Source organism: Carcharodon carcharias, chromosome 11 (assembly GCF_017639515.1).
Source record: "Carcharodon carcharias isolate sCarCar2 chromosome 11, sCarCar2.pri, whole genome shotgun sequence".
NCBI classification, from domain to species: Eukaryota; Metazoa; Chordata; class Chondrichthyes; order Lamniformes; family Lamnidae; genus Carcharodon; species Carcharodon carcharias.
This window is the reverse complement of record NC_054477.1, coordinates 158,130,451-158,202,539: the sequence shown is the minus strand read 5'-3', so window position 1 is coordinate 158,202,539 and position 72,089 is coordinate 158,130,451.

The following is a 72,089-nucleotide window of genomic DNA, read 5'->3' as shown; positions in this document are numbered from 1 at the left end:
ACAGCTGCTCAGTGATCCAGGATGCACTGTACAGGCTGTTAACTCTTCCAGGATGTACTGTACAGCTTTTCTGTGATCCAGGATGTACTGTGCAGCTGTTCAGTGATCCCGGATGTAATGTACAGCTGTTCAGCGATCCAGGATGTAATGTACAGGCAGCTCTGTGATCCAGGATGTACTGTACAGGCTGCTCTGTGATCCTGGCTTAACTGTACAGCTGTTCAGTGATCCAGGATTTACTGTACAGCTGTTCAGTGATCCAGGATGTACTGCACAGCTGTTCTGTGATCCAGGATGTACTGTACAGGCCGCTCAGTGATCCAGGATGTATTGTACAGGCTGCCCTGTGATCCAGGATGTACTGTACAGGCTGCTCTGTGATCCAGGATGTACTGTACAGCTGTTCAGTGATCCAGGATGTACTGTACAGGCTGGACTCTGATCCAGGATGTACTGTACAGCTTTTCAATGATCCAGGATGTACTGTACAATCTGCTCTGTGATCCAGGAGGTACTGTTCAGGCTGCTAATTCATCCAGGATGTACTCTACAGGCTGCTCAGTGATCCAGAATGTACTGTACAGCTGCTCAGTGATCCAGGATGTGCTGTACAGCTGTTCAGTGATCCAGAATGTTCAGCGCAGACTGCTCAGTGATCCAGGATGCACTGTACAGCTGCTCAGTGGTCCAGGATATAGTGTACAGGCTGCTCAGTGTTCCAGCTTGTACTGCACAGCTGCTCAGTGATCCAGGATATAGTGTACAGGCTGCTCATTGATCTAGCATGTACTGTACAGCTGTTCAGTGATCCAGGATGTACAGCTCAGCTGTTCAGTGATCCAGGATGTGCTGTACAGCTGTTCTGTGATCCAGGATGTACTGTACAGCTGTTCAGTTAACCAGGATGTATTGTACAGCTGCTCAGTGATCCAGGATGTACAGTACAGATGTTCAGTGATCCAGCATGTACTGTACAGCTGTTCAGTGATCCAGGATGTACTGTACAGTTGTTCAGTGATACAGGATGTACTGTACAGGCTGGTCTCTGATCCAGGATGTACTGTACAGGCTGCTCTGTGATCCTGGCTTAACTGTACAGCTGTTCAGTGATCCAGGAATTACTGTACAGCTGTTCAGTGATCCAGGATGTACTGCACAGCTGTTCTGTGATCCAGGATGTACTGTACAGTATGCTCTGTGATCCAGGATGTACTCTACAGCTGCTCAGTGATCCAGGATGTACAGTACAGGCTGTTCAGTGATCCAGGAAGTACTGTACAGGCTGCTCTGTGATCCCGGATGTACTGTACCGCTGTTCAGTAATCCAGGATGTACTGTACAGATTTTCTGTGATCCAGGATGTACTGTGCAGCTGTTCAGTGATCCCGGATGTAATGTACAGCTGTTCAGCGATCCAGGATGTAATGTACAGGCAGATCTGTGATCCAGGATGTACTGTACAGGCTGCTCTGTGATCCTGGCTTAACTGTACAGGCTGCTCTGTGATCCAGGATTTATTGTACAGCTGTTCAGTGATCCAGGATATACTGTACAGGCTGCTCTGTGATCCAGGATGTACTGTACAGCTGTTCAGTGATCCAGGATGTACTGTACAGGCTGGTCTCTGATCCAGGATGTCCTGTACAGCTTTTCAATGATCCAGGATTTACTGTACAGGCTGCTCAGTGATCCAGGATGTACTGTACAGGCTGCTCATTCATCCAGGATGTACTCTACAGGCTGCTCAGTGATCCAGAATGTACTGTACAGCTGTTCAGTGATCCAGGATGTACTGTACAGCTGCTCATTGATCCAGGATGCACTGTACAGCTGCTCAGTGGTCCAGGATATAGTGTACTGGCTGCTCAATGAACCAGCATGTACTGTACAGCTGTTCAGTGATCCACGATGTACAGCTCAGCTGTTCAGTGATCCAGGATGTACAGTACAGATGTTCAGTGATCCAGCATGTACTGTACAGCTGTTCAGTGATTCAGGATGTAATGTACAGTTTTTCAGTGATACAGGATGTACTGTACAGGCTGGTCTCTGATCCAGGATGTACTGTACAGCTTTTCAATGAACCAAGATGTACTGTACAGGCTGCTCTGTGATCCAAGATGTACTGTACATGCTGCTCAGTGATCCTAGATGTACTGTACAGGCTGCTGTGTGATCCAGGATGTACTGTACAGGCTGTTCAGTGATCCAGTATGTACTGTACAGGCTGCTCTGTGTTTCAGGATATACTGTACAGGCTGCTCAACGATCCAGGATGTAATGTACAGGCTGCTCTGTGATCCAGAATTTACTGTTCAGGCTGCTCTGTGATCCAGGATGTCCTGTACAGCTGTTCAGTGATCCAGGATGTACTGTACAGGCTGTTCTGTGATCCAGGATGTACTTTACAGGCTGTTCTGTGATCCTGGATGTACTGTTCAGGCAGGTCTGTGATCCAGGATGTACTGTACAGCTGTTCAGTGATTCAGGATGTACAGTGCAGACTGCATTGTGATCCAGGATGTAGAGCGCAGGCTGGTCTGTGATCCACGATGTACTTTACAGCTGTTATCTGATCCAAGATGTTATCAGATCCAGGCTGCACTGTGTTCCAGGATGTAATGTACAGGCTGTTCTGTGATCCAGAATGTACTGTACAACTGTTCAGTGATCCAGGATGTACTGTACAGGCTGCTCTGTGATCCAGGATTTACTGTACAGCTGTTCAGTGATCCAGGATGTACTGTACAGGCTGTTCTGTGATCCAGGATGTACTGTACAGGCTGTTCAGTGATTCAGGTTGCACTGTACAGGTGTTTCAATGGTCCAGGATGTAGTGTACAGCTGCTCAGTGATCTAGGATGCACCGTACAGGCTGTTCAGTGATCCAGGATGTACTGTACAGGTATAAGAACAAAAAAATTGCGGATGCTGGAAATCCAAAACCAAAACAGAATTACCTGGAAAAACTCAGCAGGTCTGGCAGCATCGGCGGAGAAGAAAAGAGTTGACGTTTCGAGACCTCATGACCCTTCGACACAACTTGCGTTCGAGTCCAAGAAAGAGTTGAAATATGAGTTCAACTCTTTCTTGGACTCGAACGCAAGTTCTGTCGAAGGGTCATGAGGACTCGAAACGTCAACTCTGTTCTTCTCCGCCGATGCTGCCAGACCTGCTGAGTTTTTCCAGGTAATTCAGTTTTTGTTTTGTACTGTACAGGTGTTGAGTAATCCAAAATGTAGTGTAACGCTGCTCAGTGATCCAGGATGTACTGTGCAATGTGCTCAGTGATCCAACATGTACTGTACAGCTGTTCTGTGATCGAGGATGTACTGTACAGGCTGCTCAGTGATCCAGGATGTACTGTACAGGCTGCTCTGTGATCCAGGATGTACTGTACAGCTTTTCAATGATCCAGGATGTACTGTACAGGCTGCTCTGTGATCCAGGATGTACTGTACAGGCTGCTCATTCATCCGGGATGTACTCTACAGGCTGCTCAGTGATCCAGAATGTACTGTACAGCTGTTCAGTGATCCAGGATGTGCTGTACAGCTGCTCAGTGGTCCAGGATATAGTGTACAGCCTGCTCAGTGATCCAGCAAGTACTGCACAGCTGCTCAGTGATCCAGGATATAGTGTACAGGCTGCTCAATGATCCACCATGTACTGTACAGCTGTTCAGTGATCCAGGATGTACAGCTCAGCTGTTCAGTGATCCAGGATGTGCTGTACCGCTGTTCTGTGATCCAGGATGTACTGTACAGCTTTTCAGTTAAACAGGATGTATTGTACAGCTGCTCAGTTCTCCAGGATGTACAGTACAGATGTTCAGTGATCCAGCATGTACTGTACAGCTGTTCAGTGATCCAGGATGTATTGTACAGTTGTTCAGTGATACAGGATGTACTGTACAGGCTGGTCTCTGATCCAGGATGTACTGTACAGCTTTTCAATGAACCAAGATGTACTGTACAGGCTGCTCTGTGATCCAAGACGTACTGTACATGCTGCTCTGTGATCCGAGATGTACTGTACAGGCTGCTCTGTGATGCAGGATGTACTGTACAGGCTGCTCAGTGATCCAGAATGTACTATACAGGCTGCTCAGTGATCCAGCATGTACTGTACAGGCTGCTCTGTGATGCAGGATGTACTGTACAGGCTGCTCTGTGATGTAGGATGTAATGTACAGGCTGCTCAGTGATCCAGGATGTACTGTACAGCTGTTCAGTGTTCCAGGATGTACTGTACAGGCTGTTCTGTGATCCAGGATGCAATGTCCAGGCTGCTCGGTGATCCAGGATGTACTGTACAGGCTGCTCTGTGATCCAGGATGTACTGTACAGGCTGCTCAGTGATCCAAGATATACTGTACAGGCTGCTCGGTGAAGCAGGATGTACTGTACAGGCTGTTCAGTGATCCAGGATGTACTGTACAGGCTGTTCTGTGATTCAGGATGTACTGTACTGGCCGCTCAGTGATCCAGGATGCTCTGTACAGGCTGTTCAGTGATCCAGGATGTACTGTACAGCTGCTCAGTGATCCAGGATGCACTGCACAGCTGCTCAGTGATCCAGGATATAGTGTACAGGCTGCTCAATGAACCAGCATGTGCTGTACAGCTGTTCAGTGATCCAGGATGTACAGCTCAGCTGTTCAGTGATCCAGGATGTACAGTACAGATGTTCAGTGATCCAGCATGTACTGTACAGCTGTTCAGTGATCCAGGATGTACTGTACAGTTGTTCAGTGATACAGGATGTACTGTACAGGCTGGTCTCTGATCCAGGATGTACTGTACAGCTTTTCAATGAACCAAGATGTACTGTACATGCTGCTCTGTGATCCGAGATGTACTGTACAGGCTGCTCTGTGATGCAGGATGTACTGTACAGGCTGCTCAGTGATCCAGGATGTACTATACAGGCTGCTCAGTGATCCAGCATGTACTGTACAGGCTGCTCTGTGATGCAGGATGTACTGTACAGGCTGCTCTGTGATGTAGGATGTAATGTACAGGCTGCTCAGTGATCCAGGATGTATTGTACAGCTGTTCAGTGATCCAGGATGTACTGTACAGGCTGTTCTGTGATCCAGGATGCAATGTCCAGGCTGCTCGGTGATCCAGGATGTACTGTACAGGCTGCTCTGTGATCCAGGATGTACTGTACAGGCTGCTCTGTGATCCAGGATGTCCTTTACAGGCTGCTATGTGATCCAGGATGTACTGTACAGATGTTCAGTGATGCAGGATGTACTTTAAAGGCTGCACTGTGATCCAGGATGCACTGTACAGGCTGTTCAGTGAACCAGGATGTACTGTACAGGCTGTTCTGTGTTCCAGGATGCACTGTACAGGCTGCTCAATGATCCAGGATGTAATGTACAGGCTGCTCTGTGATCCAGGATGTACTGTACAGACTGCTGTGTGATCCAGGATGTACTGTACAGGCTGTTCAGTGATCCAGTATGTACTGTACAGGCTGCTCTGTGATTCAGGATATACTGTACAGGCTGCTCAGTGATCCAGGATGTACTGTACAGGCTGCTCTGTGATCCAGGATGTACTGTTCAGGCTGCTCTGTGATCCAGGATGTCCTGTACAGCTGTTCAGTGATCCAGGATGTACTGTACAGGCTGCTCAGTGATCCAGGATGTACTATACAGGCTGCTCAGTGATCCAGCATGTACTGTACAGGCTGCTCAGTGATCCAGGATGTACTGTACAGCTGTTCAGTGATCCAGGATGTACTGTACAGGCTGTTCTGTGATCCAGGATGCAATGTCCAGGCTGCTCGGTGATCCAGGATGTACTGTACAGGCTGCTCTGTGATCCAGGATGTACTGTACAGGCTGCTCTGTGATCCAGGATGTACTGTACAGGCTGCTCTGTGATCCAGGATGTCCTTTACAGGCTGCTATGTGATCCAGGATGTACTGTACAGATGTTCAGTGATGCAGGATGTACTTTAAAGGCTGCACTGTGATCCAGGATGCACTGTACAGGCTGTTCAGTGAACCAGGATGTACTGTACAGGCTGTTCTGTGTTCCAGGATGCACTGTACAGGCTGCTCAATGATCCAGGATGTAATGTACAGGCTGCTCTGTGATCCAGGATGTACTGTACAGACTGCTGTGTGATCCAGGATGTACTGTACAGGCTGTTCAGTGATCCAGTATGTACTGTACAGGCTGCTCTGTGATTCAGGATATACTGTACAGGCTGCTCAGTGATCCAGGATGTACTGTCCAGGCTGCTCTGTGATCCAGAATGTACTTTTCAGGCTGCTCTGTGATCCAGGATGTCCTGTACAGCTGTTCAGTGATCCAGGATGTACTGTACAGGCTGTTCTGTGATCCAGGATGTACTGTACAGGCTGTTCAGTGATTCAGGATGTACTGTATAGATGTTGAGTAATCCAGAATGTAGTGTACAGCTGCTCAGTGATGCAGGATGTACTGTGCAATGTGCTCAGTGATCCAGCATGTACTGTACAGGCTGCTCAGTGATCCAGGATGTACTGTACAGGCTATTCAGCGATCCAGGATATACTTTACAGTCTGCTCTGTGATCCAGAATGTACTGTACAGGCTGCTCTGTGAGCCAGGATGTACTGTACAGCTGTTCAGTTATCCAGGATGTACTGTACAGGCTGTTCTGTGATCCAGGATGTACTGTACAGGCTGTTCAGTGATTCAGGTTGCACTGTACAGGTTTTTCAATGGTCCAGTATGTGGTGTACAGCTGCTCAGTGATCTAGGATGCACCGTACAGGCTGTTCAGTGATCCAGGATGTACTGTACAGGTATAAGAACAAAAAAACTGCGGATGCTGGAAATCCAAAACCAAAACAGAATTACCTGGAAAAACTCAGCAGGTCTGGCAGCATCGGCGGAGAAGAAAAGAGTTGACGTTTCGAGTCCTCATGACCCTTCGACACAACTTGCGTTCGAGTCCAAGAAAGAGTTGAAATATGAGTTCAACTCTTTCTTGGACTCGAACGCAAGTTCTGTCGAAGGGTCATGAGGACTCGAAACGTCAACTCTGTTCTTCTCCGCCGATGCTGCCAGACCTGCTGAGTTTTTCCAGGTAATTCAGTTTTTGTTTTGTACTGTACAGGTGTTGAGTAATCCAAAATGTAGTGTAACGCTGCTCAGTGATCCAGGATGTACTGTGCAATGTGCTCAGTGATCCAGCATGTACTGTACAGCTGTTCTGTGATTGAGGATGTACTGTACTGGCTGCTCAGTGATCCAGGATGTACTGTACAGGCTGCTCTGTGATCCAGGATGTACTGTACAGCTTTTCAATGATCCAGGATGTACTGTACAGGCTGCTCTGTGATCCAGGATGTAATGTACAGCTTTTCAATGATCTAGGATGTACTGTACAGGCTGCTCTGTGATCCAGGATGTACTGTACAGGCTGCTCATTCATCCGGGATGTACTCTACAGGCTGCTCAGTGATCCAGAATGTTCTGTACAGCTGTTCAGTGATCCAGGATGTAAAGCGCAGACTGCGCTGTGATGCAGGATGTAACGTCCAGACTGCTCAGTTTTGCAGGATGTACTGTACAGCTGTTCAGTGATCCAGGATGTACTGTACAGGCTGCTCAGTCTTCCAGGATGTGTTGCACATGCTGCTCTGTGATCCAGGATGTACTGTACAGGCTGCACAGCGATCCAAGATATACTGTACAGGCTGCTCGGTGATGCAGGATGGAATATAGAGGATGTTCAGTGATCCAGGTTGTACTGCACAGCTGTTCAGTGATCCAGGATGTATTGTGCAGGCTGTACTGTGATCCAGGATGTACCGTACAGTCTCTTTTTTGATCCAGGATGTACTGTACAGGCTGTACTGTGATACAGGATGTACTGTACAGGCTGCTCTGTGATCCAGGATGTACTGTACAGGATGCGCTGTGATCCAGGATGTACTGTACAGCTGCTCTGTGATTCAGGATGTACTGTGCAGCTGTCCTGTGATCCAGGATGTACTGTACAGGCTGCTCAGTGATCCAGGATGTACTGTACAGGCTGCGCTGTGATCCAGGATGTACTATACAGGCTGCTCAGTGATCCAGGATGTACTGTACAGGCTGCTCTGTGATCCAGGATGTACTCTACTGGCTGCTCATTGCTCCAGGATGTACTCTACAGGCTGCTCTGTGATGCAGGATGTACTGTACAGCTGTTCAGTGATCCAGGATGTACTGTACATGCTGCTCTGTGATCCAGGATGTACTGTACAGGCTTCTCAGTGATCCAGGATGTACTGTACAGGCTGATCTGTGATCCAGGATGTAGTGTTCAGGCTGTTCAGTGATCCAGGATGTACTGTACAGTCTGCTCAGTGATCCAGGATGTACCGTACAGCTGTTCAGTGATCCAGGATATACTTTACAGGCTGTTCTGTGTTCCAGGATGTACTATACAGGCTGCTCTGTGATGCCGGATGTAGTTTACAGCGGTTTTGTGATCCAGGATGTACTGTACAGGCTGCTCTGTGATTCCAGGATGTACTGTACAGGCCTCTCAGTGATCCAATATGTTCTGTACTGGCTGCTCTGTGATCCAGAATGTACTGTACAGGCTGCTCAGTGATCCAGGATGTACTGTACAGGCTGCTATGTGATCCAGGATGTACTGGACAGGCTGTTCAGTGATCCAGAATATACTGTACAGCTGTTCAGTTTTCCAGGATGTTCTGTACAGGCAGTTCTCCGATCCAGGATGTACTGTACAGGCTGCTCTGTGATCCAGGATGTACTGTACAGGCTGCTCTGTGATCCAGAATATACTGTACAGCTGTTCAGTTTTCCAGGATGTTCTGTACAGGCAGTTCTCCGATCCAGGATGTACTGTACAGGCTGCTCTGTGATCCAGGATGTACTGTACAGGCTGCTCTGTGATCCAGGATGTACTGTACAGTCTGCTCAGTGATCCAGGATGTACTGTACAGGCTGTCCTGTGAAGCTGGATGCACTGTACAGGCTGCTCAGTGATCCAGGATGTACTGTACAGGCTGCGAGGTGATCCAGGATGTACTCTATAGGCTGCTCAGAGATACAGGATGTACTGTACAGGCTGCTCTGTGATCCAGGATAGTCTGTACAGGCTGCTCTTTGCTACAGGATGTACTGTACAGACTGCTCTCTGATCCAGGTTGTAAGGTACAGCTGTTCAGTGATCCAGGATGTACTGTACGGACTGCTCTGTGATCCAGGAAGTACTGTACAGCTGTTCAGTGATTCAGGCTTTAATTTACAGTGTGCTGAGCGATCCAGGATGCACTGAACAGGCTGCTCTGTTATCCAGGATGTACTGTACAGCTGTTCAGTGATCCAGGATGTACTGTGCAGCTATTCAGTGTTCCAGGATGTCCTGTACAGGCTGCTCTGTGATCAGAATATACTGTACAGCTGTTCAGTGGTCCAGGATGTACTGTACATTCTGCTCAGTGATCCAGGATGTACTGTACAGCTGTTCAGTGGTCCAGGATAAGCTGTACAGGCTGCTCTGTGCTCCAGGACGTACTGAACAGGATGATCTGTGATTCAGGATGTACTGTACAGCTGTTCAGTGGTCCAGGATTTACTGTACAGGCTGCTCTGTGATCCAGGATGTACTGTACAGCTGTTCAGTGATCCAGGATGTACTGTGCAGCTATTCAGTGTTCCAGGATGTCCTGTACAGGCTGCTCTGTGATCAGAATATACTGTACAGTCTGTACAGTGATCCAGGATGTACTGTACAGTCTGCTCAGTGATCCAGTTTGTCCCGTACAGCTATTCAGTGATCCAGGATGTACTGTAATGGCTGCTCAGAGATCTAGGTTGTATTGTACTGGCTGCTCAGTCATCTAGGTTGTATTGTACAGCTGCTCGGTGATCAAGGATGTACTGTACAGATGTTCAATGATCCAGGATGTACTGTACATCTGCTCAGTGATCCACGATGTACTGTACAGGATGCTCTGTGATCCAGGATGTAGTGTAAAGGCTGCTCAGTGATCCAGGATGTACTGGTATAAGCTGCTTCTCGTGATCCAGATGTGTACCTGTAAAGGCTGCTCTGTGATCCAGGATGTACAGTACAGGCTGCCAGGTGATGCAGGATGCACTGTACAGGCTGCTCAGTGATCCAGGATGTACTGCAAAGGCTGCTTTGTGATCCAGGATGCACTGTGCAGCTGTTCAATGATCCAGGATGTACTGTAGAGGCTGCTCAGTGCTCCCGGATGTACCGTGCAGGCTGCTCTGTGACCCAGGATGTACTGTACAGCTGTTCTGTGATCCAGGATGTACTGCAAAGGCTGTTTTGTGATCCAGGATGCACTGTGCAGCTGTTCTGTGATCCAGGATGTACTGTACAGGCTGCTCTGTGATCCAGGATGTACTGTACAGGCTGCTCTGTGATCCAGGATGTACTGTACAGGCTGCTCTGTGATCCAGGATGTACTGTACAGGCTGCTCTGTGATCAAGGATGTACTGTACAGGCTGCTCAGTGATCCAGGATGTACCGTACAGCTGTTCAGTGATCCAGGATGTACTTTACAGGCTGTTCTGTGATCCAGGTTGTACATTACAGGCTGCTCTGTGATCCAGCATAGACTGTACAGGCTGCTCAGTGCTCCCGGATGTACTGTGCAGGCTGCTCTGTGACCCAGGATGTACTGTACAGCTGTTCTGTGATCCAGGATGTACTATACAGATGCTCAGTGATCCAGGATGCACTGTACAGCTGCTCAGTGATCCAGGATATAGTTTACAGGATGCTCAGTGATCCAGCATGTAATGTACAGCTGCTCAGTGATCCAGGATATAGTGTACAGGCTGCTCAGTGATCCAGCATGTACTGTTCAGCTGTTCAGTGATCCAGGATGTACAGCTCAGCTGTTCAGTGATCCAGGATGTGCTGTACAGGTGTTCAGTGATCCAGGATATACTGTACAGCTGTTCAGTTAACCAAGATATATTGTACAGCTGCTCAGTTCTCCAGGATGTACAGTACAGATGTTCAGTGATCCAGGATGTACAGATCAGCTGTTCAGTGATCCAGGATGTACTGTACAGGCTGTTCAGTGATCCAGGATGTACTGTACAGGCTGCTCTTTGATACAGGATGTACTGTACAGATTTTCTGTGATCCAGGATGTACTGTGCAGCTGCTCAGTGATCCAGGATGTACTGTACAGCTGTTCAGTGATCCAGGATGTAATGTACAGGCTGCTCTGTGATCCAGGATGTACTGTACAGGCTGCTCTGTTTTCCAGGCTGTACTGTACAACTGTTCAGTGATCAAGAAATTACTGTACAGCTGTTCAGTGATCCAGGATGGACTGCACAGCTGTTCAGTGATCCAGGATGTACTCTACAGGCTTCTCTGTGATCCACGATGTACTGTACAGGCTGTTCTGTGATCCAGGATGTACTTTACAGATGCTCAGTGATCCAGGATGCACTGTACAGCTGCTCAGTGATCCAGGATATAGTTTACAGGATGCTCAGTGATCCAGCATGTACTGTACAGCTGCTCAGTGATCCAGGATATAGTGTACAGGCTGTTCAGTGATCCAGCATGTACTGTGCAGCTGCTCAGTGATCCAGGATGTACTGTACAGCTGTTCAGTGATCCAGGATGTAATGTACAGGCAGCTCTGTGATCCAGGATGTACTGTACAGGCTGCTCTGTTTTCCAGGCTGTACTGTACAGCTGTTCAGTGATCAAGGAATTACTGTACAGCTGTTCAGTGATCCAGGATGGACTGCACAGCTGTTCAGTGATCCAGTATGTACTCTACAGGCTTCTCTGTGATCCACGATGTACTGTACAGGCTGTTCTGTGATCCAGGATGTAGTGTACAGGCTGTTCTGTGATCCAGGATGCAATGTCCAGGCTGCTCGGTGATCCAGTATGTACTCTACAGGCTTCTCTGTGATCCACGATGTACTGTACAGGCTGCTCTGTGATCCAGGATGTACTGTACAGGCTTCTCTGTGATCCTGGATGTCCTTTACAGGCTGCTATGTGATCCAGGATGTACTGTACATATGTTCAGTGATTCAGGATGTACTGATCAGGCTGTTCTGTGATCCAGGATGCACTGTACAGGCTGCTCAATGATCCAGGATGTAATGTACAGGCTGCTCTGTGATCCAGGATGTACTGCACAGACTGCTGTGTGATCCAGGATGTACTGTAAAGGCTGTTCAGTGATACAGGATGTACTGTACAGGCTGCTCTGTGATTCAGGATGTACTGTACAGGCTGCTCAGTGAACCAGGATGTACAGTACAGGCTGCTCTGTGATCCAGAATGTACTGTACAGGCTGTTCTGTGATCCAGGATGTGCTGTACAGCTGTTCAGTGATCCAGGATATACTGTACAGGCTGTTCTGTAGTCTAGGATGTACTGTACAGGGTGTTCAGTTATCCAGGATGTACTGTACAGGCTTTTCAGTGATTCAGGATGTACTGTACATCTGTTCAGTGATCCAGGATGTAATGTACAGCTGTTCAGTGATCCAGGATGTACTGTGCATCTACTCAGTGATCCAACATGTACTTTACAGGCTGTTCAGTTATCCAGCATGTACTGTACAGCTGATCAGTGATCCAGGATGTACAGCACAACTGTTCAGGAATCCAGGATGTGCTGTACATCTGTTCAGTTATCCAGGATGTACTCTACAGCTGCTCATTAATCCAGGATGCACAGTACAGCAGTTTCGTGATCCAGGATGTACTGTACAGCTGTTCAGTGATCCAGGATGTACTGTACAGGCTGTTCATTGATCCAGCTTATACTGTACAGGGTGATCTTTGATCCAGGATGTACTGTCCAGCTGTTCTGTGATCCAGAATGTACTGTACAGCTGTTTTGTGATCCAGGACGCACTGTACAGCTGTTCTGTGATCCAGGATGTACTGTACAGGCCGCTAAGTGATCCAGGATGTACTGTACAGCTTTTCTGTGATCCAGGATGTACTGTGCAGCTGTTCTGTGATCCAGGATGTACTGTACAGGCTGCTCAGTGATGCAGGATGTACTTTACAGGCTGCGCTGTAATCCAGGATGTACTCTACAGGCTGCACAGTGATCCAGGATGTACTGTACGGGCTGCTCTGTGATCCAGGATGTAATGCACAGCTGTTCAGTGATCCCGGATGTACTGTACAGGCTGCGCTGTAATCCAGCATGTACTCTACAGGCTGCCCAGTGATCCAGGATGTATTGTACAGGCTGTACTGTGATCCAGGATGTACCGTACAGTCTCTTTTGTGATCCAGGATGTACTGTACAGGCTGTACTGTGATACAGGATGTACTGTACAGGCTGCTCTGTGATCCAGGATGTACTGTACAGGATGCGCTGTGATCCAGGATGTACTGTACAGCTGCTCTGTGATTCAGGATGTACTGTGCAGCTGTCCTGTGATCCAGGATGTACTGTACAGGCTGCTCAGTGATCCAGGATGTACTGTACAGGCTGCGCTGTGATCCAGGATGTACTATACAGGCTGCTCAGTGATCCAGGATGTACTGTACAGGCTGCTCTGTGATCCAGGATGTACTCTACTGGCTGCTCATTGCTCCAGGATGTACTCTACAGGCTGCTCTGTGATGCAGGATGTACTGTACAGCTGTTCAGTGATCCAGGATGTACTGTACATGCTGCTCTGTGATCCAGGATGTACTGTACAGGCTTCTCAGTGATCCAGGATGTACTGTACAGGCTGATCTGTGATCCAGGATGTAGTGTACAGGCTGTTCAGTGATCCAGGATGTATTGTACAGTCTGCTCAGTGATCCAGGATGTACCGTACAGCTGTTCAGTGATCCAGGATATACTTTACAGGCTGTTCTGTGTTCCAGGATGTACTATACAGGCTGCTCTGTGATGCTGGATGTAGTTTACAGCGGTTTTGTGATCCAGGATGTACTGTACAGGCTGCTCTGTGATTCCAGGATGTACTGTACAGGCCTCTCAGTGATCCAATACGTTCTGTACTGGCTGCTTTGTGATCCAGAATGTACTGTACAGGCTGCACAGTGATCCAGGATGTACTGTACAGGCTGCTATGTGATCCAGGATGTACTGGACAGGCTGTTCAGTGATCCAGAATATACTGTACAGCTGTTCAGTTTTCCAGGATGTTCTGTACAGGCAGTTCTCCGATCCAGGATGTACTGTACAGGCTGCTCTGTGATCCAGGATGTACTGTACAGGCTGCTCTGTGATCCAGAATATACTGTACAGCTGTTCAGTTTTCCAGGATGTTCTGTACAGGCAGTTCTCCGATCCAGGATGTACTGTACAGGCTGCTCTGTGATCCAGGATGTACTGTACAGGCTGCTCTGTGATCCAGGATGTACTGTACAGTCTGCTCAGTGATCCAGGATGTACTGTACAGGCTGTCCTGTGAAGCTGGATGCACTGTATAGGCTGCTCAGTGATCCAGGATGTACTGTACAGGCTGCGCTGTAATCCAGGATGTACTGTGCAGGCTGCACAGTGATCCAGGATGTACTGTACGGGCTGCTCTGTGATCCAGGATGTAATGCACAGCTGTTCAGTGATCCCAGATGTACTGTACAGGCTGCGCTGTAATCCAGCATGTACTCTACAGGCTGCCCAGTGATCCAGGATGTATTGTACAGGCTGTACTGTGATCCAGGATGTACCGTACAGTCTCTTTTGTGATCCAGGATGTACTGTACAGGCTGTACTGTGATACAGGATGTACTGTACAGGCTGCTCTGTGATCCAGGATGTACTGTACAGGATGCGCTGTGATCCAGGATGTACTGTACAGCTGCTCTGAGATCCAGGATGTACTGTGCAGCTGTTCTGTGATCCAGGATGTACTGTACAGTCTGCTCAGTGATCCAGGATGTACTGTACAGGCTGCGAGGTGATCCAAGATGTACTCTATAGGCTGCTCAGAGATACAGGATGTACTGTACAGGCTGCTCTGTGAACCAGGATGTACTCTACTGGCTGCTCATTGCTACAGGATGTACTGTACAGGCTGCTCTGTGATCCAAGTTGTACTGTACAGCTGTTCAGTGATCCAGGATGTACTGTACAGGCTGCTCTGTGATCCAGGATGTACTGTACAGGCTGCTCTGTGATCCAGGATGTACTGTACAGGCTGCTCTGTGATCCAGGATGTACTGGACAGGCTGTTCAGTGATCCAGGATGTATTGTACAGTCTGCTCAGTGATCCAGGATGTACCGTACAGCTGTTCAGTGATCCAGGATATACTTTACAGGCTGTTCTGTGTTCCAGGATGTACTATACAGGCTGCTCTGTGATGCTGGATGTAGTTTACAGCGGTTTTGTGATCCAGGATGTACTGTACAGGCTGCTCTGTGATTCCAGGATGTACTGTACAGGCCTCTCAGTGATCCAATACGTTCTGTACTGGCTGCTTTGTGATCCAGAATGTACTGTACAGGCTGCACAGTGATCCAGGATGTACTGTACAGGCTGCTATGTGATCCAGGATGTACTGGACAGGCTGTTCAGTGATCCAGAATATACTGTACAGCTGTTCAGTTTTCCAGGATGTTCTGTACAGGCAGTTCTCCGATCCAGGATGTACTGTACAGGCTGCTCTGTGATCCAGGATGTACTGTACAGGCTGCTCTGTGATCCAGGATGTACTGTACAGTCTGCTCAGTGATCCAGGATGTACTGTACAGGCTGTCCTGTGAAGCTGGATGCACTGTATAGGCTGCTCAGTGATCCAGGATGTACTGTACAGGCTGCGCTGTAATCCAGGATGTACTGTGCAGGCTGCACAGTGATCCAGGATGTACTGTACAGGCTGCTCTGTGATCCAGGATAGACTGTACAGGCTGCTCATTGCTCCAGGATGTACTGTATAGTCTGCTCGGTGATCCAGGTTGTAAGGTACAGCTGTTCAGTGATCCAGGATGTACTGTACGGACTGCTCTGTAATCCAGGATGTACTGTGCAGCTGCTCAGTGATCCAGGATGTACTGTACAGCTGTTCAGTGATCCAGGATGTAATGTACAGGCTGCTCTGTGATCCAGGATGTACTGTACAGGCTGCTCTGTTTTCCAGGCTGTACTGTACAACTGTTCAGTGATCAAGAAATTACTGTACAGCTGTTCAGTGATCCAGGATGGACTGCACAGCTGTTCAGTGATCCAGGATGTACTCTACAGGCTTCTCTGTGATCCACGATGTACTGTACAGGCTGTTCTGTGATCCAGGATGTACTGTACAGATGCTCAGTGATCCAGGATGCACTGTACAGCTGCTCAGTGATCCCGGATATAGTTTACAGGATGCTCAGTGATCCAGCATGTACTGTACAGCTGCTCAGTGATCCAGGATATAGTGTACAGGCTGCTCAGTGATCCAGCATGTACTGTGCAGCTGCTCAGTGATCCAGGATGTACTGTACAGCTGTTCAGTGATCCAGGATGTAATGTACAGGCAGCTCTGTGATCCAGGATGTACTGTACAGGCTGCTCTGTTTTCCAGGCTGTACTGTACAGCTGTTCAGTGATCAAGGAATTACTGTACAGCTGTTCAGTGATCCAGGATGGACTGCACAGCTGTTCAGTGATCCAGTATGTACTCTACAGGCTTCTCTGTGATCCACGATGTACTGTACAGGCTGTTCTGTGATCCAGGATGTAGTGTACAGGCTGTTCTGTGATCCAGGATGCAATGTCCAGGCTGCTCGGTGATCCAGTATGTACTCTACAGGCTTCTCTGTGATCCACGATGTACTGTACAGGCTGCTCTGTGATCCAGGATGTACTGTACAGGCTGCTCTGTGATCCAGGATGTCCTTTACAGGCTGCTATGTGATCCAGGATGTACTGTACATATGTTCAGTGGTTCAGGATGTACTGATCAGGCTGTTCTGTGATCCAGGATGCACTGTACAGGCTGCTCAATGATCAGGATGTAATGTACAGGCTGCTCTGTGATCCAGGATGTACTGCACAGACTGCTGTGTGATCCAGGATGTACTGTAAAGGCTGTTCAGTGATACAGGATGTACTGTACAGGCTGCTCTGTGATTCAGGATGTACTGTACAGGCTGCTCAGTGAACCAGGATGTACAGTACAGGCTGCTCTGTGATCCAGAATGTACTGTACAGGCTGTTCTGTGATCCAGGATGTACTGTACAGCTGTTCAGTGATCCAGGATATACTGTACAGGCTGTTCTGTAGTCTAGGATGTACTGTACAGGGTGTTCAGTTATCCAGGATGTACTGTACAGGCTTTTCAGTGATTCAGGATGTACTGTACATCTGTTCAGTGATCCAGGATGTACTGTGCATCTACTCAGTGATCCAACATGTACTTTACAGGCTGTTCAGTTATCCAGCATGTACTGTACAGCTGATCAGTGATCCAGGATGTACAGCACAACTGTTCAGGAATCCAGGATGTGCTGTACATCTGTTCAGTTATCCAGGATGTACTCTACAGCTGCTCATTAATCCAGGATGCACAGTACAGCAGTTTCGTGATCCAGGATTACTGCTACAGGCTGCTTCAGTGATCAGGATGTACTGTACAGGCTGTTCAGTGATCCAGGATTATACTGTACAGGCTGGTCTGTGATCCAGGATGTACTGTCCAGCTGTTCTGTGATCCAGGATGTACTGTACAGGCTGTTCAGTGGTCCAGGATGTACTGTACAGGCTGCTCTGTGATCCAGGATGTACTGTACAGGCTGTTCAGTGATCCAGGATGTACTGTACAGCTTTTCTGAGATCCAGGTTGTAATGTGCAGCTGTTCTGTGATCCAAGATGTACTGTACAGGCTGCTCAGTGATCCAGGATGTACCGTACAGGCTGCTCAGTGATCCAGGATGTACTCTATAGGCTGCTCAGAGATACAGGATGTACTGTACAGGCTGCTCTGTGATCCAGGATGTACTGTACAGCTGTTCAGTGATCCAGGATGTACTGTACAGGCTGCTCTGTAATCCAGGATGTACTCTACAGGCTGCCCAGTGATCCAGGATGTATTGTGCAGGCTGTACTGTGATCCAGGATGTACCGTACAGTCTCTTTTGTGATCCAGGATGTACTGTACAGGCTGCTCTGTGATCCAGGATGTACTGTACAGGCTGCTCTGTGATCCAGGATGTACTGTACAGGATGCGCTGTGATCCAGGATGTACTGTACAGCTGCTCTGTGATTCAGGATGTACTGTGCAGCTGTCCTGTGATCCAGGATGTACTGTACAGGCTGCTCAGTGATCCAGGATGTACTGTACAGGCTGCGCTGTGATCCAGGATGTACTATACAGGCTGCTCAGTGATCCAGGATGTACTGTACAGGCTGCTCTGTGATCCAGGATGTACTCTACTGGCTGCTCATTGCTCCAGGATGTACTCTACAGGCTGCTCTGTGATGCAGGATGTACTGTACAGCTGTTCAGTGATCCAGGATGTACTGTACATGCTGCTCTGTGATCCAGGATGTACTGTACAGGCTTCTCAGTGATCCAGGATGTACTGTACAGGCTGATCTGTGATCCAGGATGTAGTGTACAGGCTGTTCAGTGATCCAGGATGTACTGTACAGTCTGCTCAGTGATCCAGGATGTACCGTACAGCTGTTCAGTGATCCAGGATATACTTTACAGGCTGTTCTGTGTTCCAGGATGTACTATACAGGCTGCTCTGTGATGCTGGATGTAGTTTACAGCTGTTTTGTGATCCAGGATGTACTGTACAGGCTGCTCTGTGATTCCAGGATGTACTGTACAGGCCTCTCAGTGATCCAATACGTTCTGTACTGGCTGCTTTGTGATCCAGAATGTACTGTACAGGCTGCACAGTGATCCAGGATGTACTGTACAGGCTGCTATGTGATCCAGGATGTACTGTACAGGCTGCTCTGTGATCCAGAATATACTGTACAGCTGTTCAGTTTTCCAGGATGTTCTGTACAGGCAGTTCTCCGATCCAGGATGTACTGTACAGGCTGCTCTGTGATCCAGGATGTACTGTACAGGCTGCTCTGTGATCCAGGATGTACTGTACAGTCTGCTCAGTGATCCAGGATGTACTGTACAGGCTGTCCTGTGAAGCTGGATGCACTGTATAGGCTGCTCAGCGATCCAGGATGTACTGTACAGGCTGCGCTGTAATCCAGGATGTACTGTGCAGGCTGCACAGTGATCCAGGATGTACTGTACGGACTGCTCTGTGATCCAGGCTGTACTGTACAGCTGTTCAGTGATTCAGGCTTTAATTTACAGTGTGCTGAGCGATCCAGGATGCACTGAACAGGCTGCTCTGTTATCCAGGATGTACTGTACAGCTGTTCAGTGATCCAGGATGTACTGTGCAGCTATTCAGTGTTCCAGGATGTCCTGTACAGGCTGCTCTGTGATCAGAATATACTGTACAGTCTGTACAGTGATCCAGGATGTACTGTACAGTCTGCTCAGTGATCCAGTTTGTCCTGTACAGCTATTCAGTGATCCAGGATGTACTGTACTGGCTGCTCAGGGATCTAGCTTGTATTGTACTGGCTGCTCAGTCATCTAGGTTGTATTGTACAGCTGCTCGGTGATCAAGGATGTACTGTACAGATGTTCAATGATCCAGGATGTACTGTACATCTGCTCAGTGATCCACGATGTACTGTACAGGATGCTCTGTGATCCAGGATGTAGTGTAAAGGCTGCTCAGTGATCCAGGATGTAATGCACAGCTGTTCAGGGATCCAGGATTACTGTACAGCTGTTCTGTGATCCAGGATGTACCGTACAGGCTACCCAGTGATCCAGGATGTACTGTACAGGCTGTACTGTGATCCAGGATGTACCGTAGAGGCATTTCTGTGATCCAGGATGTAGTGTACAGGCTGTACTGTGATACAGGATGTACTGTACAGGCTGCTCTGTGATCCAGGTTGTACTGTACAGGCTGTGCTGTGATCCAGGATGTACTGTACAGCTGTTCTGTGATCCAGGATGTACTGTGCAGCTGTTCTGTGATCCAGGATGTACTGTACATGCTGCTCAGTGATACAGGATGTACTGTACAGGCTGCGCTGTGATCCAGGATGTACTGTACAGGCTGCTCAGTGATCCAGGATGTACTGTACAGTCTGCTCTGTGATCCAGGATAGACTGTACAGCTGTTCAGTGATCCAATATGTACTGTACATGCTGCTCAGTGATCCAGGATGTACCGTACAGCTGTTCAGTGATCCAGGATGTACTTTACAGGCTGTTCTGTGATCCAGGTTGTACATTACAGGCTGCTCTGTGATCCAGCATAGACTGTACAGGCTGCTCAGTGCTCCCGGATATACTGTATAGGCTGCTCTGTGACCCAGGATGTACTGTACAGCTGTTCTCTGATCCAGGATGTACTGTACAGGCGGCTCTGTGATCCAGGACGTACTGTACAGGCTGCCCTGTGATCCAGGATGTACTGTACAGGCTGCTCAGTGATCCAGGATGTACTGCCACGGCTGCTCTGTGATCCAGGATGTACTGTAAAGGCTGCCCAGTGATTCAGAATATATTGTACAGCTGTTCAGTGATCCAGGATGTACTACAAATGCTGCCCAGTGATCCAGGATGTACTGTACAGGCTGCTCTGTGATCCAGGATAGAATGAACAGGCTGCTCAGTGCTCCAGGATTTACTGAACAGGCTCCTCTGTGATCCAGGATGTACTGTACAGCTGTTCAGTGGTCCAGGATGTACTGTACAGGCTGCTCTGTGATCCAGGATGTACTGTACAGAAGCCTAGTGATCCAGGATTTCCTGCACAGGCCGCCCAGTCATCCAGGATGTACTGTACATGCTGCTCTATGATCCAGGATGTACTGTACAGGCTGCTCTGTGAACCAGGATGTACTGTACAGGCTGCTCTGTAATCCAGGATGTAGTGTACAGCAGTTCAGTGATGCATGATGTACTGTACAGGCTGCTCAGTGATCCAGGATGTACAGTGATGCTGATCAGTGATCCAGGATGTACTGTAGAGACTGCTCAGTGATCCAGGATGTACTGTACCGCTATTGAGTGATCCAGGATGTACTGTACAGCTGTTCTGTGATCCAGGATGTACTGTACAGGCGATCCAGTGATCCAGAGTATATGGTACAGCTGTTCAGTGATCCAGTATCTACTGTACAGGCTGCTCTGTGATCAAGGATATACCGTACAGGCTGCCCAGTGATCCAGGATGTACTGTGCAGGCTGTAATGTGATCCAGGATGTACTGTACAGGCTCTTCTATGATCAAGGATGTACTGTACAAGCTGTACTGTGATACAGAATGTACTGTACAGGCTGCTCTGTAATCCAGTCTGTACTGTAAAGGCTGCTCTGTGATCCAGGATGTACTGTACAGGCTGCTCTGTGATCCAGGATGTACTGTACAGGATGGTCTGTGTTCCGAGATGTACTGTACCGCATTTCAGTGATCCAGGATGTACTGTACAGTCTGCTCAGTGATCCAGGATGTACTGTACAGCTGTTCAGTGATCCAGGATGCACTGTACAGGCTGCTCTGTGATACAGAATGTACTGTACAGGCTGCTCTGTGATCCAGTCTGTACTGTACAGGCTGCTCAGTGATCCAGGATGTACTGTACAGGCTGCTCTGTGATCCAGGATGTACTTTACAGGCTGGTCTGTGTTCCGAGATGTACTGTACAGCATTTCAGTGATCCAGGATGTACTGTACAGTCTGCTCAGTGATCCAGGATGTACTGTACAGCTGTTCAGTGATCCACGATGTACTGTACAGGCTGCTCTGTGATCCAGGATGTACTGTACAGGCCTCTCAGTGATCCAGAATGTACTGTAAAGGCTGCTCTGCAATCCAGAATGTACTGTACAGGCTGCCCAATGATCCAGAATATACTGTACAGCTGTTCAGTGATCCAGGATGTACAGCACAGGCTGCCCTTTGATCCAGGATGTACTGTACAGGCTGTTCTGTGATCCAGGATAGTTTGTACAGGCTGCTCTGTGCTCCATTATGTAATGAACAGGTTGCTCTGTTATCCAAAATGTACTGTACAGCTGTTCAGTGATCCAATATGTACTGTACAGGCTGCTCTGCGATCCAGGATGTACCGTACGGGCTGCCCAGTGATCCAGGTTGTAATGTACAGGCTGTACTGTAATCCAGGATGTATTAGACAGACTCTTCTGTGATCCAGGATGTACTGTACAGGCTGCTCAGTGATCCAGAATGTACTGTACAGGCTGCTCAGTGATCCAGGATGTACTGTACAGGCTGTCCTGTGATGCAGGATGCACTGTACAGGCTGCTCAGTGATCCAGGATGCACTGCAAAGGCTGCTTTGTGATCCAGGATGCACTGTACAGCTGTTCTGTGATCCAGGATGTACTGTACAGGCTGCTCAGTGATCCAGGATGTACTGTACAGCTTTTCTGAGATCCAGGATGTACTGTGCAGCTGTTCTGTTATCCAGGATGTACTGTACAGGCTGCTCAGTGATCCAGGATGTACTGTCCAGGCTCCTCTGTGATCCAGGATAGACTGTACAGGCTGCTCAGTGATCCAGGATGTACTGTACATGCTGCTCTGTGATGCAGGAAGTACTGTACAGGCTGCTCTGTGATCCAGGATGTACTGTACAGGCTGTCCTGTGATGCAGGATGCACTATACAGGCTGCTCAGTGATCCAGGATATACTGCAATGGCTGCTCTGTGATCCAGGATGTACTGTACAGGCTGCTCTGTGATCCAGGATGTACTGCACATGCTGCCCAGTGATCCAGGATGTACTGTACAGGCTTCTCAGTGATCCAGTATGTACTGTACAGTCTGCTCTGTGATCCAGGATGTACTGTACGGGCTGCTCTGTGATCCAGATTTACTGGACAGTCTGCTCAGTGATCCAGGATGTACTCTACAGCTGTTCTGTGATCCAGGATGTACTGTACAGTCTGCTCTGTGATCCAGGATGTACTGTACAGACTTCTCAGTGATCCAGTATATACTGTACAGGCTGATCTATGATCCAGGATGTACTGTACAGGCCATTAAGTGATCCAGGATGTACTGTACAGTCTGCTCAGTGATCCAGGATGTACCGTAGAGCTGTTCAGTGATCCAGGATGTACTTTACAGGCTGTTCTGTGATTCAGGTTGTACATTACAGGCTGCTCTGTGATCCAGGATAGACTGTACAGGCTGCTCAGTGCTCCCGGATGTACTGTACAGGCTGATCAGTGCTCCCGGATGTACTGTACAGGCTGCTCTGTGAACCATGATGTACTGTACAGCTGTTCTGTGATCCAGGATGTACTGTACAGGCTGCTCTGTGATCCAGGATGTACTGTACAGGCTGTCCTGTGATGCAGGATGCACTATACAGGCTGCTCAGTGATCCAGGATGTACTGCAATGCCTGCTCTGTGATCCAGGATGTACTGTACAGGCTGCTCAGTGATCCAGGATGTACTGTACAGCTGTTCAGTGATCCAGGATGTACTGCACATGCTGCCCAGTGATCCAGGATGTACTGTACAGGCTGTTCTGTGATCCAGGATAGTCTGTACAGGCTGCTCTGTGATCCAGGATGTACTGAACAGGCTGCTCTGTGATCCAGGATGTACTGTACAGCTGTTCAGTGATCCAGGATGTACTGTACAGGCTGCTCTGTGATCCAGGATGTACTGTACAGGCTGTTCAGTGATCCAGGATGTACTGTACAGGCTGCTCAGTGATCCAGGATGTACTGTACAGCTGTTCTGTGATCCAGGATGTACTGTACAGGCTGCTCTGTGATCCAGGATGTACTGTACAGCTGTTCAGTGATCCAGGATGTACTGTACAGGCTGCTCAGTGATCCAGGATGTACTGTACAGTCTGCTCAGTGATCCAGGATGTACTGTACAGCTGTTCAGGGAACCAGGATGTACTGTACAGCTGTTCTGTGATCCAGTATGTACTGTACAGGCTGCTCTGTGATCCAGGATGTACTGTACAGGCTGCTCTGTGATCCAGTCTGTACTGTAAAGGCTGCTCAGTGATCCAGGATGTACTGTACAGGCTGCTCTGTGATCCAAGATCTACTGTACAGGCTGGTCTGTGTTCCGAGATGTACTGTACAGCATTTCAGTGATCCAGGATGTACTGTACAGTCTGCTCAGTGATCCAGGATGTACTGTACAGGCTTTTCAGTGATCCAGGCTGTAATGTACAGGCTGAATGGTGATCCAGGATGTACTGTACAGGCTGCTCTGTGATCCAGTCTGTACTGTAAAGGCTGCTCAGTGATCCAGGATGTACTGTACAGGCTGCTCTGTGATCCAAGATCTACTGTACAGGCTGGTCTGTGTTCCGAGATGTACTGTACAGCATTTCAGTGATCCAGGATTACTGTACAGTCTGCTCAGTGATCCAGGATGTAATGTACAGCTGTTCAGTGATCCAGGATGTACTGTACAGGCTGCTCTGTGATCCAGGATGTACTGTACAGGCCTCTCAGTGATCCAGTATGTACTGTACAGGCTGCTCTGCAATCCAGAATGTACTGTACAGGCTGCCCAATGATCCAGAATATACTGTACAGCTGTTCAGTGATCCAGGATGTACAGCACAGGCTGCCCATTGATCCAGGATGTACTGTACAGGCTGTTCTGTGATCCAGGATAGTTTGTACAGGCTGCTCTGTGCTACATTATGTAATGAACAGGTTGCTCTGTTATCCAAAATGTACTGTACAGCTGTTCAGTGATCCAATATGTACTGTACAGGCTGCTCTGCGATCCAGGATGTACCGTACAGGCTGCCCAGTGATCCAGGTTGTACTGTACAGGCTGTGCTGTAATCCAGGTTGTACTCGACAGCCTCTTCTGTGATCCAGGATGTACTGTACAGGCTGATCTGTGATCCAGAATGTACTGTGCAGGCTGCTCTGTGATCCAGGATGTACTGTACAGGCTGTCCTGTGATGCAGGATGCACTGTACAGGCTGCTCAGTGATCCAGGATGTACTGCAAAGGCTGCTTTGTGATCCAGGATGCACTGTACAGCTGTTCTGTGATCCAGGATGTACTGTACAGGCTGCTCTGTGATCCAGGATGTACTGCACATGCTGCCCAGTGATCCACGATGTACTGTACAGGCTCCTCTGTGATCCAGGATGTACTGGCCAGGCTGCTCAGTGATCCAGGATGTACTGTACATGCTGCTCTGTGATGCAGGATGTACTGTACAGGCTGCTCTGTGATCCAGGATGTACTGTACAGGCTGTCCTGTGATGCAGGATGCACTATACAGGCTGCTCAGTGATCCAGGATGTACTGCAATGGCTGCTCTGTGATCCAGGATGTATTGTACAGGCTGCTCTGTGATCCAGGATGTACTGCATATGCTGCCCAGTGATCCACGATGTACTGTACAGGCTGCTTTGTGATCCAGGATAATTTGTACACGCTGCTCTGTGCTCCAGGACGTACTGAACAGGCTTCTCTGTGATCCAGGATGTACTGTACAGCTGTTCAGTGGTCCAGGATGTACAGTACAGGCTGCTCAGTGATGCAGGATGTACTGTACAGGCCTCTCAGTGGTCCAGGATGTACTGTACAGGCTGGTCTGTGTTCCGAGATGTACTGTACAGCTTTTCAGTGATCCAGGATGTACTGTACAGTCTGCTCAGTGATCCAGGATGTACTGTACAGCTGTTCAGTGATCCACGATGTACTGTACAGGCTGCTCTGTGATCCAGGATGTACTGTACAGGCCTCTCAGTGATCCAGAATGTACTGTACAGGCTGCTCTGCAATCCAGAATGTATTGTACAGGCTGCCCAATGATCCTGAATATACTGTGCAGCTGTTCAGTGATCCAGGATGTACAGCACAGGCTGCCCATTGATCCAGGATGTACTGTACAGGCTGTTCTGTGATCCAGGATGTACCGTACGGGTTGCCCAGTGATCCAGGTTGTACTGTACAGGCTGTACTGTGATCCAGGATGTACTCGACAGCCTCTTCTGTGATCCAGGATGTACTGTACAGGCTGCTCAGTGATCCAGGATGTACTGTACAGGCTTCTCTGTGATCCAGGATGTACTGTACAGGCTGCTCTGTGATCCAGGATGTACTGTACAGGCTGCTCAGTGATCCAGGATGTACTGTACAGGCTGCTCTGTGATCCAGGATGTACTGTACAGCTGTTCTGTGATCCAGGATGTACTGTACAGGCTTCTCAGTGATCCAGTATGTACTGTACATGCTGCTCTGTGATCCAGGATGTACTGTACAGGCTGCTCTGTGATCCAGGATGTACTGTACAGGCTGCTCTGTGATCCAGGATGTACTTTGCAGGCTGCTCAGTGATCCAGGATGTACTGCAATGGCTGCTCTGTGATCCAGGATGTACTGTACAGGCTGCTCTGTGATCCAGGATGTACTGTACATGCTGCCCAGTGATCCACGATGTACTGTACAGGCTGCTCTGTGATCCAGGATAATCTGTACAGGCTGCTCTGTGCTCCAGGACGTACTGAACAGGCTGCTCTGTGATTCAGGATGTACTGTACAGCTGTTCAGTGGTCCAGGATGTACTGTACAGGCTGCTCAGTGATCCAGGATGTACTGTACAGGCTGCTCAGTGATCCAGGATGTACTGTACAGGCTTCCCAGTGATCCAGGATGTACTGTACAGGCAGCTCTGTGATCCAGGATGTACTGTACAGGCTGCTCTGTGATCCAGAATGTACTGTACAGGCTGCTCTGTGATCCAGGATGTACTGTACAGGCTGTCATGTGATGCAGGATGCACTGTACAGGCTGCTCAGTTTTCCAGGATGTACTGCAAAGGCTGCTTTGTGATCCAGGATGCACTGTACAGTCTGCTCAGTGATCCAGGATTTACTGTACAGCTGTTCAGGGAACCAGGATGTACTGTACAGCTGTTCTGTGATCCAGGATGTACTGTACAGGCGATCCAGTGATCCAGAATATATGGTACAGCTGTTCAGTGATCCAGTATGTACTGTACAGGCTGCTCTGTGATCAAGGATGTACCGTACAGGCTGTCCAGTGATCCAGGATGTACTGTACAGGCTGTAATGTGATCCAGGATGTACTGTACAGGCTCTTCTGTGATCCAGGATGTACTGTACAGGCTGTACTGTGATACAGATGTACTGTACAGGCTGCTCTGTGATCCAGTCTGTACTGTACAGGCTGCGCTGTGATCCAGGATGTACTGCACAGGCTGCTCTGTGATCCAGGATATACTGTACAGGCTGCTCTGTGATCCAGGATGTACTGTACAGGCTGCTCAGTGATCCAGGATGTACTGTACAGGCTGCTCTGTGATACAGGATGTACTGTACAGCTGTTCAGTGATCCAGGATGTACTGTACAGGCTGCTCAGTGATCCAGGATGTACTGTACAGGCTGCTCTGTGATCCAGGATGTACTGTACAGGCTGCTCTGTGATCCAGGATGTACTGTACAGGCATTTCAGTGATCCAGGATGTACTGTACAGTCTGCTCAGTGATCCAGGATGTACTGTACAGCTGTTCAGTGATCGACGATGTACTGTACAGGCTGCTCTGTGATCCAGGATGTACTGTACAGGCCTCTCAGTGGTCCAGGATGTACTGTACAGGCTGGTCTGTGTTCCGAGATGTACTGTACAGCATTTCAGTGATCCAGGATGTACTGTACAGTCTGCTCAGTGATCCAGGATGTACTGTACAGTCTGCTCAGTGATCCAGGATGTACTGTACAGCTGTTCAGTGATCCACGATGTACTGTACAGGTTGCTCTGTGATCCAGGATGTACTGTACAGGCCTCTCAGTGATCCAGAATGTATTGTACAGGCTGCTCTGCAATCCAGAATGTATTGTACAGGCTGCCCAATGATCCTGAATATACTGTGCAGCTGTTCAGTGATCCAGGATGTACAGCACAGGCTGCCCATTGATCCAGGATGTACTGTACAGGCTGTTCTGTGATCCAGGATGTACCGTACGGGTTGCCCAGTGATCCAGGTTGTACTGTACAGGCTGTACTGTAATCCAGGATGTACTCGACAGCCTCTTCTGTGATCCAGGATGTACTGTACAGGCTGCTCAGTGATCCAGAATGTACTGTACAGGCTGCTCTGTGATCCAGGATGTACTGTACAGGCTGTCCTGTGATGCAGGATGCACTGTACAGGCTGCTCAGTGATCCAGGATGTACTGCAAAGGCTGCTTTGTGATCCAGGATGCACTGTACAGCTGTTCTGTGATCCAGGATGTACTGTACAGCTTTTCTGAGATCCAGGATGTACTGTGCAGCTGTTCTGTTATCCAGGATGTACTGTACAGGCTGCTCAGTGATCCAGGATGTACTGTACAGGCTGCTCTGTGATCCAGGATGTACTGTACAGGCTGCTCAGTGATCCAGGATGTACTGTAAAGGCTGCTCTGTGATCCAGAATTTACTGTACAGGCTGCTCTGTGATCCAGGATGTACTGTACAGGCTGTCCTGTGATGCAGGATGCACTGTACAGGCTGCTCTGTGATCCAGGATGTACTGCAAAGGCTGCTCTGTGATCCAGGATGTACTGTGCAGCTGTTCTGTGATCCAGGATGTACTGTACAGGCTGCTCAGTGCTCCCGGATGTACTGTACAGGCTGCTCTGTGATCCAGGATGTACTGTACAGGCTGCTCAGTGCTCCAGGATGTACTGTACAGGCTGCTCTGTGATCCAGGATGTACTGTACCGCTATTGAGTGATCCAGGATGTACTGTACAGGCTGCTCAGTGATCCAGGATGTACTGTACAGGCTGCTCAGTGATCCAGGATGTACTGTACAGGCTGCTCTGTGATCCAGGATGTACTGTACAGGCTGCTCTGTGATCCAGGATGTACTATACAGGCTGCTCTGTGATCCAGGATGTACATTACAGGCTGATCTGTGATCCAGGATTTACTGTGCAGGCTGTTCAATGATGCAGGACGTACTGAACAGGCTGCTCAGTGATCCAGGATGTACTGCAAAGGCTGCTTTGTGATCCAGGATGCACTGTACAGTCTGCTCAGTGATCCAGGATTTACTGTACAGCTGTTCAGGGAACCAGGATGTACTGTACAGCTGCTCTGTGATCCAGGATGTACTGTACAGGCGATCCAGTGATCCAGAGTATATGGTACAGCTGTTCAGTGATCCAGTATGTACTGTACAGGCTGCTCTGTGATCAAGGATGTACCGTACAGGCTGTCCAGTGATCCAGGATGTACTGTGCAGGCTGTAATGTGATCCAGGATGTACTGTACAGGCTCTTCTGTGATCAAGGATGTACTGTACAGGCTGTACTGTGATACAGAATGTACTGTACAGGCTGCTCTGTGATCCAGTCTGTACTGTACAGGCTGCTCAGTGATCCAGGATGTACTGTACAGGATGCTCTGTGATACAGAATGTACTGTACAGGCTGCTCTGTGATCCAGGCTGTACTGTACAGGCTGCTCAGTGATCCAGGATGTACTGTACAGGATGCTCTGTGATCCAGGATGTACTGTACAGGCTGGTCTGTGTTCCGAGATGTACTGTACAGCATTTCAGTGATCCAGGATGTACTGTACAGTCTGCTCAGTGATCCAGGATGTACTGTACAGCTGTTCAGTGATCGACGATGTACTGTACAAGCTGCTCTGTGATCCAGGATGTACTGTACAGGCCTCTCAGTGATCCAGTCTGTACTGTACAGGCTGCTCTGCAATCCAGAATGTACTGTACAGGCTGCCCAATGATCCAGAATATACTGTAAAGCTGTTCAGTGATCAATGATGTACAGCACAGGCTGCCCATTGATCCAGGATGTACTGTACAGGCTGTTCTGTGATCCAGGATAGTTTGTACAGGCTGCTCTGTGCTCCATTATGTCATGAACAGGTTGCTCTGTTATCCAAAATGTACTGTACAGCTGTTCAGTGATCCAGTATGTACTGTACAGGCTGCTCTGCGATCCAGGATGTACCGTACGGGCTGCCCAGTGATCCAGGTTGTACTGTACAGGCTGTACTGTAAACCAGGATGTACTCGACAGCCTCTTCTGTGATCCAGGATGTAGTGTACAGGCTGCTCAGTGATCCAGAATGTACTGTACAGGCTGCTCTGTGATCCAGGATGTACTGTACAGGCTGTCCTGTGATGCAGGATGCACTGTACAGGCTGCTCAGTGATCCAGGATGTACTGCAAAGGCTGCTTTGTGATCCAGGATGCACTGTACAGCTGTTCTGTGATCCAGGATGTACTGTACAGGCTGCTCTGTGATCCAGGATGTACTGCACATGCTGCCCAGTGATCCACGATGTACTGTACAGGCTCCTCTGTGATCCAGGATGTACTGGCCAGGCTGCTCAGTGATCCAGGATGTACTGTACATGCTGCTCTGTGATGCAGGATGTACTGTACAGGCTGCTCTGTGATCCAGGATGTACTGTACAGGCTGTCCTGTGATGCAGGATGCACTATACAGGCTGCTCAGTGATCCAGGATGTACTGCAATGGCTGCTCTGTGATCCAGGATGTACTGGACAGGCTGCTCTGTGATCCAGGATGTACTGCACATGCTGCCCAGTGATCCACGATGTACTGTACAGGCTGCTCTGTGATCCAGGATAATTTGTACAGGCTGCTCTGTGCTCCAGGACGTACTGAACAGGCTGCTCCGTCAACCCGGATGTACTGTACAGCTGTTCAGTGGTCCAGGATATACTGTACAGGCTGCTCAGTGATCCTGGATGTACTGTACAGGCTCCTCTGTGATCCAGGATGTACTGTACAGGCTGGTCTGTGTTCCGGGATGTACTGTACAGCTGTTCAGTGATCCAGGATGTACTGTACATTCTGCTCAGTGATCCAGGATGTACTGTACAGCTGTTCAGTGATCCAGGATGTACTGTACAGGCTGCTCTGTGATCCAGGATGTACTGTACAGGCCACTCAGTGATCCAGAATGTACTGTACAGGCTGCTCTGTGATCCAGGATGTACTGCACAGGCTGCTCTGCGATCCAGGATATACTGTACAGGCTGCTCTGTGATCCAGGATGTACTGTACAGGCTGCTCTGTGATCCAGGATGTACTGTACAGGCTGCTCAGTGCACCCGGATGTACTGTACAGGCTGCTCAGTGATCCAGGATGTACTGTACAGGCTGCTCTGTGATCCAGGATGTACTGTACAGCTGCTCTGTGATCCAGGATGTACTGTACAGGCTGCTCTGTGATCCAGGATGTACTGTACAGGCTGCTCAGTGATCCAGGATGTACTGTACAGGCTGCTCTGTGATCCAGGATGCACTGTACAGGCTGCTCAGTGCTCCAGGATGTACTGCAATGGATGCTCTGTGATCCAGGATGTACTGTACAGCTGTTCAGTGATCCAGTATGTACTGTACAGGCTGCTCGGTGATCCAGATGTACTGTACAGGCTGCTCTGTGATCCAGGATGTACTGGACAGGCTGTTCAGTGATCCAGGATGTACTGTACAGGCTGTCCTGTGATGCAGGATGCACTATACAGGCTGCTCAGTGATCCAGGATGTACTGCAATGGCTGCTCTGTGATCCAGGATGTATTGTACAGGCTGCTCTGTGATCCAGGATGTACTGCATATGCTGCCCAGTGATCCACGATGTACTGTACAGGCTGCTCTGTGATCCAGGATAATCTGTACAGGCTGCTCTGTGCTCCAGGACGTACTGAACAGGCTGCTCTGTGATCCAGGATGTACTGTACAGCTGTTCAGTGGTCCAGGATGTACTGTACAGGCTGCTCAGTGATCCAGGATGTACTGTACAGGCTGCTCAGTGGTCCAGGATGTACTGTACAGGCTTCCCAGTGATCCAGGATGTACTGTACAGGCAGCTCTGTGATCCAGGATGTACTGTACAGGCTGATCTGTGATCCAGAATGCACTGTACAGGCTGCTCTGTGATCCAGGATGTACTGTACAGGCTGTCATGTGATGCAGGATGCACTGTACAGGCTGCTCAGTTTTCCAGGATGTACTGCAAAGGCTGCTTTGTGATCCAGGATGCACTGTACAGTCTGCTCAGTGATCCAGGATTTACTGTACAGCTGTTCAGGGAACCAGGCTGTACTGTACAGCTGCTCTGTGATCCAGGATGTACTGTACAGGCGATCCAGTGATCCAGAGTATATGGTACAGCTGTTCAGTGATCCAGTATGTACTGTACAGGCTGCGCTGTGATAAAGGATGTACCGTACAGGCTGTCCAGTGATCCAGGATGTACTGTGCAGGCTGTAATGTGATCCAGGATGTACTGTACAGGCTCTTCTGTGATCAAGGATGTACTGTACAGGCTGTACTGTGATACAGAATGTACTGTACAGGCTGCTCTGTGATCCAGTCTGTACTGTACAGGCTGCTCAGTGATCCAGGATGTACTGTACAGGATGCTCTGTGATACAGAATGTACTGTACAGGCTGCTCTGTGATCCAGTCTGTACTGTACAGGCTGCTCAGTGATCCAGGATGTACTGTACAGGCTGCTCTGTGATCCAGGATGTACTGTACAGGCTGGTCTGTGTTCCGGGATGTACTGTACAGCTGTTCAGTGATCCAGGATGTACTGTACAGTCTGCTCAGTGATCCAGGATGTACTGTACAGCTGTTCAGTGATCCAGGATGTACTGTACAGGCTGCTCTGTGATCCAGGATGTACTGTACAGGCCTCTCAGTGATCCAGTATGTACTGTACAGGCTGCTCTGTGATCCAGGATGTACTGTACAGGCTGCCCAATGATCCAGGATGTATCTGTACAGGCTGTACTGTGATCCAGGATGTACAGCACAGGCTGTACTGTGATCCAGGATGTACTGTACAGGCTGTACTGTGATCCAGGATGTACTGTACAGGCTGCTCTGTGATCCAGGATGTACTGAACAGGCTGCTCTGTGATCCAGCATGTACTGTACAGCTGTTCAGTGATCCAGTATGTACTGTACAGGCTGCTCTGTGATCCAGGATGTACTGTACAGGCTGCCCAGTGATCCAGGTTGTACTGTACAGGCTGTACTGTGATCCAGGATGTACTCGACAGCCTCTTCTGTGATCCAGGATGTACTGTACAGGCTGCTCAGTGATCCAGAATGTACTGTACAGGCTGCTCTGTGATCCAGGATGTACTGTACAGGCTGTCCTGTGATGCAGGATGCACTGTACAGGCTGCTCAGTGATCCAGGATGTACTGCAAAGGCTGCTTTGTGATCCGGGATGCACTGTACAGCTGTTCTGTGATCCAGGATGTACTGTACAGCTTTTCTGAGTTCCAGGATGTACTGTGCAGCTGTTCTGTTATCAAGGATGTACTGTACAGGCTGCTCAGTGATCCAGGATGTACTGTCCAGGCTGCTCTGTGATCCAGGATGTACTATACAGGCTGCTCTGTGATCCAGGATGTACTGTACAGGCTGTCCTGTGATGCAGGATGCACTATACAGGCTGCTCAGTGATCCAGGATGTACTGTACAGCTGTTCAGGGATCCAGGATGTACTGTACAGGCTGCTCTGTGATCCAGGATGTACTGTACAGGCTGTCATGTGATGCAGGATGTACTGTACAGGCTGCTCAGTGATCCAGGATGTACTGTACCGCTATTGAGTGATCCAGGATGTACTGTACAGTCTGCTCAGTGATCCAGGATGTACTGTACAGCTGTTCAGGAACCAGGATGTACTGTACAGCTGTTCTGTGATCCAGGATGTACTGTACAGGCGATCCTGTGATCCAGAGTAATGGTACAGGCTGTTCAGTGATCCAGTATGTACTGTACAGGCTGCTCTGTGATCAAGGATGTACCGTACAGGCTGCCCAGTGATCCAGGATGTACTGTACAGGCTGTAATGTGATCCAGGATGTACTGTACAGGCTCTTCTGTGATCAAGGATGTACTGTACAGGCTGTACTGTGATACAGGATGTACTGTACAGGCTGCTCTGTGATCCAGTCTGTACTGTACAGGCTGCTCAGTGATCCAGGATGTACTGTACAGGATGCTCTGTGATACAGGATGTACTGTACAGGCTGCTCTGTGATCCAGGCTGTACTGTACAGGCTGCTCAGTGATCCAGGATGTACTGTACAGGCTGCTCTGTGATCCAGGATGTACTGTACAGGCTGGTCTGTGTTCCGAGATGTACTGTACAGCTGTTCAGTGATCCAGGATGTACTGTACAGGCTGCTCAGTGATCCAGGATGTACTGTACAGGCTGCTCAGTGATCCAGGATGTAGTGTAAAGGCTGCTCTGTGATCCAGAATGTACTGTACAGGCTGCTCTGTGATCCAGAATGTACTGTACAGGCTGCTCAGTGCAATCCAGAATGTACTGTACAGGCTGCCCAGTGATCCAGTATGTACTGTACAGCTGTTCAGTGATCCAGGATGTACTGTACGGGCTGCTCTGTGATCCAGGATGTACTGTACAGGCTGTTCTGTGATCCAGGATGTACCGTACAGGCTGCCCAGTGATCCAGGTTGTACTGTACAGGCTGTACTGTAATCCAGGATGTACTCGACAGCCTCTTCTGTGATCCAGGATGTACTGTACAGGCTGCTCAGTGATCCAGAATGTACTGTACAGGCTTCTCTGTGATCCAGGATGTACTGTACAGGCTGTCCTGTGATGCAGGATGCACTGTACAGGCTGCTCAGTGATCCAGGATGTACTGCAAAGGCTGCTTTGTGATCCAGGATGCACTGTACAGCTGTTCTGTGATCCAGGATGTACTGTACAGCTTTTCTGAGATCCAGGATGTACTGTGCAGCTGTTCTGTTATCCAGGATGTACTGTACAGGCTGCTCAGTGATCCAGGATGTACTGTCCAGGCTGCTCTGTGATCCAGGATGTACTGTACAGGCTGCTCAGTGATCCAGTATGTACTGTACATGCTGCTCTGTGATGCAGGATGTACTGTACAGGCTGCTCTGTGATCCAGGATGTACTGTACAGGCTGTCCTGTGATGCAGGATGCACTATACAGGCTGCTCAGTGATCCAGGATGTACTGCAATGGCTGCTCTGTGATCCAGGATGTATTGTACAGGCTGCTCTGTGATCCAGGATGTACTGCATATGCTGCCCAGTGATCCACGATGTACTGTACAGGCTGCTCTGTGATCCAGGATAATCTGTGCAGGCTGCTCTGTGCTCCAGGACGTACTGAACAGGCTGCTCTGTGATCCAGGATGTACTGTACAGCTGTTCAGTGGTCCAGGATGTACTGTACAGGCTGCTCAGTGATCCAGGATGTACTGTACAGCTGTTCAGTGATCCACGATGTACTGTACAGGCTGCTCTGTGATCCAGGATGTACTGTACAGGCCTCTCAGTGATCCAGAATGTACTGTACAGGCTGCTCTGCAATCCAGAATGTATTGTACAGGCTGCCCAATGATCCTGAATATACTGTGCAGCTGTTCAGTGATCCAGGATGTACAGCACAGGCTGCCCATTGATCCAGGATGTACTGTACAGGCTGTTCTGTGATCCAGGATGTACCGTACGGGTTGCCCAGTGATCCAGGTTGTACTGTACAGGCTGTACTGTAATCCAGGATGTACTCGACAGCCTCTTCTGTGATCCAGGATGTACTGTACAGGCTGCTCAGTGATCCAGAATGTACTGTACAGGCTTCTCTGTGATCCAGGATGTACTGTACAGGCTGTCCTGTGATACAGGATGCACTGTACAGGCTGCTCAGTGATCCAGGATGTACTGCAAAGGCTGCTTTGTGATCCAGGATGCACTGTACAGCTGTTCTGTGATCCAGGATGTACTGTACAGCTTTTCTGAGATCCAGGATGTACTGTGCAGCTGTTCTGTTATCCAGGATGTACTGTACAGGCTGCTCAGTGATCCAGGATGTACTGTCCAGGCTGCTCTGTGATCCAGGATGTACTGTACAGGCTGCTCAGTGATCCAGTATGTACTGTACATGCTGCTCTGTGATGCAGGATGTACTGTACAGGCTGCTCTGTGATCCAGGATGTACTGTACAGGCTGTCCTGTGATGCAGGATGCACTATACAGGCTGCTCAGTGATCCAGGATGTACTGCAATGGCTGCTCTGTGATCCAGGATGTATTGTACAGGCTGCTCTGTGATCCAGGATGTACTGCACATGCTGCTCAGTGATCCACGATGTACTGTACAGGCTGCTCTGTGATCCAGGATAATCTGTACAGGCTGCTCTGTGCTCCAGGACGTACTGAACAGGCTGCTCTGTGATCCAGGATGTACTGTACAGCTGTTCAGTGGTCCAGGATGTACTGTACAGGCTGCTCAGTGATCCAGGATGTACTGTACAGGCTGCTCAGTGGTCCAGGATGTACTGTACAGGCTTCCCAGTGATCCAGGATGTACTGTACAGGCAGCTCTGTGATCCAGGATGTACTGTACAGGCTGATCTGTGATCCAGAATGTACTGTACAGGCTGCTCTGTGATCCAGGATGTACTGTACAGGCTGTCATGTGATGCAGGATGCACTGTACAGGCTGCTCAGTTTTCCAGGATGTACTGCAAAGGCTGCTTTGTGATCCAGGATGCACTGTACAGTCTGCTCAGTGATCCAGGATTTACTGTACAGCTGTTCAGGGAACCAGGCTGTACTGTACAGCTGCTCTGTGATCCAGGATGTACTGTACAGGCGATCCAGTGATCCAGAGTATATGGTACAGCTGTTCAGTGATCCAGTATGTACTGTACAGGCTGCGCTGTGATCAAGGATGTACCGTACAGGCTGTCCAGTGATCCAGGATGTACTGTGCAGGCTGTAATGTGATCCAGGATGTACTGTACAGGCTCTTCTGTGATCAAGGATGTACTGTACAGGCTGTACTGTGATACAGAATGTACTGTACAGGCTGCTCTGTGATCCAGTCTGTACTGTACAGGCTGCTCAGTGATCCAGGATGTACTGTACAGGATGCTCTGTGATACAGAATGTACTGTACAGGCTGCTCTGTGATCCAGTCTGTACTGTACAGGCTGCTCAGTGATCCAGGATGTACTGTACAGGCTGCTCTGTGATCCAGGATGTACTGTACAGGCTGGTCTGTGTTCCGAGATGTGCTGTACAGCATTTCAGTGATCCAGGATGTACTGTACAGTCTGCTCAGTGATCCAGGATGTACTGTACAGCTGTTCAGTGATCCACGATGTACTGTACAGGCTGCTCTGTGATCCAGGATGTACTGTACAGGCCTCTCAGTGATCCAGTCTGTACTGTACAGGCTGCTCTGCAATCCAGAATGTACTGTACAGGCTGCCCAATGATCCAGAATATACTGTAAAGCTGTTCATTGATCAATGATGTACAGCACAGGCTGCCCATTGATCCTGGATGTACTGTACAGGCTGTTCTGTGATCCAGGATAGTTTGTACAGGCTGCTCTGTGCTCCATTATGTCATGAACAGGTTGCTCTGTTATCCAAAATGTACTGTACAGCTGTTCAGTGATCCAGTATGTACTGTACAGGCTGCTCTGCGATCCAGGATGTACCGTACGGGCTGCCCAGTGATCCAGGTTGTACTGTACAGGCTGTACTGTAAACCAGGATGTACTCGACAGCCTCTTCTGTGATCCAGGATGTACTGTACAGGCTGCTCAGTGATCCAGAATGTACTGTACAGGCTGCTCTGTGATCCAGGATGTACTGTACAGGCTGTCCTGTGATGCAGGATGCACTGTACAGGCTGCTCAGGGATCCAGGATGTACTGCAAAGGCTGCTTTGTGATCCAGGATGCACTGTACAGCTGTTCTGTGATCCAGGATGTACTGTACAGCTTTTCTGAGTTCCAGGATGTACTGTGCAGCTGTTCTGTTATCAAGGATGTACTGTACAGGCTGCTCAGTGATCCAGGATGTACTGTACAGGCTGCTCTGTGATCCAGGATGCACTGTACAGTCTGCTCAGTGATCCAGGATTTACTGTACAGCTGTTCAGGGAACCAGGATGTACTGTACAGCTGCTCTGTGATCCAGGATGTACTGTACAGGCGATCCAGTGATCCAGAGTATATGGTACAGCTGTTCAGTGATCCAGTATGTACTGTACAGGCTGCTCTGTGATCAAGGATGTACCGTACAGGCTGTCCAGTGATCCAGGATGTACTGTGCAGGCTGTAATGTGATCCAGGATGTACTGTACAGGCTCTTCTGTGATCAAGGATGTTCATTACAGGCTGTACTGTGATACAGAATGTACTGTACAGGCTGCTCTGTGATCCAGTCTGTACTGTACAGGCTGCTCAGTGATCCAGGATGTACTGTACAGGATGCTCTGTGATACAGAATGTACTGTACAGGCTGCTCTGTGATCCAGTCTGTACTGTACAGGCTGCTCAGTGATCCAGGATGTACTGTACAGGCTGCTCTGTGATCCAGGATGTACTGTACAGGCTGGTCTGTGTTCCGAGATGTACTGTACAGCATTTCAGTGATCCAGGATGTACTGTACAGTCTGCTCAGTGATCCAGGATGTACTGTACAGCTGTTCAGTGATCCACGATGTACTGTACAGGCTGCTCTGTGATCCAGGATGTACTGTACAGGCCTCTCAGTGATCCAGTATGTACTGTACAGGCTGCTCTGCAATCCAGGATGTACTGTACAGGCTGCCCAATGATCCAGAATATACTGTACAGCTGTTCAGTGATCAAGGATGTACAGCACAGGCTGCCCATTGATCCAGGATGTACTGTACAGGCTGTTCTGTGATCCAGGATAGTTTGTACAGGCTGCTCTGTGCTCCATTATGTAATGAACAGGCTGCTCTGTGATCCAGGATGTACTGTACAGCTGTTCAGTGATCCAATATGTACTGTAGAGGCTGCTCTGCGATCCAGGATGTACCGTACAGGCTGCCCAGTGATCCAGGTTGTACTGTACAGGCTGTACTGTGATCCAGGATGTACTGTACAGGCTATACTGTGATCCAGGATGTACTGTACAGGCTGCTCAGTGATCCAGAATGTACTGTACAGGCTGCTCTGTGATCCAGGATGTACTGTACAGGCTGTCCTGTGATGCAGGATGCACTGTACAGGCTGCTCAGTGATCCAGGATGTACTGCAAAGGCTGCTTTGTGATCCAGGATGCACTGTACAGCTGTTCTGTGATCCAGGATGTACTGTACAGGCTGCTCAGTGATCCAGGATGTACTGTACAGCTTTTCTGAGATCCAGGATGTACTGTGCAGCTGTTCTGTTATCCAGGATGTACTGTACAGGCTGCTCAGTGATCCAGGATGTACTGTCCAGGCTCCTCTGTGATCCAGGATAGACTGTACAGGCTGCTCAGTGATCCAGGATGTACTGTACATGCTGCTCTGTGATGCAGGAAGTACTGTACAGGCTGCTCTGTGATCCAGGATGTACTGTACAGGCTGTCCTGTGATGCAGGATGCACTATACAGGCTGCTCAGTGATCCAGGATATACTGCAATGGCTGCTCTGTGATCCAGGATGTACTGTACAGGCTGCTCTGTGATCCAGGATGTACTGCACATGCTGCCCAGTGATCCAGGATGTACTGTACAGGCTTCTCAGTGATCCAGTATGTACTGTACAGTCTGCTCTGTGATCCAGGATGTACTGTACGGGCTGCTCTGTGATCCAGATGTACTGGACAGTCTGCTCAGTGATCCAGGATGTACTGTACAGCTGTTCTGTGATCCAGGATGTACTGTACAGTCTGCTCTGTGATCCAGGATGTACTGTACAGACTTCTCAGTGATCCAGTATGTACTGTACAGGCTGATCTGTGATCCAGGATGTACTGTACAGCTGCATTAAGTGATCCAGGATGTACTGTACCGTCTGCTCAGTGATCCAGGATGTACTGTAGAGCTGTTCAGTGATCCAGGATGTACTTTACAGGCTGTTCTGTGATTCAGGATGTACATTACAGGCTGCTCTGTGATCCAGGATAGACTGTACAGGCTGCTCAGTGATCCCGGATGTACTGTACCGGCTGATCAGTGCTCCCGGATGTACTGTACAGGCTGCTCTGTGAACCATGATGTACTGTACAGCTGTTCTGTGATCCAGGATGTACTGTACAGGCTGCTCTGTGATCCAGGATGTACTGTACAGGCTGTCCTGTGATGCAGGATGCACTATACAGGCTGCTCAGTGATCCAGGATGTACTGCAATGGATGCTCTGTGATCCAGGATGTACTGTACAGGCTGCTCAGTGATCCAGGATGTACTGTACAGCTGCTCTGTGATCCAGGATGTACTGTACAGGCTGTCCTGTGATGCAGGATGCACTGTACAGGCTGCTCAGTGATCCAGGATGTACTGCAAAGGCTGCTTTGTGATCCAGGATGCACTGTACAGCTCTCAGTGATCAGATGTAGTTGTTTGGCTCTCAGTGATCGCGATGTACGTACAGGCTGCTCTGGAGCAGGATGTCTCTAAGCTGTCTTGATCCAGGATGTACTGTACAGGCTCTTCTGTGATCCAGGATGTACTGTACAGGCTGCTCTGTGATCCAGGATGTACTGTACAGCTGTTCAGTGATGTAGGATGTACTGTACAGGCTGCTCAGTGATCCAGGATGTACTGTACAGCCGGCTCTTTGATGAAGGATGTACTGTACAGGCTGCTCTGTGTTCCAGGATGTACTGGACAGGCTGTTCAGTGATCCAGGATGTATTGTACAGACTGCTCAGTGATCCAGGATGTACTGTACAGCTGTTCAGGGATCCATGATTTACTGTACAGCTTTTCTGTGATCCAGGATGCACTGTACAGGCGATCCAGTGATCCAGAATATACGGTACAGCTGTTCAGTGATCCAGTATGTACTGTACAGGCTGCTCTGTGATCTAGAATGTACACTAAAAGGCTGTTCTCTGATCCAGGATGTACTGTACAGGCTGCTCTGTGATCCAGGATGTACTGTACAGGCTGCTCTGTGATCCAGGATGTAACGTATTGGCTGCTCTGTGATCCGGAATGTTCTGTACAGGCGGCTCTGTGATCCAGGATGTACTGTACTGGCTTTCCTGTGATGCATGATGCACTATACAGGCTGCTCAGTGATCCAGGATGTACTGCAACTGCTGCTCTGTGATCCAGGATGTACTGTACAGGCTGCCCAGTGATTCAGAATATACCGTACAGCTGTTCAGTGATCCAGGATGTACTGTACAGCTGCTCAGTGATCCAGATGTACTGTACAGGCTGCTCTGTGATCCAGGATGTACTGAACAGCTGCCAGTGATCCAGGATGTACTGTACAGGCTGCTCTGTGATCCAGATGTAGCTGTACAGCTGTTCAGTGATCCAGGATGTACTGTACAGGCTGCTCTGTGATCCAGGATGTACTTTACAGATGTTCAGTGATCCAGGATGTACTGTACAGGCTGCTCTGTGATCCAGGATGTACTGTACAGGCTGCTCTGTGATCCAGGATGTACTGTACAGGCTGCTCTGTGATCCAGGATGTACTGTACAGCTGTTCAGTGATCCAGGATGTACTGTACAGGCTGCTCAGTGATCCAGGATGTACTGTACAGCTGTCCAGTGATCCAGGATGTACTGTACAGGCTGCTCAGTGATCCAGGATGTACTGTACAGGCTTCTCTGTGATCCAGATGTACTGTACAGGCTGTACTGTGATACAGGATGTACTACTGTACAGGCTGCTCTGTGATCCAGTATGTACTGTACAGGCTGCGCTTTGATCCAGGATGTACTGCACAGGTTGCTCTGTGATCCAGGATGTACTGTACAGGCTGCTCTGTGATCCAGGAAATACTGCACAGGCTCTTCAGTGATCCAGGATGTAATGTACAGCTGCTCAGTGATCCAGGATGTACTGTACAGGCTGCTCTGTGATCCAGGTTGTTCAGCACAGCTGTTCAGTGATCCAGGATGTACTGTACAGGCTGCTCTGTGATCCAGGATGTACTGGACAGGCTGTTCAGTGATCCAGGATGTACTGTGCTTCTGTTCTGTGATGTTGGATGTAATGAACAGGCTGCCCAGTGATCCAGAATATACTGTACAGGCTGCTCTGTGATCCAGAGTGTACACTAAAAGGCTGTTCTCTGATTCAGGATGTACTGTACAGGCTGCTCTGTGATCCAGGATGTACTGTATAGGCTGCTCTGTGATCCAGGATGTAACGTACCGGCTGCTCTGTGATCCAGAATGTTCTGTACAGGCGGCTCTGTGATCCAGGATGTACTGTACTGGCTTTCCTGTGATGCAGGATGCACTATACAGGCTGCTCAGTGATCCAGGATGTACTGCAACTGCTGCTCTGTGATCCACGATGTACTGTACAGGCTGCCCAGTGATTCAGAATATACTGTACAGGCTGTTCAGTGATCCAGGATGTAATGTACAGCTGCTCTGTGATCCAGGATGTACTGGACAGGCTGTTCATTGATCCAGGATGTACTGTGCTGCTGTTCTGTGATGTTGGATGTACTGAACAGGCTGCCCAGTGATCCAGAATATACTGTACCGGCTGCTCTGTGATCCAGAATGTTCTGTACAGGCGGCTCTGTGATCCAGGATGTACTGTACTGGCTTTCCTGTGATGCAGGATGCACTATACAGGCTGCTCAGTGATCCAGGATATACTGCAACTGCTGCTCTGTGATCCAGGACGTACTGTACAGGCTGCCCAGTGATTCAGAATATACCGTACAGCTGTTCAGTGATCCAGGATGTACTGCACATACTGCCCAGTGATCCAGGATGTACTGTACAGGCTGCTCTGTGATCCAGGATAGTCTAAACAAGCTGCCCAGTGCTCCAGGATTTACTGACCAGGCTGCTCTGTGATCCAGGATGTAGTGTACAGCTGTTCAGTGGTCCAGGATGTACTGTACAGGCTCCTCTGTGATCCAGGATGTACTGTACAGCAGCTCAGTGATCCAGGATGTACTGCACAGGCAGCCCAGTGATCCAGGATGTACTGTACAGGCTTCTCTGTGATCCAGGATGTAACGTATCGGCTGCTCTGTGATCCAGAATGTTCTGTACAGGTGGCTCTGTGATCCAGGATGCACTTTACTGGCTTTCCTGTGATGCAGGATGCACTATACAGGCTGCTCAGTGATCCAGGATGTGCTGCAACTGCTGCTCTGTGATCCAGGATGTACTGGAAAGGCTGTTCCGTGATCCAGGATGTACTGTACAGGCTGCTCAGTGATCCAGGATGTACTGTACAGGCTGTTCAGTGATCCAGGATGTACTGTACAGCTGTTCAGTGGTCCAGGATGTACTGTACAGGCTGCTCTGTGATCCAGGATGTACTGTACAGGCTGCTCTGTGATCCAGGATGTACTGTACAGGCTGCTCTGTGATCCAGGATGTACTGTACAGGCTGCTCTGTGATCCAGGATGTACTGTACAGGCTGCTCTGTGATCCAGGATGTACTGTACAGGCTGCTCTGTGATCCAGGATGTACTGTACAGCTGTTCAGTGATCCAGGATGTACTGTACAGGCTGCTCTGTGATCCAGTATGTACTGTACAGCTGCTCAGTGATCCATGATGTACTGTACAGGCTGATCTGTGATCCAGGATGTACTGTACAGGCTGCCCAGTGATTACGGATGTACTGTACAGGCTGCTCTATGATCCAGGATGTACTGTACAGCTGCTCTGTGATCCAGGATGTACTGTACAGGCTGCTCTGTGATCCAGGATGTACTGTACAGGCTGCTCAGTGATCCAGGATGTACTGTACAGGCTGCTCTGTGATCCAGGATGTACTGTACAGGCTGTTCAGTGATCCAGGATGTACTGTACAGGCTGCTCTGTGATCCAGGATGTCCCGTACAGCTGTTCAGTGATCCAGGATGTACTGTACAGGCTGTTCAGTGATCCAGGATGTACTGTACAGGCTGCTCTGTGATCCAGGATGTACTGTACAGGCTGCGCGGTGATCCAGGATGTACTGTACAGGCTGCTCTGTGATCCAGGATGTACTGTACAGTCTTCTCTGTGATCCAGGATGTACTGTACAGGCTGTTCAGTGATCCAGGATGTACTGTACAGGCTGCTCTGTGACCCAGGATGTACTGTACAGCTGTTCAGTGGTCAGATGTACTGTACAGGCTGCTCTGTGATCCAGGATGTACTGTACAGGCTGCTCTGTGAACCAGGATGTACTGTACAGGCTGCTCTGTGATCCAGGATGTACTGTACAGGCTGCTCTGTGATCCAGGATGTAACGTACCGGCTGCTCTGTGATCCAGAATGTTCTGTACAGGCGGCTCTGTGATCCAGTATGTACTGTACTGGCTTTCCTGTGATGCAGGATGCACTATACAGTCTGCTCAGTGTTTAGGATGTACTGCAACTGCTGCTCTGTGATCCACGATGTACTGTACAGGCTGCCCAGTGTTTCAGAATATACTGTACAGGCTGTTCAGTGATCCAGGATGTAATGTACAGCTGCTCTGTGATCTAGGATGTACTGGACAGGCTGTTCATTGATCCAGGATGTACTGTGCTGATGTTCTGTGATGTTGGATGTACTGAACAGGCTGACCAGTGATCCAGAATATACTGTACCGGCTGCTCTGTGATCCAGAATGTTCTGTACAGGCTGCTCTGTGATCCAGGATGTACTGTACTGGCTTTCGTGTGATGCAGGATGCACTGTACAGGCTGCTCAGTGATCCAGGATGTACTGTACAGGCTGCTCTGTGATCCAGGATGTACTGTACAGGCTGCTCAGTGATCCAGGATGTACTGTACAGCTGCTCAGTGATCCAGGATGTGCTGTACAGGCTGCTCAGTGATCCAGGATGTACTGTACAGGCTGCTCTGTGATCCAGGATGTACTGTACAGGCTGCTCAGTGATCCAGGATGTACTGTACAGGCTGCTCTGTGACCCCGGATGTACTGTACAGCTGTTCAGTGATCCAGGATGTACTGTACAGGCTGCTCTGTGATCCAGGATGTACTGTACAGCAGCTCAGTGATCCAGGATGTACTGTACAGGCTGCTCAGTGATCCAGGATGTACTGTACAGCTGCTCTGTGATCCAGGATGTACTGTACAGTCTGCTCTGTGATCCAGGATGTACTGTACAGGCTGCTCTGTGATCCAGGATGTACTGTACAGTCTGCTCTGTGATCCAGGATGTACTGTACAGGCTGCTCAGTGATCCAGGATGTACTGTACAGGCTGCTCAGTGATCCAGGATGTACTGTACAGGCTGCTCAGTGATCCAGGATGTACTGTACAGGCTGCTCTGTGATCCAGGATGTACTGTACAGGCTGCTCTGTGATCCAGGATGTACTGTACAGGCTGCTCTGTGATCCAGGATGTACTGTACAGGCTGCTCAGTGATCCAGGATGTACTGTACAGGCTGCTCTGTGATCCAGGATGTACTGTACAGCTGTTCTGTGATCCAGGATGTACTGTACAGGTTTCTCTGTGATCCAGGATGTACTGTACAGGCTGCTCTGTGATCCAGGAATTACTGTACAGGCTTCTCAGTGATCCAGGATGTACTGTACAGGCTGCTCTGTGATCCAGGATGTACTGTACAGGCTGCTCTGTGATCCAGGATGTACTGTACAGGCTGTTCTGTGATCCAGGATGTACTGTACAGGCTGCTCTGTGATCCAGGATGTACTGTACAGGCTGTTCAGTGATCCAGGATGTACTGTGCTGCTGTTCTGTGATGTTGGATGTAATGAACAGGCTGCCCAGTGATCCAGAATATACTGTACAGGCTGCTCTGTGATCCAGAATGTACTGTATAGGCTGCTCTGTGATCCAGGATGTAACGTACCGGCTGCTCTGTGATCCAGAATGTTCTGTGCAGGCGGCTCTGTGATCCAGGATGTACTGTACTGGCTTTCCTGTGATGCAGGATGCACTATACAGGCTGCTCAGTGATCCAGGATGTACTGCAACTGCTGCTCTGTGATCCAGGATGTACTGTACAGACTGCCCATTGATTCAGAATATACTGTACAGGCTGTTCAGTGATCCAGGATGTAATGTACAGCTGCTCTGTGATCCAGGATGTACTGCACAGGCTGTTGATTGATCCAGGATGTACTGTGCTGCTGTTCTGTGATGTTGGATGTACTGAACAGGCTGCCCAGTGATCCAGAATATACTGTACAGGCTGCTCTGTGATCTAGAATGTACACTAAAAGGCTGTTCTCTGATCCAGGATGTACTGTACAGGCTGCTCTGTGATCCAGGATGTACTGTACAGGCTGCTCTGTGATCCAGGATGTAACGTACCGGCTGCTCTGTGATCCAGAATGTTCTGTACAGGCGGCTCTGTGATCCAGGATGTACTGTACTGGCTTTCCTGTGATGCAGGATGCACTATACAGGCTGCTCAGTGATCCAGGATGTACTGCAACTGCTGCTCTGTGATCCAGGATGTACTGTACAGGCTGCCCAGTGATTCAGAATATACCGTACAGCTGTTCAGTGATCCAGGATGTACTGCACATACTGCCCAGTGATCCAGGATGTACTGTACAGGCTGCTCTGTGATCCAGGATAGTCTAAAAAAGCTGCCTAGTGCTCCAGGATTTACTGACCAGGCTGCTCTGTGATCCAGGATGTAGTGTACAGCTGTTCAGTGGTCCAGGATGTACTGTACAGGCTGCTCTGTGATCCAGGATGTACTGTACAGCAGCTCTGTGATCCAGGATGTACTGCACAGGCTGCCCAGTGATCCAGGATGTACTGTACAGGCTGCTCTGTGATCCAGGATGTAACGTACCTGCTGCTCTGTGATCCAGAATGTTCTGTACAGGCGGCTCTGTGATCCAGGATGTACTGTACTGGCTTTCCTGTGATGCAGGATGCACTATACAGGCTGCTCAGTGATCCAGGATGTACTGCAACTGCTGCTCTGTGATCCAGGATGTACTGTACAGGCTGCGCAGTGTTTCAGAATATACTGTACAGGCTGTTCAGTGATCCAGGATGTAATGTACAGCTGCTCTGTGATACAGGATGTACTGGACAGGCTGTTCATTGATCCAGGATGTACTGTGCTGCTGTTCTGTGATGTTGGATGTACTGAACAGGCTGCCCAGTGATCCAGAATATACTGTGCAGGCTGCTCTGTGATCCAGAATGTACTGTACAGGCTGCGCTGTGATCCAGGATGTACTGCACAGGTTGCTCTGTGATCCAGGATGTAATGTACAGGCTGTACTGTGATCCAGGATGTACTGTACAGGCTGGTCTGTGTTCCGGGATGTACTGTACAGGCTGCTCTGTGATCCAGGAAATACTGTACAGGCTGTTCAGTGATCCAGGATGTAATGTACAGCTGCTCAGTGATCCAGGATGTACTGTACAGGCTGCTCTGTGATCCAGGTTATTCCGTACAGCTGTTCAGTGATCCAGGATGTACTGTACACGCTGCTCTGTGATCCAGGATGTACTGTACAGGCTGCTCTGTGATCCAGGATGTACTGTATAGGCTGCTCTGTGATCCAGGATGTAACGTACCGGCTGCTCTGTGATCCAGAATGTTCTGTGCAGGCGGCTCTGTGATCCAGGATGTACTGTACTGGCTTTCCTGTGATGCAGGATGCACTATACAGGCTGCTCAGTGATCCAGGATGTACTGCAACTGCTGTTCTGTGATGTTGGATGTACTGAACAGGCTGCCCAGTGATCCAGAATATACTGTACAGGCTGCTCTGTGATCTAGAATGTACACTAAAAGGCTGTTCTCTGATCCAGGATGTACTGTACACGCTGCTCTGTGATCCAGGATGTACTGTACAGGCTGCTCTGTGATCCAGAATGTTCTGTACAGGCGGCTCTGTGATCCAGGATGTACTGTACAGGCTGCGCTGTGATCCAGGATGTACTGCACAGGTTGCTCTGTGATCCAGGATGTAATGTACAGGCTGTACTGTGATCCAGGATGTACTGTACAGGCTGGTCTGTGTTCCGAGATGTACTGTACAGGCTGCTCTGTGATCCAGGAAATATTGTACAGGATGTTCAGTGATCCAGGATGTAATGTACAGCTGCTCAGTGATCCAGGATGTACTGTACAGGCTGCTCTGTGATCCAGGTTGTTCCGTACAGCTGTTCAGTGATCCAGGATGTACTGTACAGGTTGCTCTGTGATCCAGGATGTACTGAACAGGCTGCCCAGTGATCCAGAATATACTGTACAGGCTGCTCTGTGATCTAGAATGTACACTAAAAGGCTGTTCTCTGATCCAGGATGTACTGTACACGCTGCTCTGTGATCCAGGATGTACTGTACAGGCTGCTCTGTGATCCAGGATGTAACGTACCGGCTGCTCTGTGATCCAGAATGTTCTGTACAGGCGGCTCTGTGATCCAGGATGTACTGTACTGGCTTTCCTGTGATGCAGGATGCACTATACAGGCTGCTCAGTGATCCAGGATGTACTGTACTGGCTTTCCTGTGATGCAGGATGCACTATACAGGCTGCTCAGTGATCCAGGATGTACTGCAACTGCTGCTCTGTGATCCAGGATGTACTGTACAGGCTGCCCAGTGATTCAGAATATACCGTACAGCTGTTCAGTGATCCAGGATGTACTGCACATACTGCCCAGTGATCCAGGATGTACTGTACAGGCTGCTCTGTGATCCAGGATCGTCTAAACAAGCTGCCTAGTGCTCCAGGATTTACTGACCAGGCTGCTCTGTGATCCAGGATGTAGTGTACAGCTGTTCAGTGGTCCAGGATGTACTGTACAGGCTGCTCTGTGATCCAGGATGTACTGTACAGCAGCTCAGTGATCCAGGATGTACTGCACAGGCTGCCCAGTGATCTAGGATGTACTGTACAGGCTGGTCTGTGTTCCGGGATGTACTGTACAGGCTGCTCTGTGATCCAGGAAATACTGTACAGGCTGTTCAGTGATCCAGGATGTAATGTACAGCTGCTCAGTGATCCAGGATGTACTGTACAGGCTGCTCTGTGATCCAGGTTATTCCGTACAGCTGTTCAGTGATCCAGGATGTACTGTACACGCTGCTCTGTGATCCAGGATGTGCTGTACAGGCTGCTCTGTGATCCAGGATGTACTGTATAGGCTGCTCTGTGATCCAGGATGTAACGTACCGGCTGCTCTGTGATCCAGAATGTTCTGTGCAGGCGGCTCTGTGATCCAGGATGTACTGTACTGGCTTTCCTGTGATGCAGGATGCACTATACAGGCTGCTCAGTGATCCAGGATGTACTGCAACTGCTGTTCTGTGATGTTGGATGTACTGAACAGGCTGCCCAGTGATCCAGAATATACTGTACAGGCTGCTCTGTGATCTAGAATGTACACTAAAAGGCTGTTCTCTGATCCAGGATGTACTGTACACGCTGCTCTGTGATCCAGGATGTACTGTACAGGCTGCTCTGTGATCCAGGATGTAACGTACCGGCTGCTCTGTGATCCAGAATGTTCTGTACAGGCGGCTCTGTGATCCAGGATGTACTGTACAGGCTGCGCTGTGATCCAGGATGTACTGCACAGGTTGCTCTGTGATCCAGGATGTAATGTACAGGCTGTACTGTGATCCAGGATGTACTGTACAGGCTGGTCTGTGTTCCGAGATGTACTGTACAGGCTGCTCTGTGATCCAGGAAATATTGTACAGGATGTTCAGTGATCCAGGATGTAATGTACAGCTGCTCAGTGATCCAGGATGTACTGTACAGGCTGCTCTGTGATCCAGGTTGTTCCGTACAGCTGTTCAGTGATCCAGGATGTACTGTACAGGCTGCTCTGTGATCCAGGATGTACTGAACAGGCTGCCCAGTGATCCAGAATATACTGTACAGGCTGCTCTGTGATCTAGAATGTACACTAAAAGGCTGTTCTCTGATCCAGGATGTACTGTACACGCTGCTCTGTGATCCAGGATGTACTGTACAGGCTGCTCTGTGATCCAGGATGTAACGTACCGGCTGCTCTGTGATCCAGAATGTTCTGTACAGGCGGCTCTGTGATCCAGGATGTACTGTACTGGCTTTCCTGTGATGCAGGATGCACTATACAGGCTGCTCAGTGATCCAGGATGTACTGTACTGGCTTTCCTGTGATGCAGGATGCACTATACAGGCTGCTCAGTGATCCAGGATGTACTGCAACTGCTGCTCTGTGATCCAGGATGTACTGTACAGGCTGCCCAGTGATTCAGAATATACCGTACAGCTGTTCAGTGATCCAGGATGTACTGCACATACTGCCCAGTGATCCAGGATGTACTGTACAGGCTGCTCTGTGATCCAGGATCGTCTAAACAAGCTGCCTAGTGCTCCAGGATTTACTGACCAGGCTGCTCTGTGATCCAGGATGTAGTGTACAGCTGTTCAGTGGTCCAGGATGTACTGTACAGGCTGCTCTGTGATCCAGGATGTACTGTACAGCAGCTCAGTGATCCAGGATGTACTGCACAGGCTGCCCAGTGATCTAGGATGTACTGTACAGGCTGCTCAGTGATCCAGGATGTAACGTACCGGCTGCTCTGTGATCCAGAATGTTCTGTACAGGCGGCTCTGTGATCCAGGATGTACTGTACTGGCTTTCCTGTGATGCAGGATGCACTATACAGGCTGCTCAGTGATCCAGGATGTACTGCAACTGCTGCTCTGTGATCCAGGATGTACTGTACAGGCTGCCCAGTGTTTCAGAATATACTGTACAGGCTGTTCAGTGATCCAGGATGTAATTTACAGCTGCTCTGTGATCCAGGATGTACTGGACAGGCTGTTCATTGATCCAGGATGTACTGTGCTGCTGTTCTGTGATGTTGGATGTACTGAACAGGCTGCCCAGTGATCCAGAATATACTGTGCAGGCTGCTCTGTGATCCAGAATGTACACTAAAAGGCTGTTCTCTGATCCAGGATGTACTGTACAGGCTGCTCTGTGATCCAGGATGTAATGTACAGGCTGCTCTGTGATCCAGGGTGTAACGTACCGGCTGCTCTGTGATCCAGAATGTACTGTACAGGCGGCTCTGTGATCCAGGATGTACTGTACTGGCTTTCCTGTGATGCAGGATGCACTATACAGGCTGCTCAGTGATCCAGGATGTACTGCAACTGCTGCTCTGTGATCCAGGATGTACTGTACAGGCTGCCCAGTGATTCAGAATATACTGTACAGCTGTTCAGTGATCCAGGATGTACTGCACATACTGCCCAGTGATCCAGGATGTACTGTACAGGCTGCTCTGTGATCCAGGATAGTCTAAACAAGCTGCCGAGTGCTCCAGGATTTACTGACCAGGCTGCTCTGTGATCCAGGATGTAGTGTACAGCTGTTCAGTGGTCCAGGATGTACTGCACAGGCTGCCCAGTGATCCAGAATGTACTGTACAGGCTGCTCAGCAATACAGGATGTACTGTACAGGCTGCTCTGTGATCCAGGATGTACTGTACAGCTGTTCAGTGATGTAGGATGTACTGTACAGGCTGCTCAGTGATCCAGGATGTACTGTACAGCCGGCTCATTGATCAAGGATGTACTGTACAGGCTGCTCTGTGATCCAGGATGTACTGGACAGGCTGTTCAGTGTTCCAGGATGTACTGCACATACTGCCCATTGATCCAGGATGTACTGTACAGGCTGCTCTGTGATCCAGGATAGTCTAAACAAGCTGCCCAGTGCTCCAGGATTTACTGACCAGGCTGCTCTGTGATCCAGGATGTAGTGTACAGCTGTTTAGTGGTCCAGGATGTACTGTACAGGCTGCTCTGTGATCCAGGATGTACTTTACAGCAGCTCAGTGGTCCAGGATGTACTGCACAGGCTGCCCAGTGATCCAGGATGTACTGTACAGGCTTCTCTGCAATCCAGGATGTACTGTACAGGCTGCTCTGTGATCCAGGATGTACTGTACAGCTGTTCAGTGATGTAGGATGTACTGTACAGGCTGCTCAGTGATCCAGGAGGTACCGTACAGGCTGCCCAGTTATCCAGGATGTACTGTACAGGCTGTAATGTGATCCAGGATGTACTGTACAGGCTCTTCTGTGATCCAGGATGTACGGTACAGGCTGCTCAGTGATCCAGGATGTACTGTACAGGCTACCCAGTTATCCAGGATGTACAGTACAGCCAGCTCTTTGATCAAGGATGTACTGTACAGGCTGCTCTGTGAACCAGGATGTACTGGACAGGCTGTTCAGTGATCCAGGATGTATTGTACAGACTGCTCAGTGATCCAGGATGTACTGTACAGCTGTTCAGGGATCCAGGATTTGCTGTACAGCTTTTCTGTGATCCAGGATGCACTGTACAGGCGATCCAGTGATCCAGAATATACGGTACAGCTGTTCAGTGATCCAGTATGTACTGTACAGGCTGCTCTATGATCCAGGATGTAACGTACTGCCTGCTCTGTGATCCAGAATGTTCTGTACAGGCGGCTCTGTGATCCAGGGTGTACTTTACTGGCTTTCCTGTGATGCAGGATGCAAAATACAGGCTGCTCAGTGATCCTGGATGTACTGCAACTGCTGCTCTGCAATCCAGTATGTACTGTACAGGCTGCTCTGTGATCCAGGATGTACTGTACAGCTGTTCAGTGATGTAGGATGTACTGTACAGGCTGCTCAGTGATCCAGGATGTACTGTACAGGCGATCCAGTGATCCAGAATATACGGTACAGCTGTTCAGTGATCCAGTATGTACTGTACATGCTGCTCAGTGATCCAGGATGTACCGTACAGGCTGCCCAGTTATCCAGGTTGTACTGTACAGGCTGTAATGTGATCCAGGATGTACTGTACAGGCTCTTTTGTGATCAAGGTTGTACTGTACAGGCTGTACTGTGATACAGGATGTACTACTGTACAGGCTGCTCTGTGATCCAGGATGTACTGCACAGGTTGCTCTGTGATGCAGGATGTAATGTACAGGCTGTACTGTGATCCAGGATGTACTGTACAGGCTGGTCTGTGTTCCGGGATGTACTGTACAGGCTGCTCTGTGATCCAGGAAATACTGTTGAGGCTGTTCAGTGATCCAGGATGTAATGTACAGCTGCTCAGTGATCCAGGATGTACTGCAACTGCTGCTCTGTGATCCAGGATGTACTGTACAGGCTGCCCAGTGTTTCAGAATATACTGTACAGGCTGTTCAGTGATCCAGGATGTAATGTACAGCTGCTCTGTGATCCAGGATGTACTGGATAGGCTGTTGATTGATCCAGGATGTACTGTGCTGCTGTTCTGTGATGTTGGATGTACAGAACAGGCTGCCCAGTGATCCAGAATATACTGTACAGGCTGCTCTGTGATCTAGAATGTACACTAAAAGGCTGTTCTCTGATCCAGGATGTACTGTACAGGCTGCTCTGTGATCCAGGATGTACTGTACAGGCTGCTCTGTGATCCAGGATGTAACGTACCGGCTGCTCTGTGATCCAGAATGTTCTGTACAGGCGGCTCTGTGATCCAGGATGTACTGTACTGGCTTTCCTGTGATGCAGGATGCACTATACAGGCTGCTCAGTGATCCAGGATGTACTGCAACTGCTGCTCTGTGATCCAGGATGTACTGTACAGGCTGCCCAGTGATTCAGAATATACCGTACAGCTGTTCAGTGATCCAGGATGTACTGCACATACTGCCCAGTGATCCAGGATGTACTGTACAGGCTGCTCTGTGATCCAGGATAGTCTAAACAAGCTGCCCAGTGCTCCAGGATTTACTGACCAGGCTGCTCTGTGATCCAGGATGTAGTGTACAGCTGTTCAGTGGTCCAGGATGTACTGTACAGGCTGCTCTGTGATCCAGGATGTACTGTACAGCAGCTCAGTGATCCAGGATGTACTGCACAGGCTGCCCAGTGATCCAGGATGTAGTGTACAGGCTGCTCTGTGATCCAGGATGTAACGTACCGGCTGCTCTGTGATCCAGAATGTTCTGTACAGGCGGCTCTGTGATCCAGGATGTACTGTACTGGCTTTCCTGTGATGCAGGATGCACTATACAGGCTGCTCAATGATCCAGGATGTACTGCAACTGCTGCTCTGTGATCCAGGATGTACTGTACAGGCTGCCCAGTGTTTCAGAATATACTGTACAGGCTGTTCAGTGATCCAGGATGTAATGTACAGCTGCTCTGTGATCCAGGCTGTACTGTACAGGCTGTTCATTGATCCAGGATGTACTGTGCTGCTGTTCTGTGATGTTGGATGTACTGAACAGGCTGCCCAGTGATCCAGAATATACTGTGCAGGCTGCTCTGTGATCCAGAATGTACACTAAAAGGCTGTTCTCTGATCCAGGATGTACTGTACAGGCTGCTCTGTGATCCAGGATGTACTGTACAGGCTGCTCTGTGATCCAGGATGTAACGTACAGGCTGCTCTGTGATCCAGAATGTTCTGTACAGGCGGCTCTGTGATCCAGGATGTACTGTACTGGCTTTCCTGTGATGCAGGATGCACTATACAGGCTGCTCAGTGATCCAGGATGTACTGCAACTGCTGCTCTGTGATCCAGGATGTACTGTACAGGCTGCCCAGTGATTCAGAATATACCGTACAGCTGTTCAGTGATCCAGGATGTACTGCACATACTGCCCAGTGATCCAGGATGTACTGTACAGGCTGCTCTGTGATCCAGGATAGTCTAAACAAGCTGCCCAGTGCTCCAGGATTTACTGACCAGGCTGCTCTGTGATCCAGGATGTAGTGTACAGCTGTTCAGTGGACCAGGATGTACTGTACAGGCTGCTCTGAGATCCAGGATGTACTTTACAGCAGCTCAGTGGTCCAGGATGTACTGCACAGGCTGCCCAGTGATCCAGGATGTACTGTACAGGCTGCTCTGCAATCCAGGATGTACTGTACAGGCTGCTCTGTGATCCAGGATGTACTGTACAGCTGTTCAGTGATGTAGGATGTATTGTACAGGCTGCTCAGTGATCCAGGATGTACTGTACAGTCGGCTCACTGATCAAGGATGTACGGTACAGGCTGCTCTGTGATCCAGGATGTACTGGACAGGCTGTTCAGTGATCCAGGATGTACTGCACATACTGCCCAGTGATGCAGGATGTACTGTACAGGCTGCTCTGTGATCCAGGATAGTCTAAACAAGCTGCCCAGTGCTCCAGGATTTACTGACCAGGCTGCTCTGTGATCCAGGATGTAGTGTACAGCTGTTCAGTGGTCCAGGATGTACTGTACAGGCTGCTCTGTGATCCAGGATGTACTTTACAGCAGCTCAGTGGTCCAGGATGTACTGCACAGGCTGCCCAGTGATCCAGGATGTACTGTACAGGCTTCTCTGCAATCCAGGATGTACTGTAGAGGCTGCTCTGTGATCCAGGATGTACTGTACAGCTGTTCAGTGATGTAGGATGTACTGTACAGGCTGCTCAGTGATCCAGGATGTACCGTACAGGCTGCCCAGTTATCCAGGATGTACGGTACAGGCTGTAATGTGATCCAGGATGTACTGTACAGGCTCTTCTGTGATCCAGGATGTACTGTACAGGCTGTACTGTGAAACAGGATGTACTACTGTACAGGCTGCTCTGTGATCCAGTATGTACTGTACAGGCTGCGCTGTGATCCAGGATGTACTGCACAGGTTGCTCTGTGATCCAGGATGTAATGTACAGGCTGTAATGTGATCCAGGATGTACTGTACGGCTGGTCTGTGTTCCGGGATGTACTGTACAGGCTGCTCTGTGATCCAGGATATACTGTACAGTCTGTTCAGTGATCCAGGATGTAATGTACAGTTGCTCTGTGATCCAGGATGTACTGGACAGGCTGTTGATTGATCCAGGATGTACTGTGCTGCTGTTCTGTGATGTTGGATGTACTGAACAGGCTGCCCAGTGATCCAGAATATACTGTACAGGCTGCTCTGTGATCTAGAATGTACACTAAAGGCTGTTCTCTGATCCAGGATGTACTGTACAGGCTGCTCTGTGATCCAGGATGTACTGTACAGGCTGCTCTGTGATCCAGGATGTAACGTACCGGCTGCTCTGTGATCCAGAATGTTCTGTACAGGCGGCTCTGTGATCCAGGATGTACTGTACTGGCTTTCCTGTGATGCAGGATGCACTATACAGGCTGCTCAGTGATCCAGGATGTACTGCAACTGCTGCTCTGTGATCCAGGATGTACTGTACAGGCTGCCCAGTGATTCAGAATATACCGTACAGCTGTTCAGTGATCCAGGATGTACTGCACATACTGCCCAGTGATCCAGGATGTACTGTACAGGCTGCTCTGTGATCCAGAATAGTCTAAACAAGCTGCCGAGTGCTCCAGGATTTACTGACCAGGCTGCTCTGTGATCCAGGATGTAGTGTACAGCTGTTCAGTGTCCAGGATGTACTGTACAGGCTGCTCTGTGATCCAGGATGTACTGTACAGCAGCTCAGTGATCCAGGATGTACTGCACAGGCTGCCCAGTGATCCAGGATGTAGTGTACAGGCTGCTCTGTGATCCAGGATGTAACGTACCGGCTGCTCTGTGATCCAGAATGTTCTGTACAGGCGGCTCTGTGATCCAGGATGTACTGTACTGGCTTTCCTGTGATGCAGGATGCACTATACAGGCTGCTCAATGATCCAGGATGTACTGCAACTGCTGCTCTGTGATCCAGGATGTACTGTACAGGCTGCCCAGTGTTTCAGAATATACTGTACAGGCTGTTCAGTGATCCAGGATGTAATGTACAGCTGCTCTGTGATCCAGGCTGTACTGTACAGGCTGTTCATTGATCCAGGATGTACTGTGCTGCTGTTCTGTGATGTTGGATGTACTGAACAGGCTGCCCAGTGATCCAGAATATACTGTGCAGGCTGCTCTGTGATCCAGAATGTACACTAAAAGGCTGTTCTCTGATCCAGGATGTACTGTACAGGCTGCTCTGTGATCCAGGATGTACTGTACAGGCTGCTCTGTGATCCAGGATGTAACGTACAGGCTGCTCTGTGATCCAGAATGTTCTGTACAGGCGGCTCTGTGATCCAGGATGTACTGTACTGGCTTTCCTGTGATGCAGGATGCACTATACAGGCTGCTCAGTGATCCAGGATGTACTGCAACTGCTGCTCTGTGATCCAGGATGTACTGTACAGGCTGCCCAGTGATTCAGAATATACCGTACAGCTGTTCAGTGATCCAGGATGTACTGCACATACTGCCCAGTGATCCAGGATGTACTGTACAGGCTGCTCTGTGATCCAGGATAGTCTAAACAAGCTGCCCAGTGCTCCAGGATTTACTGACCAGGCTGCTCTGTGATCCAGGATGTAGTGTACAGCTGTTCAGTGGACCAGGATGTACTGTACAGGCTGCTCTGAGATCCAGGATGTACTTTACAGCAGCTCAGTGGTCCAGGATGTACTGCACAGGCTGCCCAGTGATCCAGGATGTACTGTACAGGCTGCTCTGCAATCCAGGATGTACTGTACAGGCTGCTCTGTGATCCAGGATGTACTGTACAGCTGTTCAGTGATGTAGGATGTATTGTACAGGCTGCTCAGTGATCCAGGATGTACTGTACAGTCGGCTCATTGATCAAGGATGTACGGTACAGGCTGCTCTGTGATCCAGGATGTACTGGACAGGCTGTTCAGTGATCCAGGATGTACTGCACATACTGCCCAGTGATGCAGGATGTACTGTACAGGCTGCTCTGTGATCCAGGATAGTCTAAACAAGCTGCCCAGTGCTCCAGGATTTACTGACCAGGCTGCTCTGTGATCCAGGATGTAGTGTACAGCTGTTCAGTGGTCCAGGATGTACTGTACAGGCTGCTCTGTGATCCAGGATGTACTTTACAGCAGCTCAGTGGTCCAGGATGTACTGCACAGGCTGCCCAGTGATCCAGGATGTACTGTACAGGCTTCTCTGCAATCCAGGATGTACTGTAGAGGCTGCTCTGTGATCCAGGATGTACTGTACAGCTGTTCAGTGATGTAGGATGTACTGTACAGGCTGCTCAGTGATCCAGGATGTACCGTACAGGCTGCCCAGTTATCCAGGATGTACGGTACAGGCTGTAATGTGATCCAGGATGTACTGTACAGGCTCTTCTGTGATCCAGGATGTACTGTACAGGCTGTACTGTGAAACAGGATGTACTACTGTACAGGCTGCTCTGTGATCCAGTATGTACTGTACAGGCTGCGCTGTGATCCAGGATGTACTGCACAGGTTGCTCTGTGATCCAGGAGGTAATGTACAGGCTGTAATGTGATCCAGGATGTACTGTACGGGCTGGTCTGTGTTCCGGGATGTACTGTACAGGCTGCTCTGTGATCCAGGAAATACTGTACAGTCTGTTCAGTGATCCAGGATGTAATGTACAGTTGCTCTGTGATCCAGGATGTACTGGACAGGCTGTTGATTGATCCAGGATGTACTGTGCTGCTGTTCTGTGATGTTGGATGTACTGAACAGGCTGCCCAGTGATCCAGAATATACTGTACAGGCTGCTCTGTGATCTAGAATGTACACTAAAAGGCTGTTCTCTGATCCAGGATGTACTGTACAGGCTGCTCTGTGATCCAGGATGTACTGTACAGGCTGCTCTGTGATCCAGGATGTAACGTACCGGCTGCTCTGTGATCCAGAATGTTCTGTACAGGCGGCTCTGTGATCCAGGATGTACTGTACTGGCTTTCCTGTGATGCAGGATGCACTATACAGGCTGCTCAGTGATCCAGGATGTACTGCAACTGCTGCTCTGTGATCCAGGATGTTCTGTACAGGCTGCCCAATGATTCAGAATATACCGTACAGCTGTTCAGTGATCCAGGATGTACTGCACATACTGCCCAGTGATCCAGGATGTACTGTACAGGCTGCTCTGTGATCCAGGATAGTCTAAACAAGCTGCCTAGTGCTCCAGGATTTACTGACCAGGCTGCTCTGTGATCCAGGATGTAGTGTACAGCTGTTCAGTGGTCCAGGATGTACTGTACAGGCTGCTCTGTGATCCAGGATGTACTGTACAGCAGCTCAGTGATCCAGGATGTACTGCACAGGCTGCCCAGTGATCCAGGATGTAGTGTACAGGCTGCTCTGTGATCCAGGATGTAACGTACCGGCTGCTCTGTGATCCAGAATGTTCTGTACAGGCGGCTCTGTGATCCAGGATGTACTGTACTGTCTTTCCTGTGATGCAGGATGCACTATACAGGCTGCTCTGTGATCCAGGATGTAACGTACCGGCTGCTCTGTGATCCAGAATGTTCTGTACAGGCGGCTCTGTGATCCAGGATGTACTGTACTGTCTTTCCTGTGATGCAGGATGCACTATACAGGCTGATCAGTGATCCAGGATGTACTGCAACTGCTGCTCTGTGATCCAGGATGTACTGTACAGGCTGCATAGTGTTTCAGAATATACTGTACAGGCTGTTCAGTGATCCAGGATGTCATGTACAGCTGCTCTGTGATCCAGGAGGTACTGGACAGGCTGTTCATTGATCCAGGATGTACTGTGCTGCTGTTCTGTGATGTTGGATATACTGAACAGGCTGCCCAGTGATCCAGAATATACTGTACAGGCTGCTCTGTGATCTAGAATGTACACTAAAAGGCTGTTCTCTGATCCAGGATGTACTGTACAGGCTGCTCTGTGATCCAGAATGTAACGTACCGGCTGCTCTGTGATCCAGAATGTTCTGTACAGCAGCTCAGTGATCCAGGATGTACTGCACAGGCTGCCCAGTGATCCAAGATGTACTGTACAGGCTTCTCTGTGATCCAGGATGTAACGTACCGGCTGCTCTGTGATCCAGAATGTTCTGTACAGGCGGCTCTGTGATGCAGGATGTACTGTACTGGCTTTCCTGTGATGCAGGATGCACTATACAGGCTGCTCAGTGATCCAGGATGTACTGCAACTGCTGCTCTGTGATCCAGGATGTACTGTACCGGCTGCCCAGTGTTTCAGAATATACTCTACAGGCTGTTCAGTGATCCAGGATGTAATGTACAGCTGCTCTGTGATCCAGGATGTACTGGACAGGCTGTTGATTGATCCAGGATGTACTGTGCTGCTGTTCTGTGATGTTGGATGTACTGAACAGGCTGCCCAGTGATCCAGAATATACTGTACAGGCTGCTCTGTGATCCAGAATGTACACTAAAAGGCTGTTCTCTGATCCAGGATGTACTGTACAGGCTGCTCTGTGATCCAGGATGTACTGTACAGGCTGCTCTGTGATCCAGGATGTAACGTACCGGCTGCTCTGTGATCCAGAATGTTCTGTACAGGCGGCTCTGTGATCCAGGATGTACTGTACTGGCTTTCCTGTGATGCAGGATGCACTATACAGGCTGCTCAGTGATCCAGGATGTACTGCAACTGCTGCTCTGTGATCCAGGATGTACTGTACAGGCTGCCCAGTGATTCAGAATATACTGTACAGGCTGTTCAGTGATCCAGGATGTACTGCACATACTGCCCAGTGATCCAGGATGTACTGTACAGGCTGCTCTGTGATCCAGGATAGTCTAAACAAGCTGCCCAGTGCTCCAGGATTTACTGACCAGGCTGCTCTGTGATCCAGGATGTACTGTACAGCTGTTCAGTGGACCAGGATGTACTGTACAGGCTGCTCTGAGATCCAGGATGTACTTTACAGCAGCTCAGTGGTCCAGGATGTACTGCACAGGCTGCCCAGTGATCCAGAATGTACTGTACAGGCTGCTCTGCAATACAGGATGTACTCTACAGGCTGCTCTGTGATCCAGGATGTACTGTACAGCTGTTCAGTGATGTAGGATGTATTGTACAGGCTGCTCAGTGATCCAGGATGTACTGTACAGTCGGCTCATTGATCAAGGATGTACTGTACAGGCTGCTCTGTGATCCAGGATGTACTGGACAGGCTGTTCAATGATCCAGGATGTACTGCACATAATGCCCAGTGATTTAGGATGTACTGTACAGGCTGCTCTGTGATCCAGGATAGTCTAAACAAGCTGCCCAGTGCTCCAGGATTTACTGACCAGGCTGCTCTGTGATCCAGGATGTAGTGTACAGCTGTTCAGTGGTCCAGGATGTACTGTACAGGCTGCTCTGTGATCCAGGATGTACTTTACAGCAGCTCAGTGGTCCAGGATGTACTGCACAGGCTGCCCAGTGATCCAGGATGTACTGTACAGGCTTCTCTGCAATCCAGGATGTACTGTAGAGGCTGCTCTGTGATCCAGGATGTACTGTACAGCTGTTCAGTGATGTAGGATGTAATGTACAGGCTGCTCAGTGATCCAGGATGTACCGTACAGGCTGCCCAGTTATCCAGGATGTACTGTACAGGCTGTAATGTGATCCAGGATGTACTGTACAGGCTGTACTGTGATACAGGATGTACTACTGTACAGGCTGCTCTGTGATCCAGTATGTACTGTACAGGCTGCGCTGTGATCCAGGATGTACTGCACAGGTTGCTCTGTGATCCAGGATGTAATGTACAGGCTGTACTGTGATCCAGGATGTACTGTACAGGCTGCTCTGTGATCCAGGATGTACTGTACAGGCTGCTCTGTGATCCAGGAAATACTGTACAGGCTCTTCAGTGATCCAGGATGTAATGTACAGCTGCTCAGTGATCCAGGATGTACTGTACAGGCTGCTATGTGATCCAGGTTGTTCTGTACAGCTGTTCAGTGATCCAGGATGTACTGTACAGGCTGCTCTGTGATCCAGGATGTACTGGACAGGCTGTTCGGTGATCCAGGATGTACTGTGCTGCTGTTCTGTGATGTTGGATGTACTGAACAGGTTGCCCAGTGATCCAGGATGTACTGCACAGGCTGCCCAGTGATCCAGAATATACTGTACAGGCTGCTCTGTGATCTAGAATGTACACTAAAAGGCTGTTCTCTGATCCAGGATGTACTCTACAGGCTGCTCTGTGATCCAGGATGTACTTTACAGGCTGCTCTGTGATCCAGGATGTAGTGTACAGCTGTTCAGTGGTCCAGGATGTACTGTACAGGCTGCTCTGTGATCCAGGATGTACTGTACAGCAGCTCAGTGATCCAGGATGTACTGCACAGGCTGCTAAGTGATCCAGGATGTACTGTACAGGCTTCTCTGTGATCCAGGATGTAACGTACCGGCTGCTCTGTGATCCAGAATGTTCTGTACAGGCGGCTCTGTGATGCAGGATGTACTGTACTGGCTTTCCTGTGATGCAGGATGCACTATACAGGCTGCTCAGTGATCCAGGATGTACTGCAACTGCTGCTCTGTGATCCAGGATGTACTGTACAGGCTGCCCAGTGTTTCAGAATATACTCTACAGGCTGTTCAGTGATCCAGGATGTAATGTACAGCTGCTCTGTGATCCAGGATGTACTGGACAGGCTGTTGATTGATCCAGGATGTACTGTGCTGCTGTTCTGTGATGTTGGATGTTCTGAACAGGCTGCCCAGTGATCCAGAATATACTGTACAGGCTGCTCTGTGATCCAGAATGTACACTAAAAGGCTGTTCTCTGATTCAGGATGTACTGTACAGGCTGCTCTGTGATCCAGGATGTACTGTACAGGCTGCTCTGTGATCCAGGAAATACTGTACAGGCTCTTCAGTGATCCAGGATGTAATGTACAGCTGCTCAGTGATCCAGGATGTACTGTACAGGCTGCTATGTGATCCAGGTTGTTCTGTACAGCTGTTCAGTGATCCAGGATGCACTGTACAGGCTGCTCTGTGATCCAGGATGTACTGGACAGGCTGTTCGGTGATCCAGGATGTACTGTGCTGCTGTTCTGTGATGTTGGATGTACTGAACAGGCTGCCCAGTGATCCAGAATATACTGTACAGGCTGCTCTGTGATCCAGAATGTACACTAAAAGGCTGTTCTCTGATTCAGGATGTACTGTACAGGCTGCTCTGTGATCCAGGATGTACTGTACAGGCTGCTCTGTGATCCAGGATGTAACGTACCGGCTGCTCTGTGATCCAGAATGTTCTGTACAGGCGGCTCTGTGATCCAGGATGTACTGTACTGGCTTTCCTGTGATGCAGGATGCACTATACAGGCTGCTCAGTGATCCAGGATGTACTGCAACTGCTGCTCTGTGATCCAGGATGTACTGTACAGGCTGCCCAGTGTTTCAGAATATACTGTACAGGCTGTTCAGTGATCCAGGATGTCATGTACAGCTGCTCTGTGATCCAGGAGGTACTGGACAGGCTGTTCATTGATCCAGGATGTACTGTGCTGCTGTTCTGTGATGTTGGATGTACTGAACAGGCTGCCCAGTGATCCAGAATATACTGTACAGGCTGCTCTGTGATCTAGAATGTACACTAAAAGGCTGTTCTCTGATCCAGGATGTACTGTACAGGCTGCTCTGTGATCCAGGATGTACTGTACAGGCTGCTCTGTGATCCAGGATGTACTGTACAGCTGTTCAGTGGTCCAGGATGTACTGTACAGGCTGCTCTGTGATCCAGGATGTACTGTACAGCAGCTCAGTGATCCAGGATGTACTGCACAGGCTGCCCAGTGATCCAGGATGTACTGTACAGGCTTCTCTGTGATCCAGGATGTAACGTACCGGCTGCTCTGTGATCCAGAATGTTCTGTACAGGCGGCTCTGTGATGCAGGATGTACTGTACTGGCTTTCCTGTGATGCAGGATGCACTATACAGGCTGCTCAGTGATCCAGGTTGTACTGCAACTGCTGCTCTGTGATCCAGGATGTACTGTACAGGCTGCCCAGTGTTTCAGAATATACTCTACAGGCTGTTCAGTGATCCAGGATGTAATGTACAGCTGCTCTGTGATCCAGGATGTACTGGACAGGCTGTTGATTGATCCAGGATGTACTGTACAGGCTGCTCTGTGATCCAGGATAGTCTAAACAAGCTGCCCAGTGCTCCAGGATTTACTGACCAGGCTGCTCTGTGATCCAGGATGTAGTGTACAGCTGTTCAGTGGACCAGGATGTACTGTACAGGCTGCTCTGAGATCCAGGATGTACTTTACAGCAGCTCAGTGGTCCAGGATGTACTGCACAGGCTGCCCAGTGATCCAGGATGTACTGTACATGCTGCTCTATGATCCAGGATGTACTGTACATGCTGCTCTATGATCCAGGATGTACTGTACAGGCTGCTCTGTGATCCAGGATTGTCTAAACAAGCTGCCCAGTGCTCCAGGATTTACTGACCAGGCTGCTCTGTGATCCACGATGTAGTGTACAGCTGTTCAGTGGTCCAGGATGTACTGTACAGGCTGCTCTGTGATCCAGGATGTACTTTACAGCAGCTCAGTGGTCCAGGATGTACTGCACAGGCTGCCCAGTGATCCAGGATGTACTGTACAGGCTTCTCTGCAATCCAGGATGTACTGTACAGCTGTTCAGTGATGTAGGATGTACTGTACAGGCTGCTCAGTGATCCAGGATGTACTGTACAGGCTGCCCAGTTATCCAGGATGTACTGTACAGGCTGTAATGTGATCCAGGATGTACTGTACAGGCTCTTCTGTGATCCAGGATGTACTGTACAGGCTGTACTGTGATACAGGATGTACTACTGTACAGGCTGCTCTGTGATCCAGTATGTACTGTACAGGCTGCGCTGTGATCCAGGATGTACTGCACAGGTTGCTCTGTGATCCAGGATGTAATGTACAGGCTGTACTGTGATCCAGGATGTACTGTACAGGCTGGTCTGTGTTCCGGAATGTACTGTACAGGCTGCTCTGTGTTCCAGGAAATACTGTACAGGCTCTTCAGTGATCCAGGATGTAATGTACAGCTGCTCAGTGATCCAGGATGTACTGTACAGGCTGCTCTGTGATCCAGGTTGTTCTGTACAGCTGTTCAGTGATCCAGGATGTACTGTACAGGCTGCTCTGTGATCCAGGATGTACTGGACAGGCTGTTCGGTGATCCAGGATGTACTGTGCTGCTGTTCTGTGATGTTGGATGTACTGAACAGGCTGCCCAGTGATCCAGAATATACTGTACAGGCTGCTCTGTGATCCAGAATGTACACTAAAAGGCTGTTCTCTGATTCAGGATGTACTGTACAGGCTGCTCTGTGATCCAGGATGTACTGTACAGCAGCTCAGTGATCCAGGATGTACTGCACAGGCTGCCCAGTGATCCAGGATGTAGTGTACAGGCTGCTCTGTGATCCAGGATGTAACGTACCGGCTGCTCTGTGATCCAGAATGTTTTGTACAGGCGGCTCTGTGATCCAGGATGTACTGTACTGGCTTTCCTGTGATGCAGGATGCACTATACAGGCTGCTCAATGATCCAGGATGTACTGCAACTGCTGCTCTGTGATCCAGGATGTACTGTACAGGCTGCCCAGTGTTTCAGAATATACTGTACAGGCTGTTCAGTGATCCAGGATGTAATGTACAGCTGCTCTGTGATCCAGGCTGTACTGTACAGGCTGTTCATTGATCCAGGATGTACTGTGCTGCTGTTCTGTGATGTTGGATGTACTGAACAGGCTGCCCAGTGATCCAGAATATACTGTGCAGGCTGCTCTGTGATCCAGAATGTACACTAAAAGGCTGTTCTCTGATCCAGGATGTACTGTACAGGCTGCTCTGTGATCCAGGATGTACTGTACAGGCTGCTCTGTGATCCAGGATGTAACGTACAGGCTGCTCTGTGATCCAGAATGTTCTGTACAGGCGGCTCTGTGATCCAGGATGTACTGTACTGGCTTTCCTGTGATGCAGGATGCACTATACAGGCTGCTCAGTGATCCAGGATGTACTGCAACTGCTGCTCTGTGATCCAGGATGTACTGTACAGGCTGCCCAGTGATTCAGAATATACCGTACAGCTGTTCAGTGATCCAGGATGTACTGCACATACTGCCCAGTGATCCAGGATGTACTGTACAGGCTGCTCTGTGATCCAGGATAGTCTAAACAAGCTGCCCAGTGCTCCAGGATTTACTGACCAGGCTGCTCTGTGATCCAGGATGTAGTGTACAGCTGTTCAGTGGACCAGGATGTACTGTACAGGCTGCTCTGAGATCCAGGATGTACTTTACAGCAGCTCAGTGGTCCAGGATGTACTGCACAGGCTGCCCAGTGATCCAGGATGTACTGTACAGGCTGCTCTGCAATCCAGGATGTACTGTACAGGCTGCTCTGTGATCCAGGATGTACTGTACAGCTGTTCAGTGATGTAGGATGTATTGTACAGGCTGCTCAGTGATCCAGGATGTACTGTACAGTCGGCTCACTGATCAAGGATGTACGGTACAGGCTGCTCTGTGATCCAGGATGTACTGGACAGGCTGTTCAGTGATCCAGGATGTACTGCACATACTGCCCAGTGATCCAGGATGTACTGTACAGGCTGCTCTGTGATCCAGGATAGTCTAAACAAGCTGCCCAGTGCTCCAGGATTTACTGACCAGGCTGCTCTGTGATCCAGGATGTAGTGTACAGCTGTTCAGTGGTCCAGGATGTACTGTACAGGCTGCTCTGTGATCCAGGATGTACTTTACAGCAGCTCAGTGGTCCAGGATGTACTGCACAGGCTGCCCAGTGATCCAGGATGTACTGTACAGGCTGCTCTGCAATCCAGGATGTACTGTACAGGCTGCTCTGTGATCCAGGATGTACTGTACAGCTGTTCAGTGATGTAGGATGTACTGTACAGGCTGCTCAGTGATCCAGGATGTACCGTACAGGCTGCCCAGTTATCCAGGATGTACGGTACAGGCTGTAATGTGATCCAGGATGTACTGTACAGGCTCTTCTGTGATCCAGGATGTACTGTACAGGCTGTACTGTGAAACAGGATGTACTACTGTACAGGCTGCTCTGTGATCCAGTATGTACTGTACAGGCTGCGCTGTGATCCAGGATGTACTGCACAGGTTGCTCTGTGATCCAGGATGTAATGTACAGGCTGTAATGTGATCCAGGATGTACTGTACGGGCTGGTCTGTGTTCCGGGATGTACTGTACAGGCTGCTCTGTGATCCAGGAAATACTGTACAGTCTGTTCAGTGATCCAGGATGTAATGTACAGCTGCTCAGTGATCCAGGATGTACTGTACAGGCTGCTATGTGATCCAGGTTGTTCTGTACAGCTGTTCAGTGATCCAGGATGCACTGTACAGGCTGCTCTGTGATCCAGGATGTACTGGACAGGCTGTTCGGTGATCCAGGATGTACTGTGCTGCTGTTCTGTGATGTTGGATGTACTGAACAGGCTGCCCAGTGATCCAGAATATACTGTACAGGCTGCTCTGTGATCCAGAATGTACACTAAAAGGCTGTTCTCTGATTCAGGATGTACTGTACAGGCTGCTCTGTGATCCAGGATGTACTGTACAGGCTGCTCTGTGATCCAGGATGTAACGTACCGGCTGCTCTGTGATCCAGAATGTTCTGTACAGGCGGCTCTGTGATCCAGGATGTACTGTACTGGCTTTCCTGTGATGCAGGATGCACTATACAGGCTGCTCAGTGATCCAGGATGTACTGCAACTGCTGCTCTGTGATCCAGGATGTACTGTACAGGCTGCCCAGTGTTTCAGAATATACTGTACAGGCTGTTCAGTGATCCAGGATGTCATGTACAGCTGCTCTGTGATCCAGGAGGTACTGGACAGGCTGTTCATTGATCCAGGATGTACTGTGCTGCTGTTCTGTGATGTTGGATGTACTGAACAGGCTGCCCAGTGATCCAGAATATACTGTACAGGCTGCTCTGTGATCTAGAATGTACACTAAAAGGCTGTTCTCTGATCCAGGATGTACTGTACAGGCTGCTCTGTGATCCAGGATGTACTGTACAGGCTGCTCTGTGATCCAGGATGTACTGTACAGCTGTTCAGTGGTCCAGGATGTACTGTACAGGCTGCTCTGTGATCCAGGATGTACTGTACAGCAGCTCAGTGATCCAGGATGTACTGCACAGGCTGCCCAGTGATCCAGGATGTACTGTACAGGCTTCTCTGTGATCCAGGATGTAACGTACCGGCTGCTCTGTGATCCAGAATGTTCTGTACAGGCGGCTCTGTGATGCAGGATGTACTGTACTGGCTTTCCTGTGATGCAGGATGCACTATACAGGCTGCTCAGTGATCCAGGTTGTACTGCAACTGCTGCTCTGTGATCCAGGATGTACTGTACAGGCTGCCCAGTGTTTCAGAATATACTCTACAGGCTGTTCAGTGATCCAGGATGTAATGTACAGCTGCTCTGTGATCCAGGATGTACTGGACAGGCTGTTGATTGATCCAGGATGTACTGTACAGGCTGCTCTGTGATCCAGGATAGTCTAAACAAGCTGCCCAGTGCTCCAGGATTTACTGACCAGGATGATCTGTGATCCAGGATGTACTGTACAGCTGTTCAGTGGTCCAGGATGTACTGTACAGGCTGCTCTGAGATCCAGGATGTACTTTACAGCAGCTCAGTGATCCAGGATGTACTGCACAGGCTGCCCAGTGATCCAGGATGTACTGTACATGCTGCTCTATGATCCAGGATGTACTGTACAGGCTGCTCTGTGATCCAGGATGTACTGTACAGGCTGCTCTGTGATCCAGGATTGTCTAAACAAGCTGCCCAGTGCTCCAGGATTTACTGACCAGGCTGCTCTGTGATCCACGATGTAGTGTACAGCTGTTCAGTGGTCCAGGATGTACTGTACAGGCTGCTCTGTGATCCAGGATGTACTTTACAGCAGCTCAGTGGTCCAGGATGTACTGCACAGGCTGCCCAGTGATCCAGGATGTACTGTACAGGCTTCTCTGCAATCCAGGATGTACTGTACAGCTGTTCAGTGATGTAGGATGTACTGTACAGGCTGCTCAGTGATCCAGGATGTACTGTACAGGCTGCCCAGTTATCCAGGATGTACTGTACAGGCTGTAATGTGATCCAGGATGTACTGTACAGGCTCTTCTGTGATCCAGGATGTACTGTACAGGCTGTACTGTGATACAGGATGTACTACTGTACAGGCTGCTCTGTGATCCAGGATGTACTGCACAGGTTGCTCTGTGATCCAGGATGTAATGTACAGGCTGTACTGTGATCCAGGATGTACTGTACAGGCTGGTCTGTGTTCCGGGATGTACTGTACAGGCTGCTCTGTGTTCCAGGAAATACTGTACAGGCTCTTCAGTGATCCAGGATGTAATGTACAGCTGCTCAGTGATCCAGGATGTACTGTACAGGCTGCTCTGTGATCCAGGTTGTTCTGTACAGCTGTTCAGTGATCCAGGATGTACTGTACAGGCTGCTCTGTGATCCAGGATGTACTGGACAGGCTGTTCGGTGATCCAGGATGTACTGTGCTGCTGTTCTGTGATGTTGGATGTACTGAACAGGCTGCCCAGTGATCCAGAATATACTGTACAGGCTGCTCTGTGATCCAGAATGTACACTAAAAGGCTGTCTCTGATTCAGGATGTACTGTACAGGCTGCTCTGTGATCCAGGATGTACTGTACAGCAGCTCAGTGATCCAGGATGTACTGCACAGGCTGCCCAGTGATCCAGGATGTAGTGTACAGGCTGCTCTGTGATCCAGGATGTAACGTACCGGCTGCTCTGTGATCAGATGTTTTGTACAGGCGGCTCTGTGATCCAGGATGTACTGTACTGGCTTTCCCTGTGATGCAGGATGCACTATACAGGCTGCTCAATGATCCAGGATGTACTGCAACTGCTGCTCTGTGATCCAGGATGTACTGTACAGGCTGCCCAGTGTTTCAGAATATACTGTACAGGCTGTTCAGTGATCCAGGATGTAATGTACAGCTGCTCTGTGATCCAGGCTGTACTGTACAGGCTGTTCATTGATCCAGGATGTACTGTGCTGCTGTTCTGTGATGTTGGATGTACTGAACAGGCTGCCCAGTGATCCAGAATATACTGTGCAGGCTGCTCTGTGATCCAGAATGTACACTAAAAGGCTGTTCTCTGATCCAGGATGTACTGTACAGGCTGCTCTGTGATCCAGGATGTACTGTACAGGCTGCTCTGTGATCCAGGATGTAACGTACAGGCTGCTCTGTGATCCAGAATGTTCTGTACAGGCGGCTCTGTGATCCAGGATGTACTGTACTGGCTTTCCTGTGATGCAGGATGCACTATACAGGCTGCTCAGTGATCCAGGATGTACTGCAACTGCTGCTCTGTGATCCAGGATGTACTGTACAGGCTGCCCAGTGATTCAGAATATACCGTACAGCTGTTCAGTGATCCAGGATGTACTGCACATACTGCCCAGTGATCCAGGATGTACTGTACAGGCTGCTCTGTGATCCAGGATAGTCTAAACAAGCTGCCCAGTGCTCCAGGATTTACTGACCAGGCTGCTCTGTGATCCAGGATGTAGTGTACAGCTGTTCAGTGGACCAGGATGTACTGTACAGGCTGCTCTGAGATCCAGGATGTACTTTACAGCAGCTCAGTGGTCCAGGATGTACTGCACAGGCTGCCCAGTGATCCAGGATGTACTGTACAGGCTGCTCTGCAATCCAGGATGTACTGTACAGGCTGCTCTGTGATCCAGGATGTACTGTACAGCTGTTCAGTGATGTAGGATGTATTGTACAGGCTGCTCAGTGATCCAGGATGTACTGTACAGTCGGCTCACTGATCAAGGATGTACGGTACAGGCTGCTCTGTGATCCAGGATGTACTGGACAGGCTGTTCAGTGATCCAGGATGTACTGCACATACTGCCCAGTGATGCAGGATGTACTGTACAGGCTGCTCTGTGATCCAGGATAGTCTAAACAAGCTGCCCAGTGCTCCAGGATTTACTGACCAGGCTGCTCTGTGATCCAGGATGTAGTGTACAGCTGTTCAGTGGTCCAGGATGTACTGTACAGGCTGCTCTGTGATCCAGGATGTACTTTACAGCAGCTCAGTGGTCCAGGATGTACTGCACAGGCTGCCCAGTGATCCAGGATGTACTGTACAGGCTTCTCTGCAATCCAGGATGTACTGTAGAGGCTGCTCTGTGATCCAGGATGTACTGTACAGCTGTTCAGTGATGTAGGATGTACTGTACAGGCTGCTCAGTGATCCAGGATGTACCGTACAGGCTGCCCAGTTATCCAGGATGTACGGTACAGGCTGTAATGTGATCCAGGATGTACTGTACAGGCTCTTCTGTGATCCAGGATGTACTGTACAGGCTGTACTGTGAAACAGGATGTACTACTGTACAGGCTGCTCTGTGATCCAGTATGTACTGTACAGGCTGCGCTGTGATCCAGGATGTACTGCACAGGTTGCTCTGTGATCCAGGATGTAATGTACAGGCTGTAATGTGATCCAGGATGTACTGTACGGGCTGGTCTGTGTTCCGGGATGTACTGTACAGGCTGCTCTGTGATCCAGGAAATACTGTACAGTCTGTTCAGTGATCCAGGATGTAATGTACAGTTGCTCTGTGATCCAGGATGTACTGGACAGGCTGTTGATTGATCCAGGATGTACTGTGCTGCTGTTCTGTGATGTTGGATGTACTGAACAGGCTGCCCAGTGATCCAGAATATACTGTACAGGCTGCTCTGTGATCTAGAATGTACACTAAAAGGCTGTTCTCTGATCCAGGATGTACTGTACAGGCTGCTCTGTGATCCAGGATGTACTGTACAGGCTGCTCTGTGATCCAGGATGTAACGTACCGGCTGCTCTGTGATCCAGAATGTTCTGTACAGGCGGCTCTGTGATCCAGGATGTACTGTACTGGCTTTCCTGTGATGCAGGATGCACTATACAGGCTGCTCAGTGATCCAGGATGTACTGCAACTGCTGCTCTGTGATCCAGGATGTACTGTACAGGCTGCCCTGTGATTCAGAATATACCGTACAGCTGTTCAGTGATCCAGGATGTACTGCACATACTGCCCAGTGATCCAGGATGTACTGTACAGGCTGCTCTGTGATCCAGAATAGTCTAAACAAGCTGCCGAGTGCTCCAGGATTTACTGACCAGGCTGCTCTGTGATCCAGGATGTAGTGTACAGCTGTTCAGTGGTCCAGGATGTACTGTACAGGCTGCTCTGT